The 71144-nt window shown below is 48.9% G+C and overlaps 3 protein-coding genes across 3 annotated transcripts; 2 read left to right on the forward strand and 1 right to left on the reverse strand.

The window, feature by feature from the left end:
* Positions 1-17971: 17971 nt before the first annotated feature.
* Positions 17972-18448, forward strand: LOC137838467 (uncharacterized). The gene has a single exon (XM_068647712.1). The coding sequence runs from the start codon at positions 17972-17974 to the stop codon at positions 18446-18448; it is 477 nt and encodes a 158-aa protein (XP_068503813.1).
* Positions 18449-27161: 8713 nt separating this feature from the next.
* Positions 27162-27716, reverse strand: LOC137838468 (uncharacterized). The gene has a single exon (XM_068647713.1). The coding sequence runs from the start codon at positions 27714-27716 to the stop codon at positions 27162-27164; it is 555 nt and encodes a 184-aa protein (XP_068503814.1).
* A 12753-nt stretch (positions 27717-40469) lies between these two features.
* On the forward strand, positions 40470-45456 carry LOC137838469 (BTB/POZ domain-containing protein At2g04740). Its single transcript, XM_068647714.1, has 5 exons — positions 40470-40944; positions 41028-41172; positions 42582-42618; positions 42694-42827; positions 44856-45456. The coding sequence occupies exons 1-5, from the start codon at positions 40557-40559 to the stop codon at positions 45169-45171; spliced, it is 1020 nt and encodes a 339-aa protein (XP_068503815.1). The 5' UTR covers positions 40470-40556; the 3' UTR covers positions 45172-45456.
* The last annotated feature ends 25688 nt before the right edge of the window (positions 45457-71144 follow it).

The raw sequence follows: 71144 nt of genomic DNA on the forward strand, positions 1-71144 counted from the left end.
TTTCAACCTTGTCTTCCCTTGAATCCTAACATTGAAACTTTCTTTTAAACTAACATTTCATTTATCACTATAACTCAGTTTGTTTAACTTGTAGGTCATTTAGCTGTTATCATTAATAAGATTATGAGATTGTGTGATAATAAATTCAATCTCATTCATTTAATTTACTTAAGAACGTGATTCATGGTGAAAATAACTTTCATACAACCAAGCACTACAAGTTTTAAATTTTAAATACAAAACTAAACTTTGATTTATCTTTATATATTTAATCAAGTCAAAGGTTGCAGACATGCATGATGCACGTTATCAAAGGAAAATAAACACAAAACGGGTTTTATTCTAAAGTGAATATTCTACTTCTTATGCTAAAGTAACCATTGTGGTTCATTTGTTTCATCATGCAGGTTTGAATGGCAAGGCTCTACTTTGTTCTTTCTTTCTGTTTCTCTATAGTTGACTGCAATGCAATGGTGCATTACTTTCCATATCTCTGCCATCACAAATGTTTATTATTGCACATGAAGTATCACTTTATTTTTCAATTGGACTCACTTTTATTTACTTTGCCTACACACAATTTACCGAATATCTTTCATCTCACCTGTTACCATCCCCTGTTCTTCCCCAACCACAAAATAAAAAACTACAAATACAAACAATTATAAAAAAAAAACACCGAAGAACAATTATAAAAAAAAGCTACTCTCAAATATGAACAACACATTGTTATTAAATCAAGAAACTAAAGATCATTACGATAAAAAAGAGCAAACCAGAGAACCAGAGACAGTCTTCGATCCTTGAGCAGAGACCTGATGCACCAAACCCGCAAAACGCACAGCAGTCTGAAAATGAGAAATGGGGGAAAATGAAAATCAATTCCGAAAAACCATAGGGCAAAAGAGAACGAATATTGCCTCTGACACAAAAAGCAGAGAGAAATAAAGATTTAATTCAGAGATGATGATTGGAAAAGTTGAAGATGGTTTTCTAGGGCATGAGAACAGTGTCTTCCTCTGAAACTAATCTGCCTCTGAACTATCTGCCTCCTAAAGAAAAGCACGGTGTAAAGCGTGAAAAGGTTTTTTTTAAAGTGCAGTGCTTAAAAAACATAATAAAGATTATGCCTCTGGAAAAAAGTTAGGAAAGTGAAAAAAATTAAAACTTTGCTGCAGTTTATCTAAAAACCAGTGAGACTTATCATGGGTTCAACAAACCTCTACAAAGTTGTGTTTTCATGGAGGTTATTATAACCGCTCTTAAAAAACTTCTATTAAATTTTTATTTTTTTAGTGTTATTAGTAATAATAATATTAATAATATTATTAGTGTTCTCGCCGGTGGACTCGATCACCGTTGACTTCAAAGGCAAATGGTGACTCCTCTTATTTTCTGGTTGTTTTTGCTCTCTCCTTGAGTGTTCGAGAGTGACTCCATTGAAACAGAGAGGGTCCTACCTGTTGGTTGCACTCCGACAATCAAGTCAGTACTGGGCTAAGAAACAATAAGTATGTAAAAAAATTTCAGTCTTAGAAATGGCGTACCTTTCTAGGGTTCTTACCAGCCTTTATATAGGTTGTATCTAGGTCAACTCCCTGTCCCACGTGAATCTTTCCTTAAATGGAATTAGGGTTACTGGCGAGGCATCTTGTGACGCGTTGCGCAAGCTTAGCGCAGCCGCAACACAAGACCTTCCTCTTCTGGAGTGCAAAACCCTAACAGTATGGCCGCCAGGGTACCAACTCATGCACCAGCGCTGTGGGGCCATCTGTTCTATGGGTGCCCTAAGTATTCATGTGTCATGCATGCAGTCTATCCTTGGAAACCCTAACCCTTATGGGTCTTAGTGCCTCCAAGGGATACTTGTCCCGACCAGTCCTCGGTCATTGACCTAGAGATTAACCACAGACATCGCGCACCGATGCCTGGTAATGAAAGGGGGCCACGTGAGGTGAGCCCCAGATGCACCTACCAGAGATTGGTTAGTCTTTGGATATTGGTATCCTAAGCCCCGATGTTGGAGATCGATATCGGACCTCGCCAGTAGAGGGAGAAGATTGGACATCGGTGGTCTTAATGTTATGGAGAGGCCACGTACAGTGGGCCCTAGAGCTATGTTAAGTCAACAGTTAAGACATGAGATGTGTGGGAAGCCTAAGTCACGAGGGATCCATGCACCTGGTGTGTATAGCGCATGAAGGCGCAACACGTATGAATAATCCTGGGAGGCGTTAAAGCCCATTAGGGTTAGGGTTTCCAGGGAAGTTGCATGCATGGCACGTGAATGCTTAGGGCACCCACAAAGCAGATGGTGCTACAGAATATGTGCACAAGTTGGTACCCAAGCGATCACCATGTTATTCGTTGCACTCCAGTTAAGGAAGGTTCTATGTGCCAGATACGCTAAGATTACCTAAATAGCGGCGCAGGGACATTCCCCCAGGAACCCTAGATAAGGGTAACAACACAAAGGTAGACCCTAGTTTCAGCCTATATAAAGGGTGCCAAAAACCCTAGCAAGGTACACAGTTTCTAAGACTGAAGCTAATATACATTCTTGGTGTTTCTTTGCCCTAATACTGACTTGAGCGTCGGAGTGCAAACGGCCGCTAGGGCGCCCCTTTGTCTTTGCAGGTGAGAGGTTTCTTGATCAAGAAGGTACGATTCTTAGGCAGAGATAGAAGGGTCCAAGGCTACAGTTGAGTCAACCGGCAGGAACATTTGGCGTCCACCGTGGGGCCCGTTAAAACAAGGTCTCACACGCAATCGTGATTAAGAGTTCTTTACCATGAGGAGTACGAGGCAATGATCCACTATGGCTTCAGATGTTGCACCTCTTGGAGGGGACAACATTACCATGCAGCAACTCATGGAGAACATGCGCGCTCTCCAGGAGTAGGTGGCGGCGTTTAGGGCTGAAATAGCTGCGTCTCAAGCAGACAACGAAGAGTTGCGCAGGACCAATGAAGAATTGCGCAGGGGTTTGCAACATGCGGGAGAATGCGCGGTGGATGAACGTGCCCCGCCTGTACCACCTAGGGCTCGTCCCATGCCATTCTCCCAAGTGATCATGGATACGTCATTACCCACCACATCTCTGGGCCTAAAGGTCACCTTTACAGGCGTCGAGGACCCAGAGGCCCATCTCACAGCATTCCACACTCAGATGATGCTCACTGGAGGGTTCAACGCTGTGTATTGCAAACTACTTATGAGTACGTTGGTAGACGCGACACTAGAATGGTTTGTCAGCCTCCCAAACGAACATATCACCACTTTCGACCAATTTGCGACACTGTTCAGAGAACAATACCTTGTCAACAGGGCCCCCACTCGATTTTTGTACGATGTCTTTGACATTAAGCAGTACCAGGGGGAGTCTTTAAAGGAGTATCTGAACAGGTTTGGGGTCCAGGTGGTAAGATTGAAACCCAAAAACGAGGCCATGACAGTGCACGCCTTCGTCAAAGGAATGTTGTCGGGACATTCATTGAGATCAGACGTCGAACGTTGGCACACATCGCTGCAGATGATCGAGTAACAGAGAAACGCGGTCTGGTCGGCCCCATCTAACCTTGAGCAACAGTACGACCTCAGCCCATGAGGATGCACGAGACGATAACAGAAAAGAAAGGAGTTGGAAAACCCTACGAACAGCCCCAGGAGGGGGCACGCACACGAAGGAACCCGCCCCCGAAGCATAATTTTCTAGTAGAGCTCAAGGAGTTTATCGCTATCCCGAACATGACAGGGGCACGAGGTGCCCATTCACAGGGAGGTAAACACAATCTCTGGAGGATTTTCACGGGGGGGGGGGGGATGCACTGCTTCTCAGCGAAAGAAGTACGCGCGGGAGGTAATGGCGGTGGAAGCACAACAGGTAGATCAAACCCCCGATGTCGACCTCGTCTTCACCAAGGCCGACCTTCAAGATGTCATACCCCATGACAACGACCCAATAGTGGTTTCACTAGTCACAATAGGAAGGAAGGTGCACCGCGTTCTCATGGACCAAGGAAGTTCAGCCGATGTGATGTTCTAGACAACCTTCAACAAGTTACAACTGTCCACAGACCAGTTACGGCCTTATTTCCTGTGTCACCGTCTCACCATAGATCCCTCGATCCAACCTGTTCGCCAGAGAAGGAAAAAATTCAATAAAGAAAGGCGTCAGGTCGTGCGTGAAGAGACAGAGAAACTGTTGAAGGCTGGACACATTAGGGAGATTCAGTACCCCGAGTGGCTAGCCAATGTGGTATTGGTAAAAAAGACCAGCGGGAAGTGGAAGATGTGCGTTTACTTCACGGACCTTAACAAGGCCTGCCCGAAGGACTCCTACCCGTTGGCCAGTATTGATGCCTTGGTGGACAGCGCCTATGGATGCAGGCTCCTCAGCTTCCTAGATGCCTTCTCTGGTTACAACCAAATCATGATGCACCCTAGGGACGAGTGCAAGACAGCGTTTATGACATAGTTGTCTTGTTATTGCTACAAGGTAATGCCCTTTGGGCTAAAGAATGCAGGTGCCACCTACCAACGGTTGATAGACAGGGTACTAGCGCCCATGTTAGGACGGAATGTCCAAGCATACGTGGATGACATGGTGGTCACCTCCCAGTAGAAGGAGCAACATGTAGCCGACCTGGAAGAGTTGTTCACCACGATAGCGAAGTACAGGTTCAAGCTGAACCCATAGAAGTGTGTGTTCGGGGTTGAGGCAGGCAAGTTCTTAGGTTTCTTACTTACTGAACGTGGGATAGAGGCAAATCCTGGGAAGTGCGTCGCGATAATAGCCATAAGGAGCCCGATCTCGGTGAAAGAGCAGCTCTGGCAGTAGTTGTACCGTCCCGTACCCGGGCGTTGACAAAGTCAAGGTCAAAGTCAACGTCGAGGTCAAAGTCAACGTAAGGCGTCGCCCAGGTGGGGGTGACGCCAAGTGCAGGCATCGCCAAGAGGAAGCGTCGCCAAGAGAAAGCGTCGCCAAGGTAAGGCATCGCCTAGCAGGGCGTCGCCAAGATAAGGCGTCGCCTAGCAGGGTGTCGCCAAGGTGGAATGACACAAGAGCAAGGTGACCACAGCGCTGCTCCCCGATACCCATGGGTAGGAAAGACCATGGAGGGGGCGACGCCGTGGGAAGGCCCCAAACCCCGGATAACCAGGGAACAGTGATGAAGAGAAGAGAAAGGTGGCTTCAAGGCCATAGAAATAGCGCCAGTATAGAGCAACCTGCCTCGTGAAGTGCCCCTGCCGTCCAGAAACGCCCTTGGGATAGATACGACCCAGGAGAGGAGTCATGCCCGGGGGCAGCCAGGCACAGGGCACGAGAGGAAGGTAGATACGCTCTCACAGTGAGTGACTAGAGGCTTGGGGGCATGAGTTGGCACCCAAAAAGTCACCCCTTGCGCAGTTGCACTCCCAGGTAGGAGGACTCACGCGAGGAAACACCCTCAGATAGGGTAACGGTGCTGTGAGGCCCTCCACGTGTACAGCAGCCAAGTCAGGATGGAAACGCCACGTTGTCAGGTGTAAGGTAATTAAGGTTATTTAATACATTTTTCGCTTCGAGCGTTTAAGGTACTATAAATGCTCCCGAACGTTTCGAACGTCTTAAATGCGTTGAGCATTTTATAATTAAATGCGCTTTAAGGCGCTTTGAATACGGGAAGAGCTTAAATAGCGCTTTGAATGTTGGGAACGGGGTTCGAGGTTTTGGCAAATTTTCCCAGAATATACTCTAGTTGCTTGCTCGAAGTCTTGAGGCTACGCACAAGGGACTAGGGAAAGGTTGTTTGCCAGAGCGAGAAAATATACACAATACACAGTTCTTTTTACCACCTTCAGAGCACCATCCACGGTGTTCCGATACGGAGGTGCAGAGTTTTGGTGTTTCTTGTCGGCTGACTTGAGCGTCGGAGTGCAAATGGCCGCTAGGGCGCCCTTTTTGTCCTTCTTTGCCGGAATCCATAGGTAACCAGTGGGAAGGAGTCCCTAGCTGACGGTTGAGGTCGCGCATGAAGACGTCCCAGGCCAACCGGACGGAACATTTGGCGCCCACCGTGGGGCCGATATAAAACATTGGTCCCATCACAAGTTTGAAAAGATCTATCAAGTCACGATCCCGTTTGAGAAAACAGTGAAGAATGGCCACCACTAGACGAGGTACCGCACCCGCTGCGGGAGAAGAAATGTCCATGCAGCAGGTCCGGGAGAATATGCGGGGGCTGCAGGATGATATGGCGGATTCGAAGATAGAGCAAGAGCGCATGCAGGCGGATCTCGACGCCTCGCATGTGAGGAACGACGAGCTCCGTCGCGTTAATGAGGAGTTGCGTCGAAGTCTGAGGAACAACCAGGGGCAACGCGAGAACGAAGAGATGGAGCATCTCACACCACCAAGAGAGTTTTCCACTCCCTTCTCGCAGGAGATCCTAGATGCGGCGATCCCCAACACCTTCGCAGGGCCCAAGGCGATTTTCACCGGGATGGAGGACCCCGAGGCACATCTCACGGCGTTTCACACACAAATGGTGTTAGTAGGCGGCTCTGACGCCGCAAGATGCAAGCTCTTCATGAGCACTTTGACTGGAATGGCCATGGATTGGTTTATCAGCCTTCCTAGCGGCCATATCACCTCTTTTCAGCAGCTGTCCCAGTTGTTCAGAGAGCAATACCTGGCGAACAGGGCCCCGCCGCCGGTCTCCTACGATCTGTTTGATGTGAAGCAATACCAAGGGGAGAGTTTGAAGGAGTATATCAACCGTTTCGGGTCCCAAGTGGTGAAAGTGGGCACGTCGGAGGAACCCATGATTGTGTACGCCTTCAGGAAGGGCGTGAGTCCCGGCCCCTTTTGCGAGTCTATTATACGCAATCGCCCAAGGACTTTCGCCGAAATACGGCGCCGCGCGGTGGAGCATATCGCTTCCGAGGGAGAGGTGTGTGAAAAACGCACCAGCGTCGTGCCCTCACGCCCAAGAGTACAGACCCGGAGTCAGCCTGTCAGGGTCAACGAGACCACGACGGGAAAGAAAAAACCAGAGGGGAGACGCCCCTACGAGACCAGAAAACCCCAGCCCCGGCTCCGGGGCCCCGCAGGAGGCGATCGTCCTGTCAGGGAGAGGGCCAGACCGGCGAGGTACAACTTCGCGGTGGAGTTGAAGGACCTGATAGCCGTGCCTAATATAGCTGAGAGGTTGAGGCGACCGGCGAAGACTGACAAGGTATTGGGGCCACGAAAAGACTCTTGGTGTGAGTTCCACGAAGCTTTTGGTCATCACATCGACAACTGCCTGTCGTTGGGTTATCAGCTAGACGAGCTTGTGAGAAGCGGTTTCCTGAAGGATTATGTTGCAGAACCCGCTGCGACACCCACCCTGCCGGCGCCCACAGAAGAACAGGCGCACGAGATGCCCGTGCTCGGCGAGGTCCATAACATCGCCGGAGGTTTTTCTGGTGGCGGACCCACCGCCTCCCAGCGGAAGAAATACGCGAGGGGGGTTAACTCAATTGAAGAGAGAATCTCGGGTGAGCCATGGGAGTCGGACCTCGTGTTCACGAGAGGGGATCTCCGAGACGTTGTACCCCACGACAACGACCCCGTAGTCATCTCAGTCGTCACAACGGGCCGTAAGGTGCACAGGGTCCTTGTCGACCAAGGGAGCTCCGCAGACGTCATGTTTTTGTCGACATTCAACAAGCTGCGATTGTCCCCTGACCTTCTGAGGCCCTACACAGGCTGCCTATATGGGTTCACAGACAACCAAGTGGAAGTCCGAGGCTACTTGGAGCTGAGGACGACATTCACAGATGGAGAAGCCTCGCGCACCGAAAGCATACGATACTTGGTCGTAAACGCCAATTCCGCCTACAACATCTTGTTGGGGAGACCGGTGCTGAATAGGCTCAACGTGATATCCTCCACGCGTCATATGAAGATGAAGCTGCCAGACCTCAGCGGCAAGGTAATAGTTATCAAGTCGGATCAGGAGGAAGCGCGGAAGTGTTATGAAAACAGCCTAAAATCGAAGAAAAGCGTGTTCATGGTGTTTGAGCGTCCGCCAAGTGACGACGCGACAATGATAGAGGCGACGCCCTCCGGGTCAACGCCCGTGGGGGCGACGCCCGAAGCAGACACGCTCATGGAGGAGGGTCCCGACGGCACGGCGCCAGCGGAAAAGGCGATGCCCATTCAGGATAACAGCAGGGACCAACAAGCGACTAACGTGGTGTATAGGAACATTGGCGGCAAGACGTTTAAACTAGGGCGTCTGCTGGGCCAAGAAGAGCGGGAGGCGGTGGCAGAGGTGATTTCACGCCATTTGGACGCCTTCGCGTGGTCTGCCTCGGACATGCCCGGCATCGACCCTGATTTCTTATGTCATCACCTCAGCATGGACACCACGGTTCGCCCCGCGCGCCAAAGGAGGAGAAAATTCAATGAAGAGAGGCAGCTGGTGGTACGCGAAGAAACGCAGAAGCTGCTGAGGGCTGGCCACATCAGGGAAATCCAATACCCCGAGTGGCTAGCCAATGTCGTCCTGGTAAAGAAGGCGAATGGGAAGTGAAGGATGTGCGTGGACTTCACAGACCTAAACAAGGCGTGCCCGAAGGACTCGTACCCACTGCCCAGCATTGACGCGTTGGTAGATAGCGCCTCCGGCTGCAAGGTGCTAAGTTTCCTGGATGCTTTCTCGGGGTACAACCAGATTAAAATGCACCCGAGAGATGAAAGTAAAACCGCATTCATGACGGAAACCAGCAGTTATTGTTACAAGGTGATGCCTTTCGGCTTGAAGAATGCGGGTGCCACCTACCAAAGGCTGATGGACAAGGTCCTAGCACCCATGTTAGGAAGAAACGTATACGCCTACGTGGATGATATGGTAGTGGCGTCGAAGGATAAGGCACAGCATGTGGCAGACCTGGAGGAATTATTCGTCACTATATCCAAGTACCGCCTCAAACTAAACCCCGAGAAGTGTGTCTTTGGGGTAGAGGCCGGGAGGTTCCTAGGTTTCATGCTCACGGAGAGGGGAATAGAAGCGAATCCCGACAAATATGCAGCGATCATCGCCATGCGTAGCCCGACGTCAGTAAAAGAAATACAGCAGCTGACGGGGCGGATGGCGGCGCTCTCGAGGTTTGTTTCTGCCGGAGGAGAGAAGGGGCACCCATATTTCCAGTGCCTTAAGAGGAATAGTCGTTTCGCATGGACGGACGAATGCGAAACGGCTTTCATCAAGCTAAAAGAATACCTGGCGGCGCCACCGGTCCTCTGCAAACCGGTAGAAGGCGTGCCCCTCCGGCTGTACTTCACGGTGACGGAACGAGCTATCAGCTCTGTGTTAGTCCAGGAGCAGGACCAGATTCAAAGGCCTATCTACTTCGTAAGCAAGGCCCTACAAGGCGCGGAGATGAGGTACTAGGCGTTGGAGAAGGCAGCGCTGGCGGTGGTGTTTTCCGCCAGGAGGCTTCGTCATTACTTCCACAGCTTCACGGTGGTAGTGATGACGAACCTCCCTATACAGAAGGTACTGCAGAAGCCCGATGTAGCTGGAAGGGTAGTGCGCTGGGCGGTGGAGCTTTCAGAATTCGACATCCAGTATGAGCCCAGAGGGTCCATCAAAGGGCAGGTATACGCAGATTTCGTGGCAGAACTCTCGCTCGGAGGCGAACAGGAGGTGGAGGCAGGCTCACAGTGGTCGCTCTCAGTGGACGGCTCTTCCAACCAGCAAAGAAGTGGTGCGGGAATAGTCTTGGAAGGACCAGACGGTGTACTGATCGAGCAGGCCCTGCGCTTCGCTTTCAAAGCCAGTAATAATCAGGCTGAGTATGAAGCCCTGATTGCAGGAATGCTTTTAGCCAAAGAAATGGGCGCGCGGAACCTCTTAGTGAAGAGTGACTCTCAACTGGTTACAGGGCAAGTGTTGGGTGTGTTCCAAGAGAAAGACCCGCAGATTGCGGCATATTTAAGGTACGTCGAATTGCTAAAGGGAGCCTTCAGTGCTCTTGAGCTGGTGCATGTCCCAAGGGAGCAGAATGCCAGAGCTGACCTGCTCGCCAAGCTGGCCAGCTCAGGCAAGGGGGGCAGGCAGAGGACTGTAATCCAAGAGACGCTTAAGGCTCCGAGGAAATTCATAGAGGATAACAGGGTGGATGTCCTCCATATAAGCACCGCGAGAGGGAGGCCAAGGAGTCATCGTTCCTTGACTCAGGATACGTTGAAGGTGCCTCACATTAGCGTACACACAGACACGCCCGAAGGAGGGAGGCGAGCGCAAATACATGTTTTAGCCGAAGGAGACACCTGGATGACGCCATACAGGCGGTACCTAGCGGATGGGGTTCTCCCAGTGGAGCCTGAAGAAGGTAAGAAGGTTAAGAGAAATGCTGCAAGGTACACCCTGGTAGACGGAGCGTTGTTCAGGCACGGTTTCACTCACCCTATCTTAACATGCGTAAGCGGCGACGAGTGTACCAGAATAATGACGGAGCTCCACGAAGGCATTTGTGGGAGCCATGTAGGCGGAAGGTCCTTAGCTTCTAAGGTGGTGCGCGCAGGTTTTTATTGGCCAACAGTAAAGGAAGATTGTGTGCGACACGCCCAGCGTTGTAAGCAATGCCAAAAACACGCAGACTGGCACAAGGCGCCGCCAGAGGAGTTGCGGTCCATATACAGCCCTTGGCCTTTCCATACCTGGGGGATCGACATCCTAGGTCCGTTTCCGCTGGCGATAAGGCAGATGAAGTACTTGATCGTCGCCATCGAGTACTTCACCAAGTGGATAGAGGCGGAGCCTGTGGCCCAGATCACTGCGCACAAAGTCCAACACTTTGTGTGGAAGAATATTGTGTGCCGTTTCGGCGTACCTAGGCGGCTGATATCCGATAACGGAACCCAGTTCGCCAGTCAGCAGTTGAGAAACCTGTGTGCTGAGGTAGGCATCAAGCAGGTGTTCGCATCAGTTGAACACCCCCCGACTAATGGGCAGGTAGAGTCAGCAAACAGAGTTTTGCTGAGGGGGCTAAAGAGAAGGCTAGAGAAGGCCAAAGGGGTGTGGGCGGAGGAAGTACCAAGTATCGTATGGGCATACCATACCACGCCCCAATCTTCTACCATGGAGACGCCTTTCAGTTTGGTGTATGGGTCGGATGCGATGATCCCGGTAGAAATACATGAAAGCTCGCCACGTATTCAAAATTTTGTGGTTGAGGAATCCAACGAAGAAAGGCGGGTGAACCTGGACCTACTGGACGAAGCCAGGGAGGAAGCCAGAATAAAGGCCGAAGCAGTAAAGAGAAGAGTAGAGCGACAATATAGCTCTAAGGTAAAGCCGCGACAGTTTCAGATTGGCGACCTAGTTATGAGGAAGGCTCATCCATACGAGCTGGAGAATAAGCTGTCTCCCAAGTGGACCGGACCCTTCAGAATTACCGAGGCTAAGGGCAACGGTTCGTACAACCTAGAGACCTTGGAGGGGGGTCCCATCCCACGCAGCTGGAATGCAACCAACTTAAAATTTTATTTTAGTTGACTTATGTAAGCAGCCATGTAACAATGTAGTTGAAGGGGACACTCTTTTTCCCTCTCGGGGGTTTTTTAACGAGGTCACCCAAATAAAAAAGGAAAAGAAGTTCGAGGAAAAACCTTTGTCTTGGTTTCAGTCTTTATCTTTTTCCCTTTCGAAGTGGCGACAGGCATCGCCAAGCACACGCGTCGCCAAGAAAGAAGGCGTCGCCAAGAGAAAGCGTCGCCAAGAAGCGCAGAGCGCCGCCAAGAAAGGTGACAGAGGAAAAACGCGCAGTATATGAAGCGTGTGCAAATGTAAAACAGCGTTAAAGAAATCAAGCATGGCACAGTGGAGTTAAATTTACATGTATGCTCGAAAGGAACGGGAGCAAGGTGAATAGGGCAGACATTACAGGCCCAGTGCTCATACAGAAAAAGAAAAAATACAAACGAACCACTCTTCAGTGGTCTTCAGACCTTGGCAGGGGGGAGGACGACGCTTCAGTCTCAGCCCTCAACGCTTGGGTGAGCTGTGACCTCCGCTGGGGGGTTATCTTTGAACCTGCACCAAGGGAAACAAGAGCAGTGAGGGCACCATCAGTTAGACCACGTTGAGATCTAATGAAGGTAGAAAGCAGAAGTTTCTGAGATAGCCACTCGTACATATGTACTTCTCTAGGGTTCCGGCGTTGAACTCCAAACTGACCAGGGTGGCGGAGTCAAAACCTCCCGCCTCAGCCAGAATCCGACACGCAACCTGGTCGTTCGGGCTTAGTTTCTTGAAGGGTTTGGACTTGAGAGCTCGTGTCTCCCTCACCCAGTACAGTGGGAACCCATCCAGGGCGGAAGGCACGATATCAGAACAGCAGATCTTGAGAAACCTACCCTTCCACCCCGTGAAGGAGCTTTGGAAGGGAGTCAGGAGAACCCTACCAGGAACGCTGCTGAGGGTCACCCAGAGGTTGCTCCTTTGACGTTTCACCTCGAAGAAGTGAAGAAAGATATCAACCGAGGGTGCACACCCTAGGAACCCGAACAGTACGTCAAAGGCCTTAACAAAAGCCTAGTTGTTGGGGTACAGCTGGGCTGGTGCAGCGTTGATCTCCGTCAGAAGTTCCCTCTCGAACCTGGAGAAGGGCAGACGTACGCCAACGCTTTGGAATACCACCTGATAGAAGTAAAAGAAAGGAATCTCGTCGTTGGTGCGTTCGTCCCCACACACCGGCTCCCCCAGGGTACAAGGGAGCACGGTGATGTCATCGTCATGCCTCCTCGCGAAGGCACGGTGATTATAAGAGCACGACTCTCCTTTGTGTTTCCTGATGGCCAGGGTGGAAAGAAGGCACGAGCACTCGTCCAGAAGCTCGCTTGAAGCCCAGGGATACAGATCTTTATGGTTAACCCTGGGGGAAGGAATACGAGAAGACATGACGGAACAGTGTCGGAAAGAGAGTTGGAGGGTCGAAAGAGGATGGTTCGCTGGAAAGGCGGGGTAGTACGTTGGTTAGAGAAGACACCAGAGTGACTCTTTGAGAGGAGGAAGATGGTGTAAGTAGGTTACGAAAGCACAAAGACGATGAAGGCAGTTTCAAGATTTTGAAGAATTAAATGTTACGGTTAGAGCGCCAAACGACGCGAATGGGTAAACCATGCAACTAAGCCACGTGGCAGAGAATGGGAGGATGGTCCTGGCACCACTGGTTAACACTCAGAAAACGTCGTATCGACAGAATGCTCAGGGGTACGACACGCCGTCGAGAATGGGTCAGAGGCTCAGGAGGTGTCAGGACCCAGTCAAGTGAGGGAACGTCCCATCAGCCATACGAAAAGCGCCACGTGGATGGCACGGCGAGACCTGGAGTCCCTCGCCACCCCGGGCGACGACCTGAGCCAAAGTCAAAGTCGACGTCGAGGTAAAGTCAACGGTTTGGCCGCCCCGAGCGTCGCCGGCACGAGGCGCCCTAGGCGTCGCCAGTGGAAGGCGTAGATGGCGTTGCCACCATGAGACATCGAAGGCGTCGCCAATACAAGAGGGCGTCGCCGAGAGAAAGCGTAGCCAAAGTAGAAGGTATTACCATTGTGAAACGTGTAAAGGCGTCGTCAATACAAGTATCAGCAGCTTCACCTCCCCGATACCCACAGGTAGGAAAGACTGTGGAGGGAGATGAAATAGAAGGAGTTAAAGCTAATCACTAGCGGCGTCGCCTCCCCGATACCCGCAGGTAGGAAAGACTGCGGAGGGAGACGAGATCGCTAAATGCTGAGTGAATTGCTGGCAGGGTCGTTCCCCGATACCCATGGGGAGGAAAGATCGTGGAGGGAGCGACCCCTGGAGGGCTTTGAGCTTTCCCAGCGCCGGGGGTTTCTAGACACCCTAAGGACGATACGACGCTGCTGTAGCAGGCCTCTCCTCAGGCGTGGGCGCCGGGCACCGAGAATCAGGGGACAGCCGCCTAGGGGTTTGAGACACCCCACGGACGATACGGCGCCGTTAGGTAAGCCTCTCTGTGGGCGTAGGCATTGATGCGTGGCCTTATCCCGAGCGTTTGAGGCCTGGAGTAGGTCTCAACTTTTGCGTTGCAGCAATGGCAAAGCCACTGACGCTTTCACGAGGCAAAGGCCTCATTGATACGAAGGTGGAGAACAAGTTACGAACAAACACGATAGGGGCAAAGTAATCGAAGCATGTGAAAATGAAAGACGAGTGTAAATTTGTCATGCAAAATCCAAAGTTCTGATAGAAAGTGCAAGGGAGTTACAAGTTTATCACAGAGTGGCAAAAACAACTATAAAGCTCGAAAGGTAAAGGTGGCGGGTGAGAGACAGCGATTCAGTCATCCAAGTTGAGGGGCACGACCTTCCCGTCGACGACATGGTGTGTGGGGTCGCAGTTTGAAATATTGACGTCAGGGTTCTCGCAGGACGCCTGAGTCAGAGCCTCTTGGAAGCCCTCTTCAAACGCGCCCGCCATCTCCCCAGTCAGTTCTTGGACCTCCCCTTCTAGTTCCGCAACCCTAGAGTCCTTGGATATCAACTGTTTCTCCAGGAACTCTTTCTCCACGCGGAGCTTGTTAGCCTCGGCTTGGAGAAGGCTCAAGGCTTCGACCTTCGCAGCCAAGGCGTCCTCTCTTTCACCTAACTTCTGCCTCCAAGCAGCGTCCAGTTCTTCAAGTTTTTTCCGCTGTACTTCGGAGGCAAGAGCCGCCTCTTGGAGGCCAATGCTTTGGATTTGGTAGGAAGTGAGCTGGGCCAGCTGATCGACATGCGCCTGTTCAAGTTCGCGCGCGTACGCCTCGGCCCCCTCCCTGCCCTCGTGGGCCAGTTTTAGCAAGGATTGGGAAGCTTCCTCCTTGAGCCCCCAGTTTTGTTTCTCCTCCTTCAACGCTCCCACTTCTTGTCTCAGTTTGCGGAGAGCCTCCCTCCCCTTGATAGCGCTTCGGGCCTGGGTGCGCCACTTGAGTGCCACCGCCAGGAATGCCCCCATATAATAAGGCATGCCTCCCCCCTTGCGAGGATCAGTTGGCGACATCCCTTCAGTGAAACCCTGCGTCAACTCCCTATGGATGGGGCGTGGAATTCGGGGCTTGCGAGAAGTCGAAGCTGGAACTGATGCAGGAGGGGCAGAGCCCGAGGCCTCAGCCGCGTCACGAAGCGGTAACGGCGAGAGCGGGGGAATCGAATCAATCCTTTCCTCTCGTTCCTCGTGGGCTGGTGGAGGTGAAGGTGATGTGGCACTTGGAGGATCGTCCCTGAGAGAACTCCCACCACCGGGAGACGCGACTGTCAAGACAGGGACGCCCGTAGCCCTCTTCTTATTGGAAACCAAGGCGACGCCCGAATCTTCACTGTCAGAATCTACCACCAGCACCCTCTTCCCTTTGTTGGGGCGTGCCGGGGCAGGAGTCGACGCCATGGCCAATGGTACCGCGGCAATGGGAGAAGGAGAGGTGGACGGAGGAGGAGTCGGCAGGGGCGACCGCGTCTCCACCCTCTTTGGCTGATCTTGCCTTCTTCAGGAATTTGGCAAGGGCGAGTCGCCTCGACGAAGTCATCACTGAACCTGCAGCAGCGAGAATAACAGAGCAAAGACCAATTCAGATATAGCAGAATGGGAGGATTTATAGCCAAACGCATGCAGATAACCATAGGGTTTCAAGCGGAGCAAGCGAGTTCGTATAACCACGACAACTCATGCAGTATAAACAAGCAGGGGCAGATACCGAAGTAAGTGGAGAGTCCGTGGGCGTTAAACTCATTGGCGATGAGCTTGGCAGTATCAAAGACTACCCCAAGCCCCGCCAAGGCTTTGCACACGTCCCGATCAACGGGAGCAAGTTGGTCCAAAGCCAGGGCCTTCATTATTATGGGCTTGTCCGTCCAGTATAGAGGAAAGCCTTCTAGGGCGGTAGGATCGTACTTGGTCGCACGTACTTTGAAAAACTTCCCTTTCCACCCTTTGAACGAATTTTGGAAGAGCGTGAGGATGATGCACCCGACGACACCAGAGAAGCTCATCCATAGGCTCTTCCCCTGTTTCTTTACCTCGAAAAAATGAAGAAAAACGTCCACGGAAGAGGGGACACCCAGATATCCGCAGAGAATTTGAAACCCCCTTACGAAAGCCCAGCTGTTGGGGTGGAGCTGGGCGGGGGCGGTGTTGATCTCAGTGAGCAGCTCCCTCTCGAAGGGAGTGAGAGGTAGACGCAGGCCCACTCTTTTGAGTACCATTTGGTAAAGGAAGAAGAAGGGGCTTCCCCCAGTGTCCCTTGAGTCCACACAAACGGGTACCCCAGGTTTCACCCGGCATACCAAGACGTGGGAGTCGTGAGTTTTATGGAAGGCGTTGAAGTTGTAAAGCGCGGGGTCCCCCCTGTGGGCCTCCACGTCATCAACGGAGTTTAGGGTGGAGCATTCGTCGAGGAGATCGTCGGGGGCCCAGTCATACTCACCTTTATAGTAAGACCTAGGGAGCGGAGGAGGCGCGGTGGTCTTAGTTTTCGCCATTGATGCAAGAGCTGAAGAGCAAAAGAGAAAAGAAAGGGTTCAGAGAAAAAGGGTTTGGAGGAGAAAAGGGGAAAAAATGGAGGAATCCTAGGTGAACCCTACCCACACGAGAGAAAAGAGGAACGAGAGGGACGAAGAAGCACAAGAACGACATCCAAAGAAATGCAGTAACATAAACAGTCCCAGGCAGTTCATGCAGTAAAGGAAATCGTCAAGGAGAGGAAAAACCGTACCTTTGGGGGTCGAAGGGTGTGGAGAGCGGAAGCACGGAAGGGCAGGTGGGGGCGACGCCAAGTGCAGGCATCGCCAAGAGGAAGCGTCGCCAAGAGAAAGCGTCGCCAAGGTAAGGCATCGCCTAGCAGGGCGTCGCCAAGATAAGGCGTCGCCTAGCAGGGTGTCGCCAAGGTGGAATGACACAAGAGCAAGGTGACCACAGCGCTGCTCCCCGATACCCATGGGTAGGAAAGACCATGGAGGGGGCGACACCGTGGGAAGGCCCCAAACCCCGGATAACCAGGGAACAGTGATGAAGAGAAGAGAAAGGTGGCTTCAAGGCCATAGAAATAGCGCCAGTATAGAGCAACCTGCCTCGTGAAGTGCCCCTGCCGTCCAGAAACGCCCTTGGGATAGATACGACCCAGGAGAGGAGTCATGCCCGGGGGCAGCCAGGCACAGGGCACGAGAGGAAGGTAGATACGCTCTCACAGTGAGTGACTAGAGGCTTGGGGGCATGAGTTGGCACCCAAAAAGTCACCCCTTGCGCAGTTGCACTCCCAGGTAGGAGGACTCACGCGAGGAAACACCCTCAGATAGGGTAACGGTGCTGTGAGGCCCTCCACGTGTACATCAGCCAAGTCAGGATGGAAACGCCACGTTGTCAGGTGTAAGGTAATTAAGGTTATTTAATACATTTTCCGTTTCGAGCGTTTAAGGTACTATAAATGCTCCCGAACGTTTCGAACGTCTTAAATGCGCTGAGCATTTTATAATTAAATGCGCTTTAAGGCGCTTTGAATACGGGAAGAGCTTAAATAGCGCTTTGAATGTTGGGAACGGGGTTCGAGGTTTTGGCAAATTTTCCCAGAATATACTCTAGTTGCTTGCTCGAAGTCTTGAGGCTACGCACAAGGGACTAGGGAAAGGTTGTTTGCCAGAGCGAGAAAATATACACAATACACAGTTCTTTTTACCACCTTCAGAGCACCATCCACGGTGTTCCGATACGGAGGTGCAGAGTTTTGGTGTTTCTTGTCGGCTGACTTGAGCGTCGGAGTGCAAACGGCCGCTAGGGCGCCCTTTTTGTCCTTCTTTGCAGGAATCCACAGGTAACCAGTGGGAAGGAGTCCCTAGCTGACGGTTGAGGTCGCGCACGAAGACGTCCCAGGCCAACCGGACGGAACAGTAGTATTCTCAGCGCGAAGACTTTGCCACTACTTTCAGAGCTTCATCGTGATAGTGATGACGGACCTCCCAATTCGCAAGGTCTTACAAAAGCCAGATGTGGTAGGTAGAATGGTGCGGTGGGCGATGGAACTGTCTGAATTTGACATACAGTATGAGCTTAGAGGCCCCATTAAGGGCCAGGTTTACGTTGACTTTGTAGTAGAGCTCTCCTCAGCAGCCACGCACCAAGAAGGAGCAGGTTTCAAATGGGTGTTCTCTGTAGATGGTTCCTCAAACCAACATGGTAACGGGGCTGGTGTCATCTTGGAAGGACCATATAGGTTGCTGATTGAACAGGCCCTACGGTTTACTTTCAAGGCCAGTAACAACCAAGCAGAGTATGAGGCCCTGATCGCTGGAATGTTGTTGGCCAAGGAGATGGGAGCGAAGGGGTTGCTGGCAAAGAGTGACTCTTTATTGGTCACAAGACAAGTCACGGGGGAGTACCAAGCTAAAGACCTCCAGATGGCCGCATACCTAGAATATGTCTAGGTTCTAAAGGAGTCGTTCGAGGTGTTCGAATTAGTCCACGTACCCAGAGAACAGAATGCCCGAGCCGACTTGCTTGCAAAGCTCGCCAGTTTGGGCAAGGGGGGCAGACAGTGGACAGTAATTCAGGAGACCCTGAGGACACCTCGAACTACCACGAACAACGTGGCAGAAGTCCAACAGGTTAGCACACTAGAAGGGATGAAGAGGAGTCATCGGTCGTTAATGTAGGAGACGATGAAAACGCTCAGAATAAGCAGGTACCTGGTGGCTGGGGAGATATCGTCGCAAATTTACCAAGTTGAATAAGGGGAAACTTGGATGACGCGCTACCAATGCTACTTGGTTGATGAAGTACTCCCGCTAGAACCCGCAAAAGCTCAAAAAATTAAGAAAAATTCGAGCAAGTACACCCTGATCGATGGGAAGTTGTTCAGGCATGGATTCACCCATCCTATCCTGGTATGTGTAAATGGTGAACAATGCACGCGAATCATGGCAAAATTACATGAAGGGATATGCGGTAGCCATATCGGCGGTCAATCTCTCTCATCAAAGGCCATTCATGCGGGGTATTATTGCCCAACCATGAGGAAGGATTGCACGAGGTACGCCCAGCAGTGCAAGCAGTTCCAACAACATGCTAATTGACACAAGGCGCCTCAGAGGAGTTGAGGTCGATCTACAGCCCATGGCCATTTCATACCTGGGGGATCGATATTCTGGGGCCTTTCCCTTTGGCAATACGACAAATTAAGTATCTCGTGGTTAGCATAGAATACTTCACGAAGTGGATCGAGGCTGAGCCTGTGGCACAGATCACAACCCATAAGGTCTAGCACTTCGTATGGAAGAACATAGTGTGCCGCTTTGGAATCCCGAAGAGGTTGGTATCTGACAACGGTACCCAGTTTGCAAGCCAGCAATTGGGCAAGTTATGTACAAAGCTGGGAGTGAAACAGGTGTTCGCGTCAGTAGAGCACCCCAGACGAATGGACAGGTCGAGTCCGCCAACCGAGTTCTGCTTAGAGGACTAAAGAGAAGGCTAGACAAAGCCAAGGGGACCTGGGCGGAAGAAGTTCTTAGAATTATGTGGGCCTACCACACTACTCCCCAGTCCACAACCAGGGAAACACCTTTCAGCTTGGTGTATGGTTCGGACGCTATGATTCCTGTAGAAATCTAGGAGAACTCGCCGCACTTCCAGAACTTCGTGGTAGAGGAGTCCAACGAAGAGAGAAAGGTGAACATGGACCTATTAGATGAAGTAAGGGAGGAAGCAAGGATTAAGGCTGAAGCCTTGAAAAGGAGGGTGGAGTACAAGTACAACTCCAAGCTAAGGCCTCGGCAGTTCCAGGTCACCGACCTGGTAATGCAGAAGGCTCACTTGTACCAATTGGAAAAAAAGTTATCTCCCAAGTGGACTGGCCCTTTCAGAGTAATAGAGGCCCTTGGGAATGGAGCCTACAAGCTCGAAACGTTAGAGGGTGGCACGATCCCTTGTCTTGGAACGTGACCAATCTTAAAAATAGTTTGCATTGTACACATTCTGAGGGTATTTTAACGAGGTCACTCAAATAAAATTCCAGTTATTCAGTTAAGAAATGTGTGTGCATTGCAGTTAATGAACTTTTCCCTTGAAGTGATACACTAAGAGCAAAGGTAGTTTGGTTGCCCCAATAAGCCCATCTCGTGTAAGTTCACCAAGGCGAAGAATAGTATGGTTCTCCAGCCAAATGAACCTCTCCCTTGAAGTAATGCGCCTAGGTCGGGAATAGTATGGTTCGATGATGAACCTCCCTCTTGCGCAAGTTTACCAAGGTTGAGAACAATATGGTTCAAACGTTAAAGGCTTGCCCCTTGACTTTTTACAGCAAGGTCGCGGTCAGTAATTCAGGCCTGTCCCTTGACTTTGTACAACAAGGATGAGGTCGGTAAAAGTCGTTCACTCACGTTAGAAACACCAAGATGGGGGCAGTACGATTCCTCAGGAAGCCCGCTCTTGCGTATGAACTCAAGGATCGAACAGTATGGCTCATCAGTTAAAATTCACCCTTACCCTTGTAATGCAGGGTCGAAATCGGGAGGATACACTTCTCCCTTGTTTGTAAGCTAAGGGCGAGAGCAGTATGATTCATCAGTTTTGCCAGCAAGCCATTCCCGTCGATCCAAGAAATGTAGGGGCGAGTTCAACAAATCGCCTTACTTCACAAAAAGCGAATCAAGAACAAGCAAGATGGGTTTACCCTCGGACAAAGGTCAAGCTGGTTAAGGGAGTCGCGCGCACAAGGTTAAAGTGTGCTATGTAAAGGATGAACCTAGGTCGAAGGCGCTGTTAGTTAAAGTCAATGCAGGTAAAGGTAGGGAAATACAAACCAAAGCAGCTAAAACAAATAGTTAAAGAAGAACCAGGTGGACAAAATATATATATATATATATATATATATATATATATATATATATATATATATATATGCAAAAAGGCGAATTGTTTGTTGATAAGGTAAGTTACAAAGGTCATTCTCTTAGCACGAGCTGGTCGTCAATGACACACTTCGACTCCGCAAAGGGAGAAAGATTCACCTTAGGATGCACGCAGGAAAATTGAGCGGTGGCATCTTGAAATCCCTCGCCGTAAGCGTTAGCAGTGTTGTTGGTGAGCTCTTCCTCCACCTTCTTGAAGGATTCAACCTTCTCAGCTAGCTCCCCCTCAACCTGCCCCAGCAAGACCTCACGTTGGGTGGCCTTCTCCTCCAGCCTGGCCATTTTTTCCTTCATCTCCTCGACCAGCCCCTCCAGTTCGACCACATTGTTGCGAAAAGGCAGGATCTTCGCTTCTAGTTGGACTGCCTCGTGGCTCTTGTCATAAAGAGCTTTCTTGGCGCCCTACTCAGCTTGGCAAAGGCTTGAGCGAGGGGAGCTCGAAGGTGGAAGGCGTCTCTTGGCCTTCAGGGGCGCTCTCTCCCCCACTCTCGTGAGCAATAAGATGGTGCGGGGAGGAGGCGGGGGGTGGTCCCTGAAAGCTAGGGTCCCACCAGATACAGAAGGAGAGGGCACCACAACCTCGCCCACCCTTTGCCTTTTGAAGACAAGGCCGATGCACGTGTCTTCGTCTTCTGTTTCGACGACCACCACCCCTTTTTGCCTATCAACAGCAGGGGCTGGTTCGATTGGGTAGGGAGCAGAAGTAGCTGAGGATGGAGGGGCTATGGGCGTTGAAGTGCCCACCCCGGCAGTGGCCGCCCTACGCTTGGCCAGCAAGTCGGCCAATTTCTTCTTCTTGTTCTTATTGAAGCCCATATCTACACGCAAACGACAAGTTAACACAGGAAATAATGACAAGGCAAGTAAAATACAAGCAAGAACAAAATGAGACAAGAAGCATGGGAACGAGGAAAATACTAATATATGTCTTAAGAATTTTGGGGCTAAACTCACGCTTGAGTAGCTCCAGAGTGTTGAATGGGGTATGGAGTCCAGAGAGGAGCTCACATACTCCTCGCTCTTGAGGGGAAAGATCCTTAAGATTTCGGGCCTTCTGAAGGCTTGGCTTCTCCGTCCAGTATAAGGGAAACCCATCTAAAAGGGCGGGATCCCACCAATTGCTCTGGACTTTGAAGAAGTTCTTCTTGAACCCCTTGTATGATTGTTGGAAGAGCGTTAGGAGCACCCTCCCAGCCACACTGTTGAAGCTAACCCACAACTTCTTCCCAAGGTTTTTAGCTTCGAAGAAGTAGAGGAAAGTGTCCACTGACAGCGTATGGCCGAGACTGTGGCAAAGAATGGCAAGGCCCTTACGAACGCCCAACTGTTGGGATGCAGTTGGGCGGGGGCGATGTTCACTTCGGCCAGGAGCACGCGCTCGAAGGGAGTGAAAGGTAGGCGAAGCCCGAGCCTTTGAAAGGTGGTGGAGTAAACGAAGCAGAAAGGGACTTCAGGGCTTCGTCAGCGCACACCGGCTCACCTTCACGGCAAGCCACTGTCCTCACAAACTTATCATGGTCTTTTCCAAAGACGCGCGACTTGTGGCAAGTTTGTTTTTTCCTATAAGTGGCTATGCTCGCAAGGGAGGTAAAGGTAGACGTTTCCTCCAGAAGATCCACCAGTGCCCAGCGATACAAGGACTTATAGAGTGAGGCAGAAGGAGGGGAAATTGGAGAAGAAGATGGAACAGGGGATGGTGACGAGACTGAACTAGAGCCCGAAGGAAGAGCTAGAGTGGCTTCCTGATGGGTCATCTTAGATAAGAAAGCTAAAAAGGAGAAGAAAAAGAGAAACTTTAGAGGAAGAGGTGACGTAACTTGAAGAAACTAGAGAAAACCAGAATAACAGAGATTCGAGACATGAACAGAGGAAATGAATGCGCGGAGAAATGCAAGAATCATAAACCATCCCAGGCAGTTATAAGCATGTTACAAGCAACAAAATCATAAATAGTGAAGTGATCGGTGAGTAAAAATTATACCTTTGAATATGGAGGTTCGAGGGTTTTGAGTTTTCAAAGAAAGAGAGGAGAGCATTTTTCGCAGAAATGCTAAGAGAAGGTTCGTGTAAGTAAAGTAATGGAACAGTGGGGAAAGCGTAAGAGTTAAAGGGTTTGAACAGTGCACGAAGAAGTTCGAGCGCCAACAAGTCCCAGCTGTTGATCTTGACACGTGTATGCTGATGGTGAGATGTCACTTCGGTGTACTGTTCACGCCCGTTACCCAATGCCACGTAGGTCGCCTAGTGTGATCACTTAGTCTCTTCACTAAAACAAGTTACAACACGAGACTAGGGGGGCTTGTGTCCCGATCAATCCTCGGTCATTGACCTAGAGACTGACCACAGACATCGTGCACCGATGCCTAGTAATGAAAGGGGGCCACGTGAGGTGGGCCCCAGACGCACCTACCAGAGATTGGATAGTCTTTGGATATTGGTATCCCAAGCCCCAATGTTGGAGATCGATATCAGACCTCGCCAGTAGAGGGAGAAGATCGAACATCGGTGGTTTGAATGTTATGGAGGGCCACGTACACTTCAAACGCACACTTCTGACCGAGGTGAACGTTGTCTCCGCCCAACTGCATCTCAACAGTTGGGCGTTCGTAAGGGCTTATGCCATCCTTTGCTACAGCCTCGACCTTTCGCCGTCTGTGGATACCTTTCTTTATTTCTTCGAAGTTAAAGACCCTGAGAAGAAGTTGTGGGTCAGCTTCAATGGTGTGGCTGGGAGGGTGCTTTCATGTAGATATGGGCTTCAACAAAGACAAAAAGAAGAAGTTGGATGATCTGCTGGCCAAGCGAAGGGCGGCTGCTGCCGAGATGGGCATGTCAACGCCCATAGCCCCCTCAACCTCAACTACCCCTTCTCCTCAACCCATTGATCCAGCCCCTGCCGTTGATGGGCAAAGAGGGGTAGTGGTCGTCGAGACCGATGATGAAGACACATGCACCAATCTCGTCTTCAAAAGGTAGAGGGTTGGCCAGGGCGTGGCGCCCTCTGCTTCTGCATCCGGCGGGACCCCGACCTTCATGGACCATCCCCCGAGCGCCTCCTCCCCACTCCAACTTGTTGTTCACGAGGGTGGAGGAGAGAGTGCCCCCGAGGGCCAAGATATGCCTTCTACCTCCTAACTTCCCGTGCTACTCCAATGAATATTCAACCGCTTCCAGGACAAGGAGGTGTTGGAGAGCTTAAGCGACAATCTCTCCCAAGATCGCATCGTCAACGGCCTCGAGGGCTTCCTGATTGCCTCTAACTTGGCATCGAGCAGGAGGAGGAACTGTCCCTTAATGCCAAGACCTTCGCCAACCGCGATGGCAAGCCTTCGCCAAACTGAGAAGAACGCCAAGAAAGTTCTTTAAGATAAGAGCAGGAGGCAGTCCAACTAGAAGCGAAGATCTTGCCCCTTCGCACCAACGTGATCGAGCTGGAAGGGCTGGTCGAGGAAATGAAGGAGAAGATGGCCAGGCTGGAGGAGAGTGCCACCCAGCGCGAGGTCTTGTTGGGGCAAGTCGAGGGGGAGCTGGCTGAGAAGGTTGAATCCTTCAAAAAGATAGAGGAAGAGCTCACCAATGATGTCGTTGACGCTTACGGTGAGGGGTTCCAAGATGGCATTGTTCAATTTGCCTGCGTGCATCCTGAGGTGGATCTTACCTCCTTTGGTGAGTCCAAGTGCGTCGTTGATGGGCAACTTGTGCTAAGGGAGTAACCATCTTGTAACTGTCTTTTTTGAAGAACAATCTGCCCTTTGTAGCCCTTTGTACATATACTTTATAAGTATTTATCTTCTGTTTACCTGTCTGTTTTATTCGCTTTGATTTGCATCTTTCTGCCCTTGCTTGCATTGACTTAGACTAATAGCGCCTACGACCTAGGTTGCCCTTTAGGTAGCACGCTTAACTTTATATGAATTCTTTTGTGCGCGCGAAACCCTTAACTTGCTCGGCCTTTGTTCGAGGATAAACCCTCTTTGCAGTTCTTGGTCTTCTTCCTGCGAAGTAGGGCAATTTGTCGATCTTGCCCCTACCCTCCTTGGATCAACGGGGATATCCTGCTAGTAATACTGGTGAACCACACCATTCTCAACCTTGGCTTTCAAACAAGGGAGAAGTGTATCCTCCCGATCTCGATCCTGCATCACGAAGGTAAGGGTGAACTTTACCGGTGAGCCATGTTGTTCGACCCTGGAGTTACTACGCAAGAGGGAGGTCCCCTAAGGAAACATACTCCTCCCGTCTCGGTGTCTTCAACTTGGGTGAACGTCTCTTACCGACCTCATCCTTGTTGTACAAAGTCAAGGGACAGGTCTTTAACATTTGAACCATGCTTTGGTGAACTTACACAAGAGGGGCTCATTGGGGAACCAAACTACCTCTACTCTTGGTGTATCACTTCAAGGGAGAGTTTCATTTAACTGGAGAACCATACTATTCTTCACCTTGGTGAACTTACACAATAGGGGTTTATTAGGAAAACCAAACTACCTCTACTCCGCATGTATCACTTCAAGGGAGAGTTTCATTTAACTGAAGAACCATACTATTCTTGGCCTTGGTAATGAAACAGTGGTGGGAGTGTAAGGGTTAAAGTGTTTGAACAGTGCACGAGGAAGTTCGAGCGCCAACAAGTCCCAACCATCGATCCTGACACGTGTACGTTGATTAACGAAGAATGATGAGATGTCAGTTCGGTGTACTGTTCCCACCCGTTACCCAGTGCCACGTAGGTCGTCCAACGCGATCACTTAGTCTCTTCACTGAAACAAGTTACAGTTCGAGATTGAGGGGCTTGTGTCCCGACTAGTCCCCGGTCATTGACCCAAAGACCGACCTCAGACATTGCGCACCGATGCCTGGTAATGGAAGGGGACCACGTGAGGTGAGCCCCAGACGCACTTACCAGGGTATGGTTAACCTTTGGATATAAGTATTCTAAACTCGATGTTGGAGATCGATATCGAACCTCACCAGTAGAGGGAGAAGATCAGACATCGGTCGTCAGGACGTGGCAGAAGGCCACGTAAGGTGGGCCCTAGAGTTTTGTTAAGATAACAGTTAAAGACAAGAGATATGTGGGAAGCCTAAGTCACGAGGGATTCATGCACGTGGTGTGTATGACGCATGAAGGCGCAACACATGTGGATAATCCTAGGGGGCGTCAAGGCCCATTAGAGTTAGGGTTTCCAAGGAAGCTGCATGCATGGCATGTGAGTACTTAGGGCATCCACGAAGCAGATGGCGCTAGAGAATAGGTGCACAAGTTGGTACCCCAGCGGCCACTCTGTCATTTGTTGCACTCCAGTTAAGGGAAGTTCATGCGCCAAATATGCTAAGATTCTATGAATAGCGGCGCAAGGGAATTCTCGAAGGAACCCTAGTCAAGGGTAACAACACAAAGGTAAACCCTAGTTTCAACCTATATAAGGGGTGCTAAGAACCCTAGTAAGGTACGCAGTTTCTAAGATTGAAGCTAATATACACACTTGGTGTTTCTTTGCCCTAATACTGACTTGAGCGTTAGAGTGCAAACGGCCACTAGGGTGCCCTTTTGTCTTTGCAGGTGAGAGGTTTCTTGATCAAGAAGGTACGATTCTCAAGCGGAGATAGAAGGGCCAAAGGCTATCGTTGGAGTCAACCGGCAGGAACATCTTGCATTCGTCCCTGGGATGAATCTGGATCTGGTTATGCCCAGAGAAATCATCCAAGAAGCTAAAAAGTTTACATCTTGAGGCACTATCTACCAGGGCGTCAATGTTGGGCAGTGAGTAGGAGTCCTTCAGGCAGGCTTTGTTGAGATTCGTGAAGTTCATGCAAATCTTCCACTTCCCGCTAGCCTTCTTGACCAAGACTACGTTCGCCATCCACTCTAGGTATTGAATCTCCCTGATATGGCCAACACTCAACAGCTTCTGGGTCTCTTCCCTCATGACCTCACGCCTATCGTCATTTAACTTTCTCCTTCTCTGGCGGATAGGTCGAACCTGTGGATCCATGGTGAGGTGATGACACAAGAAATCGGGGTTGATGTCAGGCATGTCTGAGGCAGACCATTCGAAGGCATCAGGTGTCGTGCTATGACCTCGACAATTTGGTCTTCTGCTTCTTGGTTTAAGGACTTGCCAAGCTTGAACTTCTTGCCCCCGATCTCCCTCTCCAGTACTTCTCCTGCGGGCTCGGGTCGTCTCTCCCAAGCGATCTCGACACGGGTGACCCCTTCTTCCCTTGGAGGTTAGGTGGTGACTGCGCACACTTCTCTATTTGTTTTGAGGCTGTTCTCGTAGCACCTTTTGGCCTCCTTTTGATTAGACTTCATGGTGATCACTGCTCCTTCAAGGGAAGGCAATTTCATCTTCATATGCCTCGAAGAGGCTACTGCTCCAATCCTGTTCAAAGCAGGACTGGCCAAAAGTATGTTATAGGCTGAGGGAGCATTAACAACAAGGTACCTAATGTTAGCAATGTGGGAAGTTGTGCCGTCGGTGAAGGTGTTCCTCAACTCTACGTGTCCCCACACTTCTACATGGTCTCCCGCGAAACCATGCAGACAACCGTCATAAGGCCTCAACTGATCAGGAGATAGCTGTAGTTTGTTGAAGGTCGACCAGAACATCACGTCGGTCGAACTTCCCTGGTCAACGAGGACGCGATGTACTTTTCTGCTTACTGTCACCACTGAGATCACCACTGAGTCATTGTCGTGTGGGACCACATCCTGCAAGTTGGTCTTGGTGAAGACAAGGTCGGGCTCGGGCGTCTGGTCCGACTTTTGTGCTTCTACTGTCATCACTTCTCTGGCATATTTCTTGCGCTGGGAGGCGGTGCACCCTCCTCCTGAGAATCCTCCAGTGATGGTGTTGATCTCTCCATGGATGGGCACCTCGTGCCCCTGATCTCTTGTTGGGGTCGCTCACGTCGGGGCCCCCTACGGTTCTTGTAGGTATTCCTTCAAGAAACCATTCCTTACCAGTTCATCTAACCGGAATCCCAACTCCAAACAGTTGCGTAGGCCTTGGCCAAAGGCCTGGTGGAACTCGCACCAAGTGTCCTTGTTGAGCCCTAGCCTCTTGTCAGTCTTCGATGGAGACTTCAGTCTGTCTGCCACGTTGGCGATGACAATCAACTCCTTAAGGTCCATCCGAAAATTGTGTCTGGTGGGGGCATTTTCTTTCGTGCGTGCCCTGGTCTGGGGCTTCCTTGCTTCATATGGTGGTTGTTTTTCCGAGTCTTTCTTCTCTGTCCTGGCCTCATGTACCCTCATAGGCTGATGACGACTGGTTCCCCGAGGTCAGATTGGGCCAACGCTACCGCGTTTTTCTGTGACCTCTCCTTCTGCGACAATGTGGACCACAACTTGACGTCTGATCTCGCAAAACGTCCTTGGGCGACATCTTATCAGTGCATCACTGAAGAGTCCTGGCAACACTCCTTTCCTGAAGGCATGCACCGTTATGTCTTTGTCCTTGGTGTCCAACTTCACCACCTGTGCCCCAAATCTGTTTAAGAAATCTTTCAATGGTTCTCCCTCGTATTTCCTTACTTCAAAAATATCGTAAGAGATTGGAGGGGGAGCTCGGTTGACAATGTACTGTTCTCTGAACAACGTTGAGAATTGATCGAACGAGGTAATGTGTTCATTAGGAAGACTGACGAACTAGTCCAACGTTGTGCTTGAAAACGTACTCATGAACACTTTACAGTGCATGGTGTCGGAGCCTCCTGAAAGCATCATCTGGGTGTGGAAAGCTGTTATATGGGCTTCTGGGTCCTCTACACCTGTGAAGGTGACCTTTGGGCCCATGAAGGTGGCTAGTATCACAGTATCCATCACTTAAGAAAAGGACATGGGGCGAGCCATTACTAGCATGGGAGGAGCTCGCTCATCCATCACAGGTTCCCCCACGTGCTGCAAATTTTTGCGCAGTTCCTCATTAGTTATGCGCAACTCTTCATTGTTTGCCTGCGATGCGGACAGGTCGACCTGGAAACGATTCTAATCGACTCTGGACGTCGCTACTGCCTGCTGAAGGGCACGTATGATCTCCATGAGTTGTTGCATGGTGACGTTGTCCCCTCCTTCTGGCGCAGCTGATCCTTGCCTCGTGTTCCTCATGTTATTAGGTGGCTCTCAACATGATTGTGAATTGGACCTAGTTTTATCGAGCCCCACGGTGGGCGCCAAATGTTCTCGTCGATTGTTTCAGCCGCCGTTGACTTCAAAGGCAGATGATGGGTCCTTCTATCTCTTGGTGGTTTCCTCTCTCTCCTTTGGTGACTGAGAGTGGCTCCGTTTGAAACTAAGGGGGCCTTACCTATTGATTGCACTCCGACGATCAAGTCAATACTAGGCTAGAAACAATAAGTATGTAAAAACAGTTTCAGTCTTAGAAATGGCGTACCTTTCTAGGGTTCTTACCACCCTTTATATAGGTTGTAATTAGGTCGACTTCTCTGTCCCACACGGATCTTTCCTTAAGTGGAATTAGGGTTACTGGTGAGGCATCTTGTGACGCGTCGCACAAGCTTAGCGCAGTCGTGACACAAGACTTGCCACTTCTGGAGTGCAATATATCTAACAGTATGGTCGCCAGGGTACCAACTCATGTACCAGCGCTGCGGCGCCATTTGTTCTGTGGGTGCCCTAAGTATTCAGGTGCCATGCATGCAGTCTATCCTTGGAAACCCTAAACCTAACGGGCCTGAGCGCCTCCAAGGATTATTTACTTGTGCTAGACCTGAACGTGCTATACACATCACATGCATGAATCCTCTCGTGACTCAGGTCCTTCTTTTGTATGGATAATAACTCACTATTATTTATGGGGCCCACCTACGTGACCCATTAATGTGACTGGACCGCCGAGGTCCGACGTCACGTCTGATGCTGATCTCTCCAGCAGATGTCCGAGGTCTGGCCAGTACACATGCCTTATCTTAAATTGTTTTTAATCCTACCTTTTGTCTATTTGATGAGACAAATAGGAGGAGAAGTTTGGTTTGTAATGTTCTGTAATGTTTTTGCACTCTTTCTGATTTGAACATTGCTATTATAAACTGTTTTAACTGGTTTAGATTTAAGTTTTGTTAAATCTGTGTTACATTTTAACCAGTTATTCCTGCGAAATAACCAATTGTTCGTATGCATCATTGTTCGATTGCTGGTTTCTCATCTGATTGTGGCTGATGTTCCTTTTGGAAATCACCTAGTGAGAATTGGTGTATGGTGTATATCTGTTTTGGATTAGATAACTGTACCGTCCCGTATCCGGGCGTTGACAAAGTCAAGGTCAAATTCAACGTCGGGGGTCAAAGTCAACGTAAGGCGTCGCCTAGGTGAGGAGATGCCAAGTGCCAGCGTCGCTAAGAGGAAGCGTCGCCAGGGTAAGGTGTCGCCTAGGCGAAGACGTCGCCCAGTCAAGGCGTCGCCCAAATAGGGCGTCGCCAAGGTCAAATGTCACAAAGGCGAGGCAATCACAGTGTGGTTCCCCGATACCTATGGGTAGGAAAGACCATGGAGGGAGCGACGCCGTGGGAAGGCCTCAAATCCCGATAATCCGGGTAGTAATAAAGAGAAGAGAAAGGTGGCTTCAAGGCCATAGTGATAGCGCCAGTGTAGGGCAGCCTGACTCATGAAGTGCCCCTGCCGCCCCAGAGACGCCCTTGGGATAGATACGACTCAGGAGGAGGGTCACGCCCAGGATAACCAGGTGAAGGGTGCGAGAGGAAGGCAGATACGCTCTCAAAGTGAGTGACTAGATGTTTGGGTGATGTGATTCCACTAGCCATATAGAGAAAGGTTCTTGACCTTCTTAGGAATCACCTTGAGTTGGACATTATAGAGGCACTTTTCTTAGAGTTGGATCATTTGTTCTAAGACAAGAACTCACCAAAAACTAGTACCAAATCCCAAACTCATTTGGATGAACCAATTTTAGTCAAATTGAACCAAAAAAGAGGAGAAACTAAAAGGAACCAAACAGAATTGAAATTAAAAGGCAAGAACAGAACATAGGTGCTGGAAAAACAGAAAAACCGAACCAAAAAAAAAACTCAAGAACACAAGACAACATGAACAATTGAGAGAGAAGAAAGGAAGGAGAAGAGAGTGCTCATGAAGATGGAAGAATGTTGGATGATCTCGCCACTAGAAGTGTGGAATGCTCCTAGATGAGAGTGATGCCGCCACTTGAGGACTCCAATGATCCATCAAGATAAGACTAGAGAAGAAGGCTCCAAAAGCTCTCCAAAGTTCACTCAAAATTTGAGTAGAGTTTTCTTAGATTAATTCCAATCTGAAAAATACAAAGAGAGCACCTCTATTTATAGCCTAAGGTGCTGAAATATAAGCTACACAAATTCAAAAACTCCCTCCTAAAAAGCTTCTAGAATATGCGCCTAAAACAAAGCATGAGGAAGGTGTGACCTCTTCCTTCACTTTGGCACCTCCTTTTCTACTCCTACACCTATCTACTAACACACCCCCCTAAGACTCCTAACTAAAGACTAAAAGATGCTAAAACAAAAGAGGTTTCTAATGTTTCCCTCTAAGCACCTTCAACTAAAGAAATTACAAAAAGAGAAAATAAATGTCCTCTTGCTCCCAAAGCTTTGAACATGCTTCTTGTAATCCTTTGAGGTGGACTTTGACCTCCATGGGCGTCTTCTATTTGTGCCTCCACCTCCACCTCCTCTTGATCTTGTTGATTGGCCTCCATGTCCTCTTGGGCTTGATCTCCATCATTGGGGCATGAGTTGGCACCCAAAAAGTCACCCCTTGCGCAGTTGCACTCCCAAGCAGGAGGACTCACACGAGGAAACGCCCCCAGATGGGGTCATGGCGCTGTGAGGCCCTCCACGTGTACAGCAGCCAGGTCAGAATAGAAACGCCATTTTGTCAGGTACAAGGTAATTAAGGTTGGTTAATGCAGTTTCCGTTTTGAGCGTTTAAGGTACTATAAATGCTCCCAAGCGGTTTAAACGCCTTAAATGCGCTGAACGTTTCATAATTCAATGCGCTTTAAGACGCTTTAAATGCTAGGGTAGTTTAAATAGCGCCTCGAATGTTGGGAACGGGGTTCGAACTTTTGGCAAATTTTCCAGAAACTCTCTAGTTGCTTGCTCGAGCCTTGAGGTTACGCACAAGGGACTAGGGAAAGATCTTTGCCAGAACGAGAAAATATACACTAGACACAGTTCATTTAACCACCTTCAGAGTACCCTTCACGATGCTCCGATACGGAGGTGCATAGTTTTTGGTGTTTCTGGCTGGCTGACTTGAGCGTCGGAGTGCAAACGGCCGCTAGGGCGCCCTTTTGTCCTCTTTTGCAGGAATCCACAGGTAACCAGTGGGAAGGAGTCCCTAGCTGACGGTTGAGGTCGCGCACAAAGACGTCCCAGGTCAACCGGACGGAACATTTGGCGCCCACCGTGGGGTGTTGCGGGCGTCGCCAATACAAGTATCAGCAGTGTCGCCTCCCCGATACCCACAAGTAGGAAAGACTGTGGAGGGAGATGCGATCGCCAAAGGCCGAGTGAACCGTTGGCAGGGTTGTTCCCCGACACCCATGGGAAGGAAAGACCATGGAGGGAACGACCCCCTGGAGGGCTTCGGGCTTTCCCAGTGCTGGGCGTTTCTAGACACCCTGAGGACGATACGGCACTGCTGTAGCAGGCCTCTCCTTAGGCGTGGGCGTCGGGTACCAAGAATCAAGGGACAGATCCCTTTGGTGTTTGAGACACCCCATGGACGATACGGCTCAGTTAGGCAAGCCTCTCCATGGGCGTGGGCATTGACGCGTGACCTTATCCCAGGTGTTTAAGACCCAGAGTAGGTCTCAACTTTTGCGTGGCGGCAAGGAAAGTCAACGACTTAACCGCACCGGGCGTCGCCAGCATGAGACGCCCAAGGCGTCGCCAGTAGAAGGCGCAGAAGGCGTCGCCAGCATGGGATGTTGCGGGCGTCGCCAATACAAGTATTAGCAGTGTCGCCTCCCCGATACCCACAAATAGGAAAGACTGTGGAGGGAGATGAAATCGAAGAAGTCAGAACTGGTCACAAGCGGCGTCGCCTCCCCGATACCCACAGGTAGGAAAGACTGTGGAGGGAGATGGGATCGAAAAAGGCCGAGTGAACCGCTGGCAGGGTTGTTCCCCGACACCCATGGGAAGGAAAGACTATGGAGGGAACGACCCCCTGGAGGGCTTCGGGCTTTCCCAGTGTTGGGCGTTTCTAGACACTCTGAGGACGATACGGCGCTGCTGTAGCAGGCCTCTCCTTAGGCGTGGGCGTCGGGTACCAAGAATCAAGGGACAGATCCCTTTGGTGTTTGAGACACCCCATGGACGATACGGCTCCGTTAGGCAAGCCTCTCCATGGGCGTGGGCATTGACGCGTGACCTTATCCCAGGTGTTTAAGACCCAGAGTAGGTCTCAACTTTTGCGTGGCGGCAAGGGTAAAGCCACTGACGCCTTCACGAGGCAGAGGCCTCATAGATACGAAGGTGGAACAGTTTCCGAGAAGCACGATAGGAGCAAGGCACCCGGTATACAGGGTCGCCCAACGCCGCGAAAGAAACAGGTAGATTACAGGCAAAACAATCAAAGCACGTGAGGGCGGAAAATGAAGGCAGAACCATACAGACGAAATTCGACAACTCAAAGGTACAAAAATTGTCATCCATAGTTGTGACGAAAGGGCCGATAGTTCAAAGAAGTTACAAATTCATCAAAAGAGGGCAGAAACAAGTATAAAAGGAGTAAGGTGGCAGTTGAGGGCGGCGGTTCAGTCATCCAGCTCCAAGGGCACGACCTTCCCGTCGACGATGTGATGAGTGGAATCGTAGTTGGAAACGTCGATTCCCAGGTTCTCACAGACGGCCTGGGCCAGAGCCTCTTTGAACCCCTCCTCGAAGGTGCCCGCCATGTCATTGATAAGGGTTTTCTTGTCCTTCTCCAACTCCTCGATGATGGCGTCCCCAGAAGCTACCTGTTTCTCCAAAGCCTCCTTCTCCACACGGAGCCGGCTGACCTCGATGTGCAGTTTGTCGTGGTCAACCTGGAGAAGGCCTAAAGCCTTGGCCTGAGTAGCCATCTCCCCCTCCATCCGCTCCAGTTCGTCAGCTTGCTCACAGCATCGGTCCTTCAAGTCCTTTTGAACTTCTTCGTAAGCTTCGACTATGTCTTGGAGGCTTGTTACCTGAACTTGGAAGGTGACTTCCCGAGCGTAGAAGTCGGTTTGTAGCTCCATCGCCTCACCCAGCTGCTTTTCAGCCTCCTCCTTGGCCTCTTGCGCCAACTTCAGAGTGGCTTGGTAGGCCTCGTTTTGGCGTTCCAGAGTTTTCTTTTCCTCCTCCAGAGCAGCCACCCTTGCTTCCAAGGCCTGGAGGGTTTGTGTCTACAAAACAACATTTCTAGCTTGGGCACGCCAGTCAAGGGCCACGACTAAGAAGGCTCCCAAGTAGAAGGGCATTCCCTCCCTCCTGTCGGAGCCTTCTGGCATTGATCCCCCGCTGAAGCCCCTCATCAGATGCATAATTGGAGGAGGGATGGCAATAAGATCTGGGGCGGCGACGACGGAGGCGGGAGCAACAGAGACCTCTGCCGGTGGTGGGGGTGGATCAGATTCGGCCCCTTCGCCTGTTTCCTCTTGGACCATTGTGGGAGGAAGAGAAGTGGCACTTGGAGGGTTATCCCTAAAGGAATCCCCTCCCTGGGGCGATGCCGCTGGTAGGATGGGAACCCTCGCAGCCTTCCTCCTCCTGAAGGGTGCCACGCCATCAGAGTCCTCATCATCGGATATGATCTCCAAAACCCGTTTTCCTTTGTCAAGGGGGGTTGGAGCCGGTGATGAAGCCACAGCTAATGGGACGGCGGCGATGGGCGGAGGAGAGCCGGGTGTTTGAAGCGCCTGGGGGCTATGTGAGGATGGTGAAGATGAGCCTAGGGGGGCTTCGGTAGTGGTTGGTGGTGGTAAAGGCAGGGTTAATGAGGGGTTTGGGTCAGCAGCAGGGGCGGAGGAGGCGCCAGCCTTGGCAGCACGAGCAGCCTTCATCGCTTTCGCCAAAACCATCCTCTTGGAGGCATCCATCACCGATCCTACATTCAGATGAACCAAATAGCAGAAGTTAAGGCCAAAGCAGTTATACAAATCCACAAGACGCGTAAATGAATGAGACATAAGACACTTAGCACAAAGGAAAACAGGTGGAAGAGGCCAATAGAGCAAGCATGATGCAGTAAAATACAGATAACAGAAGACAATAAGAGAGGAGTCTCCTTACCAAAGTAGGTGGTCAGGGAGTGGGCGTTGTACTCGCTTGCGATGAGCTTCAGCATGTCGAAGACAATCCCCAGGCCAGCCAAGGCCTTGCATACCTCCCTATCAGCAGGATATAGCTCATCCAGGGCCTTGGCCTTGAGCAGCTTGGGGTGCTCTGTCCAATATAGAGGGAAGCCGTCCAAGGATGTAGGGTCATGCTTGGCGCAGCATACCTTGAAGAATTTTCCCTTCCAGCTCTTGTACGAGTTCTGGAAAAGGGAAAGAAGGATCCTGTCGGCGATCCCTGAAAAGCTTACCCAGAAACTTTTCCCCTGCTTCTTCACCTCGAAGAAGTGTAAAAAGACGTCCACAGAGGGGAGGATGCCTAGATACCCGCAAACAATTTGGAAGGCCCGAACGAATGCCCAACTGTTGGGATGTAGCTGGGCCGGGGCTGTGTTGATCTCTGTAAGAAGTTCCCTCTCGAAGGGCGTGAACGGAAGGCGCACCCCGATGCGTTTAAATACCGTTTGATACATGAAAAAGAAAGGGTTCCCCTTCCTGGGTCTGTCATCCACGCAAACAGGTTCCCCAGGCCTACCGGGACGAACAGAAATATATGCATCATGGGTGCGGCAGAAGGCATTAAAATTGTACAGGTGGGGATCACCGCGATGGTTCTCCAAGTCCTGCATGGTCGTCAGAGTGGTGCATTCGTTTAAAAGCTCGTCAGGAGCCCATGTATAGAAGGCTTTATAGTCGGTCCTTGGGGGAGAACCGGACCTTGATTTCGGGCGCACCATGATGCGGATAAATAGTTGGAGAAAGAAGAAAGGAAAAGGGTTTTAACAAGCGATGCCAAGGCAGAAAAGGGAACAAAACCCTAGAAAAATGCCACCCACACGAGGAAACCCAGAAAGGAGGAGAAGAGAACGAAGAAGAACGGAGGAGCGGAAGAACACAGAAATGCAGAAACGTAAACAGTCCCAGGCAGTTCAATACACAGCGATGCAATGCGACGAAGAAGAAGAGTCATGGAGATGGAAAAATCATACCTTTGATGTCGAGGTGTGGAAGGAAGGGAAGTGCGAAGGAAAGAGCAGTGATTGCAGAGAAAGGGCTCGAAGGCGATGAACAGTGCAGAAATGCAGAGAGAATGGATGAAACAGTGGTTTGAGCGCGGGGTTTGGGTAACTTGAAGGTTACATTTGCAACCCAAGAGGCGCTAATTGGGGACCGTGTGATCGTGCCGCGTGTCGAAGGATTAAGCGCTCAAAGGGAGCGCAAAGGACTTTAGAGGCTGACCGTGTGATGAGCCACGTGGCGCGTGATTAAGCGTGGCCCCAAAAGGTGTTACTTTCCCCGCTTCAGAGGATGTCCAATCAGCCATTAAGGGCACCCCCATGGTTCAGAGAATGTCACGTCAATAGTTCGAGAAGTGTTAAGTCAGCAAGAATGACACGTCACTAGGGTGACACGTGGACGGCGTGGGCGAGACCTTAGTCTTTGCGCTGAAGACAAGTCTTCAGCTTAAGACTGGGGGGCTTGTGTACCGTTCCGTATCCGGGTGTTGACAAAGTCAAGGTCAAATTCAACGTCGGGGGTCAAAGTCAACGTAAGGCGTTGCCTAGGTGAGGAGATGCCAAGTGCCAGCGTCGCCAAGAGGAAGCGTCGCCAGGGTAAGGTGTCGCCTAGGCGAAGACGTCGCCCAGTCAAGGCGTCGCCCAAATAGGGCGTCGCCAAGGTCAAATGTCACAAAGGCGAGGCGATCACAGTGTGGCTCCCCGATACCCATGGGTAGGAAAGACCATGGAGGGAGCGACGCCGTGGGAAGGCCTCAAATCCCGATAATCTGGGTAGTAATAAAGAGAAGAGAAAGGTGGCTTCAAGGCCATAGTGATAGCGCCAGTGTAGGGCAGCCTGACTCGTGAAGTGCCCTTGCCGCCCCAGAGACGCCCTTGGGATAGATACGACTCAGGAGGAGGGTCACGCCTAGGATAACCAGGTGCAGGGTGCGAGAGGAAGGCAGATACGCTCTCAAAGTGAGTGACTAGATGTTTGGGGGCATGAGTTGGCACCCAAAAAGTCACCCCTTGCGCAGTTGCACTCCCAAGCAGGAGGACTCACACGAAGAAACGCCCCCAGATGGGGTCATGGCGCTGTGAGGCCCTCCACGTGTACAACAGCCAGGTCAGAATAGAAACGCCATTTTGTCAGGTACAAGGTAATTAAGGTTGGTTAATGCAGTTTCCGTTTCGAGCGTTTAAGGTACTATAAATGCTCCCAAGCGGTTTAAACGCCTTAAATGCGCTGAACGTTTCATAATTCAATGCGCTTTAAGACGCTTTAAATGCTAGGGTAGTTTAAATAGCGCCTCGAATATTGGGAACGGGGTTCGAACTTTTGGCAAATTTTCCAGAAACTCTCTAGTTGCTTGCTCGAGCCTTGAGGTTACGCACAAGGGACTAAGGAAAGATCTTTGCCAGAACGAGAAAATATACACTAGACACAATTCATTTAACCACCTTCAGAGTACCCTTCACGGTGCTCCGATACGGAGGTGCATAGTTTTTGGTGTTTCTGGCTGGCTGACTTGAGCGTCGGAGTGCAAACGGCCGCTAGGGCGCTCTTTTGTGTTCTTTTGCAGGAATCCACAGGTAACCAGTGGGAAGGAGTCCCTAGCTGACGGTTGAGGTCGCGCACAAAGACGTCCCAGGTCAACCGGACGGAACAATTACCTTTTGTTTGTTCAATGAATGATGGATTCAACAGGTTCTAAACAAAGAACATTCCTAAAATCATCTCAAGGATTTGTCTCCATCAAATAGGGGGAGATTGTTGAAGATTGGAGCTTTGATGTATCAAATCCATATGAAGCCTGAAGTTGTGCTGCTTTCCAGGTTTGGGTTTTAGAGTAGGGTGTTTAGAATCTTTGTAAGATTAGTTCTTGAAGCCTACATAAAGCTTGTTTAAAATTGTTTTTAAAAAACTAAGTGTTTTTCCATGCAAAGGGAAAACAACCGATTGATTTATCGAAAGAACCGGTTGTTTGTTACTTAGCTGGCTAGAAGTTGTGAAACTGCTTTTTGAATCAGTTGTGTAACTGTTTGACTCATTCAACCGATTGAATTGTGGTTTCAACCGGTTAAATGTGTGTTTTCATAACAATTTTTTGAAATCCTGTTTTAACTAATTCAGTTGTTCAAATCTGCCGTAAATGGTAGCTTTTCAAAGGTTATAGATACAACTTCATTTTAAATGTGTGCTTTCATAACAGTTTTTTGAAATCCTGTTTTAACTAATTCAGTTGTTCAAATCTGCCGTAAACGGTAGCTTTTCAAAGGTTATAAATACAACTTCATTTTCAAATCAAAATACACGAAAAATTCAATGAGTACTTATTCAGATTTGAGAAAGAGATTTGGTTTTGAAAGAGTTTTTCAAAAGAGCAAGATTCTTATCAAGCTTTGTTGTGTGATAACAAGTGCTAATCATAGGATCTCTGCTTCTGTAAATCCAGATGCTTTCTATCCTGTTTAGTATCTTGTAATTGTACATCTTTTACATACTTTTTGTGTTTGAAATCCTATAAAGACAGAGGGTGTTCTGTCTTGAGGTGTTGTGTGTGCAAAGAGGGTGAGTAGGCTTTGTGGGATTCAAAGTCACCTCTTTGTGTGATGTGTACTTGTAATTTGTGATTGATTGCTAGTGGAACTCAGTGGTTTGACTGAGAACTGGATGTAGCTTAGGGATTAAGTGAACCAGTATAATCTCTGTGTGTAAATCTCTCTTTCCCTCAAACTCTAATTGTTTGATATTTCGATGCTATAAACAACCGATTAAATCGTAACTTTAACCGATTTAAATTCTGATAACTGTTTTGTTGGATTGTTTGATTGCCTTCCTTATGTGCTTATCTGTGTTGTTTGTTAAGGATTCATTCTGAAGCAAGTATTTGCGAAAAACTTTGATAAAACAATTCACCCCCTCTTGTTTAAGTCATCAATTCTAACAAACATAATAACAATTCCTTTAAAAAAAAAACACCCTTTCTAAATCTCAAATTTAGAATACAACAACATTTTTCTATTAAGGAATTCAAAATCTGTAAGGCAAGAAAACAAAAAACCCTCACCTTTCTTCTCCAACGAGTCGTGTTTGAAAACATCAAACAAACACCAACAAACACCAACAACCACAACATAACACTCCAAACAAACCACTCCAAAAAAGCACCACAACCCACATAAAAAAACACTTCCTACAAATCACTAACGATTTTGTCCAATCATTGAAAACAAAAACTGTATTGGCCATGACCTCGATCATCGGCGCCAGAGAAAGACATTGAACATCGGTGGAATAATAGTAATGGTGGGCCACGTAAGTTGGGCCCCACAAACAGTATAAGTTAACATGAGTTAACACCCAGATATAAAAAAGGACCTAAGTCTCAAGAGGATCATGCATGGGGTGTGTATGGTGCATTCGGATACGACACAAGCAAGTGTTCCCTGGAGGCACTAAGGCCCGTTAGGGTTAGGGTTTCCAGGGAAAGACTGCATGCAGGGCACGTGAATACTTAGGGCACCAACAGAACAGATGATGCCGCAACGCTAGTACATGGATAGGTACCTTGGCAGCTACACGGTTAGGTCTATGCACTCCAGAAAAGGGAAGTCCTATGCGCCAGATTACGCTAACATTGTGTAATAGCGGCGCAAGGACATTCTCCCAGGAACCCCAAGCCCACTAAGAGACGTGGAGCATCGCAGAGGAACCCTAGATACAACCTATAAATAGGGTGTTAAGATTCCTAGCAAGGTACGCCGTTTCTAAGACTGAAACTGCTTTACACACATTACTGTTTCTTTAGCCCTTACTGATTTAAGCGTTGGAGTGCAAACGACCGTAAGGACGCCCCTTTGTCTTTATAGGTGAAGCATTTTTCTATCCAAGGAAGTTCGATTCTCAAGAGGAGGCAGGCGGGCCTGAGGTTGCTGTTCGAGTCAACCAGCAACCAAGTCAATCGGTGAGAACAAAAACAAATCACACTAAATCATCGTCTAGACTGATAGAGTAGTTTCACACTCATGTAAAGGGACTACCAACTCTAGGATTTATTTGAAACATATTGAGGACATTTTAATCATCTCACATAAGGCATTCCGTGGAGGTTGGAACCATATGCCAAGAGAGATGCATGTGTGAATAGGATAATAGGTGGGTGAGAGTGTAATTTTGTTAAACTTAAAGAAAACAACTATAAAAGCCTTTTTTATTTTTTCTTTGGTTTGGGTGGAACTTGAGCGAAAGGAGGGTCAAAGCAGCATCCATCCAACAGTTGAGTTGAGTTGAGTCACAAAAATATGATGACATTGGTTGACGAGGTGGAGGTGGAGGTGGAGATAGAGGCGTCGGTGCCAGTGAAGAAGGTGCCGTACGGTGACGTATTCGAGGCCTCCCGCGCTGGCGACGTGGACCGGCTCCGGTACCTGCTGGAGACAGGCGTGAACGTGAACGCGCGGGATCAGTGGGACTCGGTGGCCCTCTACTACGCCTGCCTGACCGGCCACCTCGACGCTGCTCGAATGCTCCTCGAAAACGGCGCCATCTGCTCCGAGCACACCTTTGACGGCGATCGCTGCCACTACGCGGCCCTCAATCTCAAGGTCCGCAAACTCCTCAAGGCATTCGAGGCCCGGCCTCCGCCCTTGGACCCCTTGCAGGCTGCTTTGCGGGACACCTTCCTCGCCTGTATGCTACTCTACTGCCCAATTTCATTTCATTCTTGTATAGACTCCAGGTTTAGGGTGTAAATCTTTTTTCCACGCTTCCAGATGGTTCAGCCTGCTTAGCAGTGAAGAATTTTTCTTGTGAAAAATTAATCACTGGGTTTAAGTACCTTAATGCATGCAAGACTTTGGAATGCGCTGTATTGAGTAATTTGTTGTACAATGATAGTGATACAGCTCAGATAGAGAGGTTTGACGCAGCGTAGGAATTATTTATTTATTTATTGGTTTGATGGAGAAATGGAAAATTACTGGGTTTGTGCATACTAAAGGAAGGAAGACGTGTAAACCATATTCAACCTAGATGTAATATCCTACCTAAATACAAAATCATATTCAAAGTACAAACCAATATGCTAGCATGTAAGGTAACATAAATAGGAAAAATAGCCACAAAATCACAACCATAGGACGATTTCACCTACCACCAGCCCCAAGCTGACATTTTCATACTAGAGTTTAATTACAGTTAAACCTAAACTGTATCAAATCACTTAAACAAGGGCACAGTTACATGACCAAATCAGCAAGGAGATAATGTAGAAACACCAAACACTGAAGAGAAAACAAACCAGTTAGACTCACCCAGATTGTAGGTGAGAAGAGTTCAGCCACAACTGAGATCATCCAGTTAAACCCAGGCTACCAAGCAACACCAAATGCAGTTGAACAAATGTTGCACTAGGGTTTGAGGTGAGAGTGAGGTTCAATGGAAAATTAGGTCACATAGAGAGAGAGCAAATGGGATATCCTCTCTTCAGGTACACTTTGTCTTCTGTTTTCTTTTTCAGAAAAGTGAGTTGCTCCACAACTTAAATGTTAGCTAGATTGGTCACAGAATTTGGCATATTTCACTGATTACACAAACTTCCCGAACAAACCATCCATTAATTCTCCAAATTGAGTTCTTGTGCAACTTTGAAGTTCATGTGATCTATTGAAGAAGTTTTTTGTTAAAAGGATTGTGACAGAACAAGTCACGGAGGATAATACCTCTCTAGTATAATGAATTGTGTGTTGTATACATACATGAGTATTCTTATTGATAATCAAGTAAAGATACAATAATAAGGAACAATCAGTATCTAATAATGGAAAATATTTGGTAAGATATATCTCTACTAATGTAATAAAATTATATCTCATGACAATTTTGATCTTAGGTTCACTCGGATTTGTGAGATACAAGGGTTTATATGAGAGGAGTCCTCCACTTCAAATAGGAATATGATAAGAAAATTGTAATGCTAAGTAGAGAAGGAACAACTGATGATATAATCTGCATTCGTCAATTTACTTCACTAAAATTTACTCAGTTCCTATTCTGAATTCCTGAATCTATTATTTTAGACACTATTTATGTTGAACTACCTAAAAGATTAATTAGTAAAACCTATTTATATTGCTTTAGTTTTATGAATGATTTCTTTTGGTGCTAGGTCATTTATGTATTGTATTGTTTTATGCTTTTGTTGCCCTTTTTAGTGTCTGCAGTGCCTTTAACATGATGAAGTTCTTTAATAATGTAGTTGTATATATAACGTCAATTGTCCGTTCAAAAAATATTTTCATAAATTTTATTGTCCTTTGTTGGATCAGGTACACTGATCGTTTGCAAGATATAAATCCAGATCAGGTTTATATACACCGATATAACTTCTGTTATAGTGGTTTGTCCTTCTGTTGTCTAATATTAATATGTTTTGAACAGGCTGAGGAAATGTTTGATGTTGCTTCTAGATATTTATTGTTTCCTCTCAAGCGTGCAGTGGCTGATGTCTTGTTGCCACACTTGGAAATGGTGTCACTTGATGAACATTGCCATTGGTTAATGCTAGCTGACATGTATTTACCTTTCTGCCAATATCCCTCCATTTTACAATATTGCATACAAGTATAATTGTTTCATTGATATTTGCATGGAAGGACGGATGGGATCTATGAAACATGAACTCCAACATAGACACAAACACTCTTGCACAATTAACATATAAATTATGAGGCACTATTACACTGTGCACATTCACATAACTGAAATGAAATGTTTAACAACAAAATATCTAAATTGATAATCAATATTTGTGTATTTATGTATGTTCACCTTTTACTTATAATATTGAGCCTCAGTAAACTATATTACGCGACATTACAATGAAACAACACAGTACTTTACAAAAAATACAAAATAAAGGGTCAAATGGTATATTTCCTTCTCAAACCGACTTTCTAAGTCTTTTGTATGATAACTACAAAAGAGGTCATTGTTTTTTATATTTTATATATTTTAACCTGACTTTTGTAGAAGATAAAAATAAATATATTTTCAATAATATTAGTGTGTGCACCAGTGAGGACAACATCTTGCTTTGTTTTTAGCCCCCATAAAATGTGAGTCAAACCAAGAAAGACATTGGAGGAATATAAGCTCTCCGATACACTACTTGTATCTCGATTCAACTACCATGATTGGAGGAAATAGAAAAGGGAGACCTTATGACAAATAATATGTCTAAATGTTTGGCCTTTTAGAGTTAAATTTTGAGAGGACAAGACTTACCATGTGTGCACTCAAGGTCTTTGATGATATTAGTCATTTCTTTCGACGGTAACATGGTTGAAATGAATGGTTTCATGTGATCCATGTATTTGACATCAGTGTGGCTTGTCGGGATAAGGCATTTTTTGCTGCCCATTCCTATGGATTGAGTTTTGTAGAGGTGTTTACTTAAGTATTCAAGCTGACAAAAGATAATCTTTTTATTGGACACTTTGAGAAGTGTTTAGCTCTTAGATTTCCCTGACAGGTCTTAGTGTTGAAAATGTGTCGGGCATTGACACTTCAAATAGGAGAAGTTTTTGTGCTTCATGGGATGAAATTCTTCCTTGACTTTTATGTTTTGTTTATATATATTTTGTTGATTCAGGAGAAAATATAGTTGATAACCTATAATAAGATATCCTAGTTATTTACAAGTGTGTGGTTAGAAACTGTTAGAAGATTTTAGAGATCTTTTTGTAATCATTACTTTAGGGTTAGACTTCTTTATATATAGAGAGAGGCTGATTTACTCTTTTTAAAAATTCAATTCAATAAAAATCTTTTCTCATTCAGTTTAATCTTTTACAAGTTATCTATATGATTGTTTCAATACTTTTCAAATCTCATGCTTTACTAGTGTTTCAGTTTATTTTAGACTCTAGCTGTGTTAGTACAGCTTATTAAGATAAGTTCTACATGACTAAATACTTTTTTTTTCTGATGAAAATAGGTATGCAAAAGCATCACTATATTCATTACTATCCCAATTAGGTTGACATCCTAATCGACATCAACCGTTTGTTGCATACCTGAAAAATATATTTAAAAGAAAACAGTGCAAGTGGACTGGTAGGTAATTGAAAATGCAGAGTTATTCAAGCTACTTATCCAAATAGGTTATTCAACTGCGAACGGGTAGGTAGTTTAAAATGTAGATTTCAGAAATCACATTGCATCATGAGGAGGATGATATTTGAAAGGGAGGACGAAAAGTGAATTAACTAAAGATCGTTTATCTTTTGGAAGTTATTAATGCACAAATTTTGGGAAGAATTTTCTACATGAAAGAATGGAAAAGACATTTTTTTTGTTTACTCTCGTCTATCTTCCCTGCACTAATTGGATTTGAGATTGTGTAATGAAAATCATATTTTTGTTAAATGATTCCCAGGTCCTAACTGCGAAGTATTGCAAGTCCTGCTATTGTGAATTACATATGTTCCTTATTTTCCCACTGGATAAGTTATCTTTGTTCTCATTATTCTATACTATATGGTGAATATTTGTTCATATATATAATTAGTTGTGTCTATTGAATATTTGTTCTTGTCCAGGTATGGCGTTGTCAAGATTCGGGAGTATTGTCTGGACACCATTGCTTGCAATTTTGAAACTTTTGCTGATAATAAAGAGTTTCGGGCAATGTTGCTGACTTTGCCTCCACCATCTGGAGACTCGTGCCTTCGTACCACTGTCCCGAGCATTCCTGGATCTTCTCTTAATACTGATCAAGGAAATCTTCTTGATGATTTACGTGAGAAATGGCTTGAAATTGAAGCGGCTGAGCTGGATAAGAGAGATGAGAGTGCTTTGCAATTTGACAAGCGACTAGAGATGCTTATGCTTGTTGCAGAGCAAGAAAAATCATAAGACAATGCTGGTTCAGATGACACTCCTGTATTTCTTCCCAATCACCACACTCATTTAAAGTGAAAAAACAGAACCCGGATATCTGAACACTTCTTTTTCCTATTAAATTAAAATAAACTGTATAGATACTGTAAGTCAGCATGGTGTTATTCAATAGACAGCAAGATATTAAGGTCATTTGTAGTGCTTAAGTTCGGTGTTTTGTAACTTCAGTTGCTCGAGCATTCCTTAATTTTTAAATTTCTTTGTAGTTTTGGTAGACAACATGAATATCTTGATTGCTTATATGAATTTGAGCACGCTGTTACTTGTTACAACTCAATAGTAGCCCGGTTAAAACGTTTCAAATATATCTTTTTATATTAAGAGTATTTTAAATGTTATCTTATTTTAAGTGGTTTATATATCTCTTTATATTTCCTGATTTTCTTCCCTATTAATGCATTATTAATATTAGAATTAATATGAAAATAGGTGTTAGTATTTTCATTTATGCATGTCATATTTACTACAAATTGCCCATGAGGTTTCTCTCTCTCTCTCTCTCTCTCGCGCGCATTTTTACCTACAAAAAAATACTTACAATTTCAACACCATAACATGGTGTTAGAGTGATGTAATATGCCTTTCCCATTCTTAAAATGCGAGATTAAACTTAATTTAATTTTACTTGTAATATGGGGATTGTTTTTATTTGCATATAATAATTTAATTATATTTTTTAATTGATATAACATTTTTAATATATCCTTATACTTAGGACTAGATATTTCAAATATAAAATTGGATATTTGTTGATGATTTTCAATAATATTTGTTAAAATAGATTCTATATCATCTTAAAAAAAGTAAATTTATTATAAATTCACCTTATAATAAAATTACTTTATAAAATAGTATCAAAAGTCCTTATAAGATTTATTAAGATGGTCACTCATCATATTATATAGATACCAAGACAATAATAATGAATATGATATCCTGCTGGAAATTTGTAGCCAATCTGTGATCCAAAATGTATTTGAAGCTATCATGATATGTTTTTTACATATAATTTCAGTTTAAAGGGTAATGCTTCCACCTTTGCACAACAAAAACCACAACAAACAACTCCTTCTTATAAGTAGACAGAGTCTGTTGTTGTAGATCCAAGTTCCTACTAATATGAGCAATAAGATGGTGATCTTGCATGAATGTTTTTCTAGTTCCCTTACTTGAAGCATTAAATTTCACCACAAACACTTTGAAAAAATATGGAAGCCCTAAAACAGGAGTGTTACTCAGCAAATTTTTAAGCTTCTCAACATATAAAATTGTTCTTCTTCAACATATCATTTATGGGTTTAGCTATTGTTCTCGCCAACTGAATTAGATCGGACCTTGGTGGTGGATTCCGAGCTTGAATTTTTTTTTTGTGCTGTTGCTGCTTTAGGATGCTAATAACTCACAGTGAGGGAAGCTCCACCTGTTGATTACACTTCGACGATCAAGTCAGTAAGATCATATATTATGAACTATGGGTGTAGTGAATAGATTTGCACTTACCTTTGTTCAAGATCTTGAGGCTCTTTTATAGTACTCGTAGATCCTCCCTTTAGGAGTTAACAATTGATCCTGCCTGTTGACCAAAACGCTGGAGCTTTGCCTCGTCAAACTTGGATCGACGTGTGCACCGCGTCAACCTCCGTCCTTCACCGCGATCCACCTCAAGAACCTGCAAAAGAACATAACGGCGCCGCTGCGGCCGATCGCACTCCAACGCCCAAGTCAGTGACTGAACCACCAAATACTAAGAGTAACACTCAAGAACTCTCAAGGAACCGTGAACCAGTTCTCTCTCAGTATACTCAAGAACTCGCAAGCGTAAAGAAGACAATCTGAACGTGCGTACCTCAGAAGTTCGTTGGGAAACCCTTATATACCTGGGCACTTTCTCTCTCCTGGCAGTTACACATCTGGACACGTGGCTCGCATCCAGCTGTACACGTGCCATCATCTGGAGCCTCCTTGACTTGGGCGCTACTTCTGACTCTCCTTTGGCTAAGTTACTTATGCATGATACTACTCAGTGCATAGTTGTCTTGGAGCGCGATCTCTACTAGGATTGGCGAGTTAGGGTGCCTTCGTATACACCTTCCCTGTGGTCTCGCCGGCCGCCTTCATGATCTGCACCACCTGTTTCACCGTGTATGCTCAGGCAAGCTGTCCCCCGACCTCATCCTCTGGCCAGCTGGGAAATGTCTATCTGCCTTCATCTCCGGCGATGTCCTTGTTTCGGTGATCTCTAATCACTTGGTCGCCTGGGTTTACATCTGGCGACTTCATCTTTAACCCGGTGACCGCCGGTTCTGGTGTGCTGGAGATCGGAGCACGCCAACTTAATAACTGGCGACTACACGAGCCCCCCGACTTCCTTCCCTTCTGCCAGCAAGGCGTCCCATCAACACGCCTATACAATAGCTTGATACCACGTCATCACTTCCGACTACCAGGGCGGTACACAAGCCCCCCAGTCTTAAGCGAAGACTTGTCCAGCGAAAAGACTAAAGGAGTCACGTCAATACCGATCTACGTGGCGCTGGCGCAGAATTCCAAGCGGTTGTACTTTCTGCTTTCCTGACGCTCCACCAAACACTCCTCCCATCGCTCGACACGTGGCTTCATCAACGGTTACTTTTAATTGCCGTTTGCGCTTCTCAAACCCATTCGAAAAACCCTTAAACCCATTTCACTTCACTGTTCCATCACTTCTTCGTTTTCTCAGACGCTTCAACTTTCTCCTGCAAAAGCTCACGACGTTCTTCAACCTCCCGAATCACCAACTTCCTTCATCATTCTTCCGATCATAAAAAGGTACTCCCTTTACTTCTTCTGCTGGTTTTTCCTGCATTTTAACCGATTCGCATCATCCATTAACTGTCTGATGCATACGCTGTGGGCTGTTTCTTCTATTTCTCCTTTCTCGTAACTTAGGGCTTCGTCTTCGTTACAACGAACCTTCGTTCGTTCATTTTTCACCCTTCCTTCACGATCGAGTCAGCCTCTGCGAACCCTGATCACCTTTTCTTTTCTTGTTCCTTTGCAGCTTCCGCGATGGCTCGCTCAAAGATCACCCGAAATCCTCCTCCCTCGTCACGAAACCCTTCATCTCAAGCACACAACCCATCGCGAGCACCTGGTGCTTCTTCTTCTCATGCTGAGAGGCCTGCACCCTCCCGCTCTAACCTGGCTCAGGCTACTCCACCTGTCGCCGGAGGAGCATTCATTCCTTCCCCATACTTCAAAAAATTATACCCATGGGCCACTCCGACCTTGTTGAAGGAAACCTCCTCTGTAAACTCTGCTGGGGAAGTTCTTCGATTAAAGAAAGGGGACGAGCCTCACCTGTCGTTCCACAAGGAGCATGACAACAAGATGGTGGTGCTACCTTGCTCCCCCGACATGCCAGTGTGCGCCGACGACAAAGGGAACAACGGCGGGTTGTTCTGCTTCGTCTACACCACTCTGTTCAAGAAGGTGAAACTTAGGTTTCCCTTCACTCGTTTTGAAAGGGAGCTTTTTACCGAGCTCGACATCGCCGCCGCCCAGCTCCATCCCAACAGCTGGGCGTTCGTGCGGGCGTTCCAGATCATGTGCGACCATCTGGGGTTGCCAGCGTCAGTGGACGTCTTTCTCTTTCTTTTTGAAGCCAAGCACCCAGGAGATCGCCTGTGGGTGAGTCTTAATGGGATTGCTGGGAGGTCAATCCTCTCTATCTTCCAGCAATCTTACAAAGACTGGAAGGGCAAGTTTGTCCAGGTGCGCCCAAACGACAAGGACGCCTCACTGCTCGACGGCTTCCCCTTGTATTGGGTAAACAAGGGGACTAAAGAGTCCAAAGGCAGCTTCAGGAGGCCAAGGAGTCCAGACAGCATGGGTGCTTTGGACAAGGATCTGTGCTTCTTCTGGAAAAGCGTGGCAGACGCCAACATTACCTTCCTCACCACCACGCTCATCTCCTTCGAGTTCTTCGAAGATCAACTCGAAGTTCGCATAGGTTAGAACTCACCTCAACGTCTAAGTCATTACCCTGACATTACCTCTGCTAACTGTTTCTGGGCGTCTTGTGTGTTGTGCACAAGACTTTGGTTTTACTTTCTGCATCACTCATCTGCTTTTGTTGCATACTGTCTTATGCGTTTATCTTCCTCTCTGAACTAACCCATGTATCTTTGCATTATGCAGATCGTATGTTGGGCCAGGGAAAACTAGCTGAGCTGAGGGCGCTCGCCCGAGCCCATGGATTGGCGTCGGGTTCCCAGACCGTGCCAAACTCAGTGGTGGAGATCGCCGCTGCACAGGGCAGATCGCCACCCAAAGGCCCAACTTCCTCCGAGGCCCAGCCCGCCAACCAGCGCAAAAAGCTTATCCTCAGGAAACCAAAGAGGAAAACCCCTCAAGTGGTTCATGAGGAAGAAGAAGAAGATGTGAGGCGACTGAAGATGGCCTTGTCACCAAGAGGAAGAGGGTGGCGCCTTCTTCACCACCTGCTCCACCTCCTCCTCCAACATCAACACCACCTTCCACCCCCGCTCCGCCTCCAACATTGCTTCCTCCACCAGCTCCCACCTCGCCAGTCCAAGCGGTTCCTCTGGCGTCTGCACCTCCTGTGGTTGAGGCCACCGAGCCTAACTTCATGGAGAACCCCCCGAGCGCCTCCACGCCTTATGTATCAGCTGGAGGGGGTCCTCCTTCAAATGCCTCAACCGCAAATGCTGCACCAGTCGGGGATGAAGGTGCTCACAACTCTCCAATCCTCATCACTGAATCCCCGACGTCGCCACCACGCCAAGAAGCCCTCATTGATCAACCAACTCAAGAAGGTGGCGGCGAGAACCAACAACAAGCCCCCCCGGTGCCTCCACAAGCAAACCTCTCTCTTGAGGTCAAAAGGGTGTGGGAGCCCTTCTCAGCAAAACTGAAGATGATGGCGGAGGATTTCCCCTCCATCATATCTAAAGCTGTGGAGAGTTCCACCAGGAAGCTCCAGGATGACCTCTTCGCACTCCGAACTGAGAATAACACCATAAGGATTGAGGCGGAGAGGTTATCCTGCAATCTAACAGTCGCCGAGATCGAACACTCCCGAGTTGAAGATGCTATGAGCACCGAGCTCCGGGTGGCACGCAAGGAGGCCACCGATCTACGCCATAAGGTGCAGCTCTTGGCTCAAGAGAAGATTGAGCTGGAGAGCAAGCTGGTACCTTATCGCGTCATAGTGGCTGACCTGGAGGCGTTGATCAAAGCTGACGCCGCCAAGGTAAAGAACCTCGAGAAAAGGTCAGCCGATCGGGAGGTCTTCTTGGGGAAGGTGGAGAAAGAAAGAGACGACACCGTGGCCAAGCTCGCTGAAGCCAACGAAGAAAACGGGAAGACCGCCGCAGAACTGGCCCAGGTGCACGCAGAATCCAAGAAGGTTGCTGAAGACCTTCTTCAAGCTCGGGAAACCATTGAAGAACTGAAGAAACAAGCTGAAGAGCTGAAGCAGCAGAACGAGGGGCTAAAGAAACAGATCGAAGAACTTGAGCTGAGCTCTGCCCAGATTCTTGCTGCTGGATTCGAGGCCGCCCGGGAACAGTTCGCCTGCCTGTACCCCGACTTGGATCTTACCATGGTGTCTCTTAACAATGAGGTGGTGGACGGGAAGGTTGTTCCCTCTGAAGATTGATTGCTTCCCTTCATCCACGATTTTTATGCTCTCTCCTTTAGACATAATTGTAATAGACTTTTCCTTTTCTCTGTATATGTACCTTGAACTGATGTTTACTTTATGATAAAGTCTTTGTGCTTCTTCTTATAACTTCTTTGTCTGCTTCATCTCTCTTTGTACAATTTTCTTAAAAAAAAATTAACTTAATAATTTCGTAAGCGCAAATGTATACTTAACTGCTTCGAACCGCCGACTTTCGAACAATAACACTCTAACAACTTGTAATTTCAAGGTAATGAACCTTAGCGTAAAATCGCTCTTCAAATAACGAACTTCAACTCAACTAATGGCTTAAGACACCACTCATCTGATCTGCTTTATCAAAACGGGTCTTTGACTTTCTTGCCATTGCTTGAATTTCTCCTGGTCGCCAAAGACTCTTGGCGATATCAGCTTCCTCTTGCTTTCTCAACTTGGCCATTGTTCCTTTATCTGGGGGTAGGGGCGCCTTTCGGATCCTTCTCTACCTCCCTGAGCTTCAGAACAAGAGATCGGGTGGCTAGGCGTTCTCTTCGAACCTACCTTAGCCACCCTCCAAACTTCTTCCACCCTTTACACCATACCTGAACTCGTTCGAGACGAGAAGGATTTTATCTTGCCTGAACTCACTCATCGGCGAGAAGGTCTTTAACTCGCCTGAACTCGCTCATCGGCGAGAAGGTCTTTAACTCGCCTGAACTCGCTCATCGACGAGAAGGTCTTTAACTCGCCTGAACTCGCTCATCGACGAGAAGGTCTTTAACTCGTGCCTCTACATTGCCCCAGGGGTTACATCTCCTCTCCCCCATAAACACTGAGGACTTTTTGCTGGTGCCTCTACCTTGCCCCAGGGGTTACATCTTCTCCCCCCCAGAAACACCGAGGACTTTTCACTGGTGCCTCTACATTGCCCCAGGGGTTACATCTTCTCCCCCCCAGAAACACTGAGGACTTTTCACTCTTCCTCGCCTGCACTCGCTCGACGGCGAGGAGGTCTTTATCTCGCCTCAGAACGCGCGAGGGCGTTGAGGTCTTTTAACTGGTGCCTCCGATCGCCAAAAGACGATGAGGTCTTTAACTTTAACTGGTGCCTCCGATCGCCGAAAGACGATGAGGACTTTAACTTTAACTGGTGCCTCCAATCGCCGAAAGACGATGAGGACTTTAACTTTAACTGGTGCCTCCAATCGCCGAAAGACGATGAGGACTTAGAAACCTTTTAGAAAGCATGCAACATATCTTTAACTTGCCTTAAATCACATATAAGTGACAAGGTCTTTCTTCAAAACTTTCGGAAAACAACAAGCATGCAATCTAAAACAACTTTAAGCTTCGAAAACTCTTCTTTATTGGGTGGCCTCATTAAAAACCCTCCTTAGGGAAAAAAGAGTGCCCCCTCCAAACTGTTTTAACAGAAACATTGTGATATAACTTCGTGTTTGTCTTTACTTACAAAGTTCTTAACTGTAATATAACTTGAGGTGCGTGGCGTTCCAAGTACGAGGAATCGCCCCTCCTTCCAATGTTTCTAAGCAGTAGGCGCCGTTCCCGAGCGCCTTGGTTATTCTGAACGGTCCCGTCCACTTAGGCGACAGCTTATTCTCCATCTCGTACTGGTGGGCTTTCCTCATCACCAGGTCGCCCTCTCTGAACTGTCTCGGCATCACCTTCGAGTTATATCTTCGTTCAATCCTTCTCTTCACCGCCTCAGCTTTTAATCTCGCCTCTTCCCTGACCTCATCCAGTAGATCCAGGTTCAACCTTCTCTCCTCATTCGAGTCTTCCTCCACGAAGTTCTGGAATCTCGGCGAGCTCTCCTGGATCTCCACTGGAATCATTGCGTCGCACCCATAGACCAAGCTGAACGGGGTCTCATGGGTTCCTGACTGCTCGGTGGTGTGGTACGCCCAGACTATATGGGGCACCTCCTCAGCCCAACTTCCTTTGGCTTTCTCTAGCCTTCTCTTCAAACCTCTTAGCAACACCCGATTGGCTGACTCTACTTGGCCATTCGTCTGAGGGTGCTCGACGGATGCAAACACTTGTTGAATTCCCACCCCTTCGCACAACTTCTTCAACAGGTGACTTGCAAACTGAGTCCCATTGTCCGACACTAGGCGCTTGGGCACACCAAACCGGCACACAATGTTCTTCCACACGAAACCTTCGATCTTGTGTGCGGTGATCTGGGCCACTGGTTCTGCTTCGATCCACTTGGTGAAATATTCAATCGCCACCACCAAGTACTTCATTTGCCTGATCGCCAGCGGGAATGGTCCCATGATGTCGATTCCCCAAGTATGAAACGGCCAAGGACTGTAAATCGACTTCAACTCCTCGGGAGGTGCCTTGTGCCAATCGGCGTGCTGCTGGCATTGCTTGCAGCACTGCGCATACCTCTTGCAATCTTCTTTCATTGTTGGCCAGTAGTAACCTGCACGGAGAGTCCTTGCGGCCAGAGCTCGACCCCCGACGTGGCTTCCGCATATCCCTTCATGGAGCTCTGCCATAATTCTCGTACATTTCTCGCCATGCACACATTCCAGGAGTGGGTGAGTGAACCCAAACCTGTACAACTCGCCGTCAATCATTGTGAACTTGCTAGAATTCTTCTTTATCTTCCTAGCCTCTGTCGGATCCAGCGGGAGAAGGCCATCCGCCAAGCATCGTTTGTACTGCGTCACCCAGGTGTCTGGCTCATGCGTAGCGCAGACCTGCGTCATGTTCACCCTCTCCCCCCGACATGCTCTTATTCTCGGCGACCTCAAGGTCTCTTGAGTCAGGGATCTATGACTCCTCGCCGTTTTCTCCGTCGACTTGCTTATCTGAAGAACCAGGTGATCTGCCACAAATGCTCTCGGCGTCTTCAGAGTTTCTTGAATCACCGTCCTCTGCCTACCCCCCTTTCCTGAACTGGCGAGCTTAGCTAGCAAGTCAGTTCGGGCATTCTGCTATCTGGGCACATGCACCACTTCAAAGGAGGCAAAGGAACTCTTCAATTCCTGTACATACTCTAGGTAAGCCGCCATTTGTGGATCTTTAGCCTGGAACTCGCCTGTTACTTGCCCCGTGACTAGCAGCGAGTCGCTCTTTGCCATCAGCACCCTGGCTCCCATCTCCTTGGCCAGCAAGATACCGGCGATCAGCGCCTCATACTCTGCTTGATTGTTGCTGGCCTTGAAGGCAAACCTCAAGGATTGTTCGATCAGCACGCCGTTGGGTCCTTCCAAGATGACACCAGCACCGCTACCTTGCTGGTTCGACGATCCGTCCACTGAAAGCACCCAACGGAAGTCATTCCCTTCAACTCGTGTCGCTTCAGATGAGAGCTCAACCACGAAATCTGCGAAGATCTGTCCCTTAATCGGACCTCGGGGCTCATACTTAATATCAAACTCCGACAGCTCCACCGCCCACTTCACCATCCTTCCCGCAACGTCGGGCTTCTTCAAGACCTTCTGGATGGGGAGGTCGGTCATCACCAGTATCGTGAAGCTATGAAAATAGTGGCACAACCTCCTCGCCGAAAATACCACAGCCAGCGCAGCCTTCTCCAGGGCCTGATATCTCGTTTCGGGGCCCTGGAGTACCTTACTAACAAAATAAATTGGCTTTTGAGCCTGATCTTGATCCTGGGCGAGCACCGCACTCACCGCCCTCTCAGTTACAGCAAAATACAACCTGAGAGGGGTTCCCACCAGTGATTTGCACAAAACCGGCGGGCTCGCCAGATACTCCTTCAGCTTGACGAAGGCTTCTTCACATTCCTTCGTCCAGGCAAACTTGTTATAACGCCTTAAGCATTGAAAATATGGATGACCCTTCTCTCCGCTAGCTGACATAAAGCGAGACAGGGCAGCCATCCGACCTGTAAGCTGCTGTACTTCCTTCACGGTGGCAGGGCTCCTCATCGCCAAGATGGCGGCACACTTGTCCGGGTTGGCTTCTATTCCTCTCTCAGTTAAGAGGAAACCCAAGAACTTTCTAGCCTCCACGCCAAAGATGCACTTCTCCGGATTCAGCTTCAACCTAAACTTGGCGATCGTAGTGAACAACTCCTCCAAGTCTGCAACGTGCTTGCTTTTCTCTGGCGAGGTCACGACCATGTCATCCACGTACGCTTGCACATTCCTTCCCAGCATGGGTGCAAGTACTCGATCCATCAACCTCTGGTACGTGGCCCCCGCGTTCTTCAGCCCAAACGGCATCACCTTGTAGCAGTAGCACGATCTCTCGGTCATGAAGGCAGTCTTCTCTTCATCCATGGGATGCATCTTGATCTGGTTGTACCCCGAGAAGGCATCCAGAAAACTCAGCAACTTACACCCTGCAGCACTGTCCACCAGGGCGTCTATGCTTGGCAAAGGGTACGAATCCTTTGGGCAAGCCTTGTTCAAATCGGTGAAGTCGACGCACATGCGCCATTTTCCGTTGCTCTTCTTCACCAGCACGACATTGGCTAGCCACTCAGGGTACTGGACTTCCCTGATGTGGCCTGCAGCGAGGAGTTTCTGTGTTTCGTCCTTGATCGCCTGCCTCCTCTCCTCGTTGAACTTTCTTCTCCTTTGCCGCACTGGTCTCACCAAGTTGTCCATCGCCAAATGATGGCACAAGAAGTCGGGATCGATCCCGGGCATGTCCGAAGCGGACCATGCAAACGCATCCAGATGCCGCTCTATCACCTTGGCGATCTGGTCCTGGAGCTCGACCTCCAGAGATCTTCCCAGCTTGAAGATCTTTCCTCCGATCTCTCTCTCGAGCCACTGCTCGACAGGTTTTGGCCTGGTTTCTCTGGCGATCACCGCCCTGGCGATTCCCAGCTCCCTCGCTTCCTCAGGGCGATTCCTCACCTCTTCTTCCTCCAGACCGGCGTTCCCCTCCCCCAGCTCAGCATCCACCATCACCACGTCTCTTCCGGTGGTCTCTTCTATTACCGTCGATCTGGGCTTCACACCAGGAGGCGGGGTGGTTGTCACGTAACTCACCGACCTCTTGTTTTTCAGGCTATTCTCATAGCACTTCTTCGCTTCTTTCTGGTCGGATTTGATGGTGATCACCACCCCCTCCATAGACGGCAACTTCACCTTCATGTGCCGGGTCGACGGTATAGCGCCTATTCTGTTGAGCGTGGGTCTTCCCAGCAGAATGTTGTATGCTGAAGGAGCGTTTACGACAAGGTATTTGATTTTCTCTGTTCTCGAACCCGCCTCATCTGTAAACGTAGTCCTCAACTCGATGTACCCCCTGACCTCCACCTGGTCACCAGCGAAACCATACGAACACCCTCCATAGGGCCTCAGCTGGTCAAGGGGTAGCTCCAACTGCGTGAAAGTCGGCCAGAACATCACGTCTGCCGAGCTTCCTTGGTCCACCAGAACCCTGTGGACCTTTCTTCCTGCCGTGATCAACGAGATGACTATGGGATCGTTGTCATGAGGCACAACGTCCCGAAGATCCTGCTTGGTGAACGTAATGTCCACATCCGGCGAGTGGTCTTCAAACATATCCACCGTCATCATAGACCTCGCATACCTCTTCCTCTGTGATGCGGTGCATCCACCACCCGAGAAACCTCCTGCAATGGTGTGGATTTCCCCGTGAGTAGGCATCTCGTGCTGCTGAGCCTCTCCACCCGCTGGTTGGGAGCTCGACGCGCCCCCCGTCCTTCTGTCCAGCAAGTAGTCGTTTAGGAACCCGCTCTTGACCAGATCGTCGAGCTGGTATCCTAAAGCCAAGCACGAATCCACGGTGTGGCCAAAGCCCTGGTGAAACTCACACCAGGCGTCTGGCTTTGGTCCCAGCACCTTGTCGCCCACCTTCTCGGGCGCTTTCAACCTAGCTGATATATTGGGAATGGCGATCAGGTCCGCCAATCCCATGACAAACTTGTGCTTTGGCGGGCGATTATACTCCCGGCGTGCTGGTTGCGGGCGCCCTTGGCCCCTGCCCTTGTTCTTCCTTGGGTCATAAGGATGGCGAGTCCTCTGATCCCTCCTGGCCGCCGCTGTCTCCAGCACCCTCTGTGGCTGGATCCTGGTCTGGGCGCTTGGCCTGGCGGGAGCCACGCTTCCCCTCTTCTCGGCGACTTCACTCTCATCGGCGATGTGGGCCACCTTAAGTCGCCTGACCTCAGCAAACGTGGCAGGGTGAGCCCTGATCAATGCTTCGCAGAATGGTCCCGGCAGCATGCCCTTCTTAAATGTGTAGACCAGCATTTCTTCATCTTTGGCCGGCGATCGGACCATCTGCGCCCCAAAACGATTCAGGTAGTCCCTGAGGGACTCTCCCTGATACTGCCTTATGTCGAACAAGTCATAAGACACCCTGGGCGGTGCCTTGTTCACGATGTACTGCTCGACGAAGATCTTTGAAAACTGTTGGAAGTTGGTTATGTGGCCTGTAGGCAGGCTCACAAACCATTCCAGCGCCGTTCCCTGTGTGCTTACAAACATCGTGCAGTACACGGCGTCTGACCCCCCTGACAGCATCATCTGCGTATGGAATGTGGTGAGATGAGCTTCAGGATCCTCCACGCCAGTGAAAACAGCCTTCACAGGTACCACACTCGTAGGGATAGGCGTGTCGGTAATCGCCTGAGCGAAAGGCATAGGAAAAACACGAGGCGGCGTTGACGGCGCGACCTCTTCCGCGACTGGGCGCCCTTGCTGCTCCTGAAGAGCTTGACGCAGTTCTTCAGTTACTTTGCTAAGCTCATCATTCTTGGCCCGAGAGGCGACCAGGTCCTCATGCATTCTCGCCTGCTCTACACGCGAGGCTTCCACATTCGCCTGCAACGAACGCATGATTTCCACCATCTGCGCCATAGTCATGGCGCTGGCGCCTTCAGCAGCAACAGGCGCAACTGGACTTGAACGGTTGCTTCTCATTTTTCTCATGAAAACTTGGCAAATCACAGAGTGCAATGTACAACACCTCCTTCAGCAACGATCGATTCAGCGATCAATCGGTCAGAACTTCGCGAAACTCCGAAAGAAACCTCAAGAACACAGCGAACCTCCACAGAAACCTGCAACTCCACCAAACACCACCGCTTCTTCCACGAAAAACCAAACGAGCCAAAGAACTCAGATCTCACCGAACAAAACTCGTGCAACCAGCAGAAACTTCACCTCACCGAATAAGAACCCAAACGAACGGTGGAAAGTGCGAAATCACCGAACAAAACCTAGACGAACAGCGAACAATGGTTGCACCAGCACACAACCACACAGAAAACTGCAAAAACCTCCAAGAACTCACGCTGTGGATGGGAACAGGTTTTACAGGGCCCCACGGTGGGCGCCTGATGATCCTGCCTGTTGACCAAAACGCTAGAGCTTTGCCTCGTCAAACTTGGATCGACGTTTGCGCCGCGTCAACCTCCGTCCTTCACTGCGATCCACCTCAAGAACCTGCAAAAGAACAGAACGGCGCCGCTGCGGCCGATTGCACTCCAACGCCCAAGTCAGTGACTGAACCACCAAATACTAAGAGTAACACTCAAGAACTCTCAAGGAACCGTGAACCAGTTCTCTCTCAGTATACTCAAGAACTCGCAAGCGTAAAGAAGACAATCTGAACGTGCGTACCTCAGAAGTTCGTTGGGAAACCCTTATATACCTGGGCACTTTCTCTCTCCTGGCAGTTACACATCTGGACACGTGGCTCGCATCCAGCTGTACACGTGCCATCATCTAGAGCCTCCTTGACTTGGGCGCTACTTCTGACTCTCCTTTGGCTAAGTTACTTATGCATGATACTACTCAGTGCATAGTTGTCTTGGAGCGCGATCTCTACTGGGATTGGCGAGTTAGGGTGCCTTCGTATACACCTTCCCTGTGGTCTCGCCGGCCGCCTTCATGATCTGCACCACCTGTTTCACCGTGTATGCTCAGGCAAGCTGTCCCCCGACCTCATCCTCTGGCCAGCTGGGAAATGTCTATCTGCCTTCATCTCCGGCGATGTCCTTGTTTCGGCGATCTCTAATCACTTGGTCGCCTGGGTTTACATCTGGCGACTTCATCTTTAACCCGGTGACCGCCGGTTCTGGTGTGCTGGAGATCGGAGCACGCCAACTTAATAACTGGCGACTACACGAGCCCCCCGACTTCCTTCCCTTCTGCCAGCAAGGCGTCCCATCAACACGCCTATACAATAGCTTGATGCCACGTCATCACTTCCGACTACCAGGGCGGTACAACAACCATAAAAGTATTATGTTAATATATCCCCTTTATTTTAGGGGTGCTGGTAGAGCTTTATCTTTGACTGTTTATTTTCGTCGGATTTAGAGTAAATATTTATGCCTAGCTGATTCAATTATACATTCAGTTGTTTTATAGTTGGTGCCCCTTTTTTAATATATTATGCCAGCTACTTGAGCCGACTCCATAACAGATCATTGGGCATGTTATTGTTTGGGTCGAGTTCAATATTTCGATTTTTAACCTACGCGAGCCAAAATCGTAAGCTTAAGTGCTCGAGTCGGGCCCCGAGCACGTCCGACTAGTACACAGCCCCAACCTTGAGCCGAGTAGGCCAAGGTGAAGAGGTTTAATTGTACGACAAGACATTAGGTGAAAGGGTGGTTGGTTCACAGTTTCCGAAGCGTCCCTTGATGGGACAATTTTATGATAGCCTTTTTTAAGGTGCGTACACGTGTTCCATGATGAACAACTGGGGAAAGGTGTCGTTTAAATCTCTCTTTAAATTTTAAAAAGCCAAAAAACCCTTTTCTTTCCTACTGCTCTTTGCTTTTTAACTAAGACTCAGAGAGAAAGAAAAAGACTTTCCCCTAATTGTATGTGTGTCGTCGTGCCCCTTTGTAAACCACCGTGAGCCAGGTACATCCTACTGTTCCTATCCTTTGAATAATAGAACTTATATCTTGACCTTTTTATACTGTGCTTCCCTATGTACTGTTTGGTTTGCTTCATATGATGCCTATGCTGAACTGCTCTTTTCGTATTTGTATGTGTACCGCCCTGGTAGTCGGAAGTGATGACGTGGCATCGAGCTATCATATAGGCGTGTTGAACGGGACACCTGGCTGGCAGAAGGGAAGGAAGTCGGGAGGCTCGTGTAGTCGCCAGTTATTAAGTTGGCGTGCTCCGATCTCTAGCATACCTAAACCGGCGGTCACCGGGTTTAAGATGAAGTCGCCAGATGTGAACCCAGGCGACCAAGTGATTAGAGATCGCCGAAACAAGGACATCGCCGAAGATGAAGTCAGATAGTCATTTCCCAGCTGGCCAGAGGATGAGCTCGGGAGACAGCTTACCTGAACATACACGGTGAAGCAAGTAAAGTAGATCGTGAAGGCGGCCGGCGAGACCACAGGGAAGGTGTACACGAAGGTACCCGATCTCGCCACTCAGAAGAGATCACGCTCCAAGGCAGCTATGCACTAAGTTGTGTCATGCATAAGTAACTTAGCCAAAAGCCTGAAGAGTAAGAAGTGGCGCCCAAGTCAAGGATGCTCCAGATGGTGACACGTGTACAACCGGATGCGAGCCACGTGTCCAGATGTGTAACTGTCAGGAGAGAGAAAGTGCGCAGGTATATAAGAGATTCTAACGAACTTCTGAGGTACGCACGTTTAGATTACTTCTTTACGCTTGCGAGTTTTGAGTACGCGGAGAGAGAATTTTGCACGGTTCCTTAGAGTTCTTGAGTTTTCTCTTAGTATTTGGTGGTTCAGTCACTGACTTGGGCGTCGGAGCGTGATCGGCCGCAGCGACGCCGTTCTGTCTTTTGCAGGTTCTTGAGGTGAATCACGGCGAAGGACGGAGGCTAACACGACGCAGAAGTCGATCCAGGTTTTGACGAGGCAAGGTTCTTGCGTCCCGGTCAACAGGCAGGATCAGTATGTTTGCTTTGTTTTAGCCATTTTTTAGAGATGGATTATGCCTCTGCTTACCCTTGGGCCAAAAAAGAATTCCTTAAGGAAACCTCCGTTTATACCACTCGTTTAAAGATTAGATAGTTGACGAAGTTGGGGGGTTTAAGTAAGAAAGAAGAGAACATGCTTTCCTCCATCAGCAAAATCGAGTTGGCCGAACGCGCAAGGCGGATGAGGGCGGCCAAGGATAACTTAGTGTCGAAAGAGATTGCCCCGACTGGTGTCGTTCATGTTCAATTTGAGCAGGATGAACATACTGCTTCAGGAATAATTTCAAGAGAATGAGATCGAAAGTGTCGATTCCTTCAGAACAATAATCCAAGAATGTGAAGTTGTTGGAAGTTTGAAAGGGAAGAGCTTGTGGGGTCCGAGTTTTGACATTTCGACCCATAATAGATCATGCTTCTTACCAGAAGATGATATTGCAAGGCTGAACATTTATGATATAGACCAAATCCGCCGCGAAGCTAAAAGTCTGCTCAGCCAAGCTACTGCACTAGTGTGCTTGGCCAACGTCAGGGTGGAAAAGCAAAAGAAAAATGAAGGTAAGGAAACTCAGCAAATTGCCGAACTTTAAAAAGAGAATGAACGCCTTTGAGCCAAAATCATAGAGATCGATCGCTTATACCCGGAGTTGGCTTACAAGACAAAGGAAGGGCTTTTTCTGACCAAAGAGAAAACCGATTTAGCTGTTATGGTTAATATTTTGGAGAAGATGGGAGACCAAGAAGAGGAGATGGATTGTAAAGAGGTCGAACTCTCAAAGATAATTGACACACTAAAAGATGATGTGACCCAAGCATATGTCGTCGGCTTCGAGGCTGCCATGGAACAAGCAACCATTGTTCACCCCTCATTGAATTTTTCAGAGCTGAGCCCATGCAAAGCGGTGGTTGATGGGAAGCTGATTGGGGAGTCTTAATTATTTTTACCAATCCCTAAATCTATGAACAATGTTTAACCCTTATATGTATATTTGAAATTTCAATCTAGACAATGTTTAATGTCGAACTGTTTTGTATATTTTAAACTTATAAATTTCTTAATTATGCCTTTTCATGTGCCGGCGACTTTGCCTATTATTATACAAATGAATGCAATGTTCCGACAAACTTAAGAAGTAATTTTGACAGGGTGAACTAGTGTTAGGTTCTAAACATGACACGGTTAGGAAATTATAATTTACTGACCTAGTATACTAATAGAGTGCCCAGGCAGATATAAGACAATGGGGATATCCTTTGGCATCGAGTTGGGTCATCATTGGGTTGCCCTTCTAGGGTTAGCCAAGTTGTTTTGTATCTCTGAGTTGATCCGTCTTTCGTTGTTAGTCAATTTGATATGCAAATAATGATGTTGCATAGTTGGTCTGAACTCAGGGTCCGTTCAAACCAATATGTCTAAACGATATCATCAAGTCAATCCGACTTTCAGGGTTCGGCTAGAACGATGTGTAGAACATAACTTTGTTGAGTTAGTCTGACCTTAGGGTTTGGCTAAACGATGTGTAGAGAATAACGTTACCAGATTAGTCTGACCTTAGAGATCGACTAAACAATATGTAGAAGATGATGTCATCGAGTTAGTCCGACCTTAGGGTTTGACTAAACGATGAGTAGAGAATAACGTTACCAGATTAGTTTGACTAGAACGATATATAGAAGATGACGTCACCGAGTTAGTCCGACCTCAGAGTTCGGCTAAACGATGTGTAGAGAATAATGTGACCAAATTGGTCTGACCTAAGGGTTTGGCTAAACGATATGTAGAAGATTATGTCACCAAGTTAGTCTAACCTTAGGGTTCGACTAAACGATGTGTAGAGAATAACATTACCGGATTAGTCTGACCTTAGGGTTCGGCTAATAGATATGTAGAAGACGACATCATCAAGTTGGTCAGACCTTTGGGTTCGGCTAAATTGGTTCGTTTGTAGAAGCCGTGATGGTCGAGTTGGTTCGATCTTAGGATTCGACCAAGTCGGTTCACTTGTGGAAACCGTTGACGACCGAGTTAGTTCGATCTAAGGATTCAACCAAGTCGATCTGTTTATAGAAACGTTGTCGACCAAGTTGGTCCGATCAAAAGATTTAGCCAAGTTGGTCTGATCATGTCCTCAGGATTAATCCTCCATTGAGAAAATCCAGTCGATATGCTCTGTTGTCCAACACTTCTATGATCCTGTAAAGCATAAAAGTTTGGTGTTGTACTGCCTTTTAGTGGTGAGCTGTTCCACAGTGGGCGCCAAATGTTCTCGTCGGCTAACTTGGATCGAACCTTAGTGGTGGACTCCGGGCTTGACTTTTTTTTTTTTGCTTTTGCTACTTTAGGATGCTGATAATTCACAATGAGGGGAGCTCCACCTATTGATTACACCCCGACGATCAAGTTAGTGAGAGCATATATTATGAGCTATGGGTGTAGTGAATAGATCTGTACTTACCTTTGTTCGGGGTCTTTAAGCCCTTTTATAATATAGTAGATCCTCCCTTTAGTAGTTAACAACCATAAAGATATTATGTTAATATATCCCCTTTATTTTAGGGGTGTTGGTAGAGCATTATCTTTGACTATTTATTTTTGTCAAATTTAGAGTAAATATTCGTGCCTAACTGATTCACTTATACATTCAATTGTTTTATAGTTGCTGCCCCTTTTTTAATATATTTTGCCAGCTTCGTGGGATGACTCCATAACAGATCATTGGGCTTGTTATCGTTTGGGCCGAGTTAAGTATTTAGATTTTTAAGCTAGGCGGGATAGAACAGTATGCTTAAGTTCTCGGGTCAGGCCCCGAGCACGTCCGACTAGTACAACTATAACTCCATATCCTTTTATAAACCTTCTAGAACACCCAACTAAACCTGTACCGACCAGGTAGTCGGGAGTGATGACGTGGCAACAAGTGGTGATATAGGCGTGTTGAACGGAACACCTGGCTGACGGAAGGGACGGACATCAGGAAGTTCGTGTAGTCGCCAATCGTTAAGTTGGCGTGCTCCGATCTTTAGCATATCTAAACCGGCGGTCACCAGGCTTGTGTTGTAGTCGCCATGTGCGAGCTTAGGCGACCAAGTGATCAGACATCGCCGAAGGTTTAGGAAGGCTTGCTTAGGGCCTTCAGAGGATACGAGTACGAAGGACGAAGTTATCAGGTGATCATTCCCTAGCCAGAGGTTGAGGCAAGGGAACAGCTTACCAGAACATACACGATGAAGCAAGTGAAACAGATCATGATGGCGGCCGGCGAGACCACATAGAAGGTGTGCATGGTGACACCCGTACTCGCCACACAGAAGAGATCGCGCTCCAAGGCAGCTATACACCGAGTTACTCCTTGCATGGGTAACTTAGTCGAACAGCCTGAAGAGTAAGAAGTGACGCTCAAGCAGAGGACGCTCCAGATGGTGACACGTGTACAACTGGATGCGAGCCACGTGTCCAGAGGTGTAACCGTCAGGAGAGAGAAAGTGCACAGGTATATAAGGGATTCTAACGAACTTCTGAGGTACGCGCGTTTAGAACATTTCTTTACGCTTGAGAATACTTGAGTACGTTGAGAGAGTTTTTGCATGGTTCCTTGAGTTTCTAGCTTTTCTCTCTTAGAGTTTTGGTGGTTGTGTACCGTCCCGTATCCGGGCGTTGACTGAGTCAAGGTCAAAGTTAACGCCTGGAGAGTCAAAGTCAACGCAGGGCGTCGCCTAGGTGGAGAGACGCCAAGTGCCAGCATCGCCAAGAGGAAGCGTTGCCAAGGCAAGGCGTCGCCTAGGTGAAAGCGTCGCCCAACCAGGGTGTCGCCAAGATCAACTATCATTAAGTCAGGGCAATCACAGTGTGGTTCCCCGATACCCATGGGTAGGAAAGACCATGGAGGGAGCGACGCCGTGGGAAGGCCTCAGATCCCAATAACCCGGGGCAGCGATAAGGAGAAGGAAAAGGTGGCTTCAAGGCCATAGTGATAGCACCAGTGTAGGGCAGCCTGACTTGTGAAGTACCCCTGCCGCCCCAGAGACGCCTTTGGGACAGATACGACTCAAGAGGGAAGTCACGCCCAGGGTAGTCGGGTGCAGGGTACGAGAGGAAGGCAGACACGCTCTCAAAGTAAGTGACTAGATGATTGGGGGCATGAGTTGGCACCCAAAAAGTCACCCCTAGCGCAGTAGCACTCCCAAGCAGGAGGACTCACACGTAGAAACGTCCCCAGATGGGCAGAAACGCCCCTAGATGGGGTCACGGCGTCGTGAGGCCCTCCACGTGTACGACAGCCATGTCAGAATAGGAACACCCTTTAGTCAGGTGCCAGGTAATTAAAGTCATTCAATACAGTTTCCGTTTCGGGCATTCAGGTACTATAATGGCTCCCAAGCGTTTCAACGTCTTAAATGCGCTACGTTTTCTAATTAGATACACTGATTGAGTGCGTTGCATTTGTAATTTAAGGCGCTTTTAATGCTTGGGTAGTTTAAATAGCGCTGAGAATGTTGGAAACAAGGTTGGAACTTTTGGAAAATTTACCAGAAACTCTCTAGTTGCTTGCTCGAGCCTTAAGGTTACGCACAAGGAACTGGGGAAAGATCTTTGCCTGAGGGAGAAAACACACACACAATACACAGTTCTTTTATCACCTTCAGAGTGCTATACGCGGTGCTCAGAGGCGGAGGTGCACAGTTTTGGTGTTTCTTGCTGGCTGACTTGAGCGTCGGAGTGCAAACGGCCGCTAGGGCGCCCTTTTGTCCTCTTTTTTGCAGGAATCCACAGGTAACCAGTGGGAAGGAGTCCCTAGCTGACGGTTGAGGTCGCGCACGAAGACGTCCCAGGTCAACCGGACGGAACATTTGGCGCCCACCATGGGGCCCGATATAAAACATCAGTCCCATCACAAGTTCGAGGAAATCTACTAAGTCGCAGTAACGTTGGAGGAGGTTGGAGTGACGATGGCCTCCACCAGACGAAGTATAGCACGCGCAGCCCCAGCAGAACTATCCATGCAGCAAGTTCTGGAGATAATGAGGGGGCTGCAGCAGGACATGGCGGAGTCGAAAATGGAACAGGAACGCATGCAGGCAGATCTCGATGCCTCGCATGAGCGAAATGAAGAGCTCCACCGTGTAAATGAGGAGTTGCGCCAGGGCCTGAGAAATGATCGGAGGCGGCATGGACATGACGGGATGGAGAACCATTCCCCACCAAGGGAGTTTTCCACTCCCTTCTCGCAGGAGATATTAGACGCAGTGATCCCGAACACGTTCACGGGGCCCAAGGTGATCTTCACCGGGATGGAGGACCCAGAGACGCACCTTGCCGCATTTCACACACAGATGGTCCTGGTAGGCGGTTCTGACGCTGCCAAGTGCAAGCTCTTCATGAGCACCCTGACCGGGATGGCTATGGACTGGTTCATCAGCCTTCCAGATGGTCATATCACATCTTTCCGCCAATTGTCATGATTGTTCACGGAACAATACTTAGCAAACAAGGCCCCGCCGCCGGTCTCTTACGATTTGTTTGATGTGAAGCAGTATCAAGGGGAGACCCTGAAGGAGTATATCAATCGCTTCGGGGCCCAGGTCGTGAAGGTTGGTACGACGGAGGATCCTATGATCATGTACGCATTTGTGAAAGGTGTGTGCCCCGGTCCTTTTGGAGAATCCATCATTCGCAACCGCCCTAGGACTTTCGCTGAGTTACGGCGTAGGGCGGTAGAACACATTGCTTATGAGGGGGAGGTGTGTGTGAAGCGCACCAGCGTCGTACCCTCACGCCCGAGGGGACCGGCGCGAGCTCAACCCGTCAGGGTCAATGAGACCACGACGGGAAGAAAGAAGCCAGAGGCGAGACGCCCCTACGAGGCCAGAAAGCCCTAGCCCCGGGGTCCGCGGGAGGCGATCGCCCGGCCAGAGAAAGAGCGAGACCAGCGAGGTACAATTTTGTGGTAGAGCTGAAGGACCTGATCGCCGTGCCTAATATAGCCGAGAGGCTGAGGCGACCGGCGAAGACTGACAAGGTGTTAGGGCCTCGCAAAGACTCTTGGTGCGAGTTCCACGAGGCTTTCGGGCACCACATTGACAACTGCCTGTCGTTGGGTTACCAACTAGATGAGCTGGTGAGAACTGGGTTTTTAAAGGACTATGTCGCAGAGCCCACAACGACCGCCACCTTGCCGCCGTCGGCGGAAGAACCAGCACACGAGATGCTTGTGCTTGGCGAGGTCCACACCATTGCTGGAGGTTTTTCCGGCGGGGGACCCACCGCCTCCCAGCGGAAGAAATACGCGAGGGGGGTAAATTCAATCGAAGAGAGACTCTCGGGGGAGCCGTGGGAGTCGGATTTCGTGTTCACAAGAGGAGACCTCCGAGATGTGGTACCCCACGACAACGACCCCGTTGTCATCTCAGTCGTCACAGTCGGAAGGAAGGTGCACAGAGTGCTTGTCGACCAAGGAAGTTCGGCAGACGTCATGTTTCTGTCGACCTTTAATAAGTTACGGTTGTCCCCCGATCTGTTGAGTCCCTACACGGGGTGCCTGTACGGGTTTGGGGATAACCAGGTGGAAGTCCGGGGTTACCTGGAGTTGAGGACTACGTTCACAGACGGAGAGGCCTCCCGTACCGAAAGCATCCGGTACATGGTCGTGAACGCCAACTCCGCCTACAATATTTTGCTGGGCAGGCCGGCGTTAAACCGTCTGAACGCGGTGTCCTCCACACGCCACATGAAAATGAAGCTGCCGGACCTCAGTGGCCAGGTAATAGTCATCAGGTCAGACCAGGAAGAGGCAAGGAAATGCTATGAGAACAGCCTGAAAACGAAGAGAGGCGTGTTCATGGTGTATGAACGTCCGCCGAGCGCGGACACGACGATGATTGAGGCGACACCCGCTGCGTCAACGCCTAATGAGGCCATACCGGCGAGGGCGATGCCCGAAGCAGATGCGCCTATGGAAGAAGGCCCTGACGACGCGGCGCCCGTGGAAGAGGCGGCGCCCGTCGAGGATGATAGCAGGGAACAGCCCGCGGCTGACGCCGTAGAAAGGGAAATTGGCGGCAAGACTTTCTAGTTAGGAAGTTCGCTGAGCCCAGAAGAACAGGAAGGGGTGGCGGAGGTGATTTCACGCCACCTGGATGCCTTCGCATGGTCCGCCTCGGATATGCCCGGCATCGATCCCGATTTCCTGTGTCACCACCTCAGCATGGACGCCACGGTCCGCCCCGTGCGCCAGAGAAGGAGAAAGTTCAATGAGGAACGACAGCAGGTGGTGAAAGACGAAACGCAGAAGCTGTTGAGTGCGGGCCACATCAGGGAGATTCAATACCCTGAGTGGCTTGCCAACGTCGTCTTAGTGAAGAAGGCAAACGGGAAATGGAGGATGTGCGTGGACTTCACGGACCTGAATAAGGCGTGCCCAAAGGACTCGTACCCGCTGCCCAGCATCGACGCCTTGGTAGATAGCGCGTCCGGCAGCAAGGTGCTGAGTTTCTTGGACGCCTTCTCGGGGTACAACCAGATCAAGATGCACCCCCGAGATGAGAGCAAAACTGCATTCATGACTGAGACTTGCAGTTACTGCTATAAAGTGATGCCTTTTGGGCTGAAAAACGCGGGCGCCACGTACCAGAGGTTAATGGACAAGGTCCTGGCGCCCATGCTCGGGAGGAATGTGTACGCCTATGTAGACGACATGGTGGTGGCGTCGCAGGATAGGGCCCAGCATATGGCGGATCTGGAGGAATTATTCGTCACGATATCTGTACCGCCCTGGTGGTCGGGTATGATGACGTGGCATCCTGCTACAGTGTAGGCGTGTTGACAAGGCGCCAGGTTGGCAGATAGGAAGGAAGTTGGAAGGCACGTGTAGTCGCCAGTTGTTAAGTTGGCGTGTTCTGACTTCCAGCGTACCCGAATAGGCGATCGCCAGGTTGAAGATGAAGTCGCCAGATGTAGACCCAGGCGACCAAGCAGTCGGAGATCGCCAGAACAAGCACATCGCCGAAGATGAAGGAGAAGCAGATTATGAAGGCGGCCGGCGAGACCACAGGGAAGGTGTATGAAGGCCCTAACTCGCCAGTTCCAGTAGAGATCGCACTCCTAAGTTAACTATGCACTGGGCAGTACCATGCATAAGTAACTTAGCCAAAATGAGAGCAGAAGCAGCGCCAAGTCAGGGAGCCTCCAGATGATGGCACGTGTATAGTTGGATGCAAGCCACGTGTCCAAGTCTGTAACTGCCAGGAGAGAGAAAACCACCAGGTATATAAGAGCTCTTAACGAACTTTCTGAGGTACGCACGTTCAGTTCATACACTTTACGCTTGCGAGTGATAGAGCTGATTGTGAGAGAGGATTTGCACGGTTCTTGTTCTTAGTATTTGGTGATACCGTCACTGACTTGAGCGTCGGAGTGCGATCGGCCGCAGCGGCGCCGTATCGTTTCTTTGTAGGTTCTTGAAGTAGATCCCGGAAGGAACGGAGGTGAGAAGCGGTGCGCACGTCGATCCTTTGACGAGGCATTCTCCAGCGTTCCGGTCAACAGGCAGGATCATCAGGCGCCCACCGTGGGGCCGTGTAAAACTTGCTCCCATCCACAGCGTGAGTTCGTGGAAGTTTTCGAGGTTTTCTGCGTGGTTGTGTGCTGGTGCAACCGTCGTTCGCAGTTTCTTTGAGTTTCGTTCGGTGAGTTTGCGTTTTGTACCGTTTGTTTGGTTTTCGATCGATGGAGTGAGGTCTTTTGTTGCTTGCGCGCAATCTGTTTGGTGGAAGTTCGAGTTCTTTCGCTGGTTTGGCTGTCCGCGAGGAAACGATGGTTTTTGGTGAAGTTGTGGTTTTCTTCGAAGGTTTGCGGTGTTCTTGAGTTCTTGCGCAGTTTCTTGAGTTTTCTCCGATTGATCGCTGATTCGATCGCGGTTGAAGTGTTGTTTGCTGTATTCCTGGGGTTCGCTGAAGTTAATGAGAAAAATGAGAAGCAATCGTTCCAGTCCCGTGGCGCCTGTCGCTGCTGAAGGCGAAGCCGCCATGACCATGGCGCAGATGGCAGAGATGATGCGCTCGTTGCAGGCAACTGTGGAAGCCTCGCGTGTAGAGCAGGCGAGGATACATGAGGACCTAGTCGCCTCTCGCGCCAGGAACGAGGAGCTCAGCAAGGTAACTGAGGAGCTGCGTCGAGCTCTTCAGGAGCAGCAAGGACGTTCTTCTGCTGAAGAGGTGGCGCCGTCGACGCCACCTCGTGTTTTCCCAATGCCTTTTATTCAGGCGATTACCGACACGCCTATTCCCACGAGCGTGGTTCCGGTTAAAGCTGTCTTTACCGGCGTGGAGGATCCAGAGGCTCATCTGACCACGTTCCACACGCAGATGATGCTGTCGGGAGGGTCAGACGCCGTCTACTGCAAGATGTTCGTGAGTACGCTCCCGGGGACGGCGATGGAGTGGTTTGTGAGCCTGCCTAACGGCCACATAACCAATTTTCAACAGTTCTCGAAAATCTTTGTCGAGCAGTACATTGTAAATAAGGCACCGCCCAGGGTGTCCTATGATCTGTTCGATATAAGGCAGTACCACGGGGAGTCCCTCAGAGACTACCTCAATCGCTTCGGAGCGCAGATGGTCAGATCGCCAGCCAAGGATGAAGAAATGCTGGTCTATGCCTTCAAGAAGGGCGTGTAGCCCGGGCCATTCTGCGAGGCCTTGATCAGGGCTCATCCAGCGACGTTTGCTGAAGTCAGGCGACTTGCGGTGGCCCACATCGCCGACGAGAGTGAAGTCGCCGAGAAGAGAGGCAGCGTGGCTCCCGCCAGGCCGCGCGCCCAGACCAGGATCCAGCCGCAGAGGGTGCTGGAAACGGTGGCGGCGGCCAGAAAAGACCAAAGGACTCGCTATCCTTACGATAGGAGAAATAAGGGAAGAAGCCAAGCGCGCCAACAACCAGCGCGCCAACAACCAGCACGCCGGGAATACAATCGCCCGCCTAAGCACAAATTTGTCATGGGACTAGCGGACCTGATCGCTATCCCTAACATATCGGCTAGGTTGAAGGCGCCTGAGAAGGTGGGCGACAAGGTGCTGGGGTCAAAGCCGGACGCCTGGTGCGAGTTCCACCAGTGTTTTGGCCACAACCTGGACTCGTGTTTGTCTTTAGGATACCAGCTCGACGATCTGGTTAAGAGCGGGTTCCTAAATGACTATCTGCTGGACAGGAGGACGGGGGGAGCGTCGAGTTCCCAGCCAGCAGGTGGAGAAGCCCAGCAACACGAGATGCCTATCCACGGGGAAATCCACACCATTGCAGGGGGTTTCTCAGGTGGTGGATGCACCGCATCGCAGAGGAAAAAGTATGCGCGATCGGTGATGG

The sequence above is a fragment of the Phaseolus vulgaris genome, chromosome 4, assembly GCF_000499845.2.
Source record: "Phaseolus vulgaris cultivar G19833 chromosome 4, P. vulgaris v2.0, whole genome shotgun sequence".
NCBI lineage: Eukaryota > Viridiplantae > Streptophyta > Magnoliopsida > Fabales > Fabaceae > Phaseolus > Phaseolus vulgaris.

Excerpts from the sequence above, each read along its gene's own strand:
- LOC137838467 (XM_068647712.1), top strand. The coding sequence starts at position 17,972 with ATGACGGACCTCCCAATTCGCAAGGTCTTACAAAAGCCAGATGTGGTA.
- LOC137838468 (XM_068647713.1), bottom strand. The coding sequence starts at position 27,716 with ATGACAGTAGAAGCACAAAAGTCGGACCAGACGCCCGAGCCCGACCTT.
- LOC137838469 (XM_068647714.1), top strand. The coding sequence starts at position 40,557 with ATGATGACATTGGTTGACGAGGTGGAGGTGGAGGTGGAGATAGAGGCG. Across the intron at positions 40,945-41,027 it reads GCGGGACACCTTCCTCGCCT|ATGGTTCAGCCTGCTTAGCA; the intron begins GTATGCTACTCT and ends CCACGCTTCCAG. Across the intron at positions 42,619-42,693 it reads AAGATATAAATCCAGATCAG|GCTGAGGAAATGTTTGATGT; the intron begins GTTTATATACAC and ends TGTTTTGAACAG.